This window comes from Physella acuta, unplaced genomic scaffold (genome assembly GCF_028476545.2).
Source record: "Physella acuta isolate Inbredline_101_S28 unplaced genomic scaffold, ASM2847654v3 ptg000732l, whole genome shotgun sequence".
In the NCBI taxonomy this organism is placed as follows: Eukaryota; Metazoa; Mollusca; class Gastropoda; family Physidae; genus Physella; species Physella acuta.
Window position 1 is genome coordinate 190,701 of NW_026732250.1, and position 68,589 is coordinate 259,289.

Here is a 68,589-nt window from a genome sequence, read left to right on the forward strand (position 1 = left end):
GGGTGTGTTTTAATCAGGCCATTTATTATGCAGGGTCTACAGTACAAATCACGTTGTATATTGGTTTTTCTTTACCCAAAATATTGATTTAGCTGAATCTTCACATGTCTACTTAATAACTATATTTCATACTAATACATTTTACAAATAAAATCATTTAAAATGTTAACAGAATTGCAGTTATGCTCGTTTTGTATACTAAACCTTTTTTTTTTTAAGTTTTAATCGAAAAACTTTGTGTTATGTCATTTGAATGTTTAGCGTGTGAGTTGTTTTTCTTATTTACCCTCACGCTACATCAACAGCGTGGTCAAGCGATAAATACCTAGACTGCTAACTCAACTGTTTGGAGTTCAAGTCGGTAGAACGTTCATGATTTCACCCAGCACTAATGAGTACCTAACTCGAGTTAGGGAAAGTAAAGGCGGCTGACCACACTATCCACTCATATGCCGAGGTGACAGAAACACGTTAACTCTACTTCACTTTCCCTATGGACCGTCAGGTTCCAAAAGTGAACACAGACCGACGACTTGTCGGACGTTCTTTTAGGTAGTTGGACTGTGGTTTTCTGTTGTTTGCCGTTACGCATCAATGCTTCAATACTGTTAGTGAATGGCAGCACCGCCTGAATCACTTCTAACTTGTGGGTAAAGGCAAAAGGTGGGAGTCGACAGTCTATTTATCCCCACTTTCACAGTTCAACTAATAGAGTTAGAGTCGATTCCTTTGTACCTTTCACCTTTTTCATGTGTTTGGTCAATATAATTTGACACCGGTTTTATGAATCAGTAAAGATTTCCTGTTAGGTTTACCAACTGCCTCCGTTTTACAAACAACATTATACTTTTTTTCTCCTGATGACCGGAGGCAGCCATTTTCTAATGCCCTTGTGACCTATTTTGTCAGTGTGGACAGTACCAAACTTTATCCCGATTCTCTCATATGGAGATTTTCGTATGTATTTTAAGGTCTTATGGTGACGTAAGTTACTTTAATTTCACCATAGTAATAATGACCTTTTATCTACAAAATAGGCACCCCGACCATGACAGAGAAGTGTGAAAAAAATTATCTTCCATTAACGAAGCATGTGATACGTACAACTAATTACTGTACAACATGAAGCCGTGAAAAAAATATTACACAACTCATGACACAACTGTTAGTAGAGAAATAAAAACATTTTACTCAAGGAAAGATAAACTATAAAATAATACTGCATTTTTTTTTAAAGCAAAAGTTGTTTTTTTTGTAATACCGTTTCATTAGATACCGTATTCTAATTTTGATTTGTGATGTTTATTTGTGTTTCAGCTTATGTTATGTAAGAAGTTAAAAAAAACACCATGTACAGTATTTGTAGTTGCCTACAACAATAGGTTGTTTATAATGAAATGGGAGACGTCTTATTATTTAAATACATCCTAAAGTTTACCTGGCATGCACATGAAAATAGTGATGGATACGATGACTGTACTGTTGATCTAAGTTGGCCACAATGATTAACATTAACTGCACTTATAACCGTTGTATACGCTACTAAACCATGTCAAACACATTATTCATTACAAATTAAAATTAAGTTGCAATTTTCACATTTCCAGTTTAAACATTTAATTAAATGTTAAAAATAAGATAGTAAAACACTGTGTAAAGAAAAATAAATTCATTTCCAACTTTTAAATGTATGTTTAATAGAATACTTTGAAAACTGTAACATATTTTTTTAAAATATTTAAGTATGAAAATTATAATACGAATAATATTTGTAAAGAAGAGTTCAAATTGAAATTAGTGTTGTAACGCATTTTTTAAAAATTAAAACAAAACTCAATGAAAGCGCATGATAAAAAACATGCGATGCAAAATATGTAACAGTAGAGTCTACGACTTCCAATGTTGATACTCAGGGCATACACACATCAGACAGTTGAGCTGTACTCTGCTCGATGCCTCTCTGTAGAGATCACTGCTTCAGTGTAGAGTTTCATTGTCTCGTACACAAGTATATACTGTTGCTGTAGGTAAACAAAGAACATATATATCATAGGCCTTTTTGTATATGTTGCATAAATTAGAAAAAAAAATCGAAAACATTTGCAAAGTGTACATTGGCACACATTAAATGTACACAAGTACTTGGACAACGTAAGATAAAGAAAATAATTGGTTAGACTTACAAGTGTTGGAACGGCGTGCGGTCTGATGGATTTGACTTTACCAACAACAGCAGGAACGGTCAAATAGTTCTCTTGGTCCAGTCTGTCCATCAGAGTTGTCACAACATAGGCCAGTCCACTCAGTTCGGCGCCGTTTCTTGGAACAAAAATAATTTAAAATACAAACATGAGGTTAAAGGTGAAAGGTCAGAAATAAGTTTGTTTACTTTAGATGGTTATCTATAAATAACACTGCAGTTCTCCAGTTTTATCTGTATATATCTAATTACCCACAATAGTAACTTTATCTACAGATATCTAATTATCTCCAGTAGTAATTTTATCTGCAAATATCTAATTATCTACCGTAGTAATTTTATCTGCGAATATCTAATTATCTATAGTAGTAATAAATAATATGGTTAAGTAAGTTTTGCACTTAACTTAATTTCTATTTGACTCGTAGATGAAAACTTTTACTTTGGTGTGGTTGTAAAAAGAATGGGTATGGACGGGGGGGGGGGACTACATCATGTATCACGCATCCTAGCTATAACACTAAGTAGGCATAAGTTCTACGATCCATATGGAAAAGGGAGTATATTTCATAACCTTTTTTACACTGGTATATGAATGTGGGGATAAACTATCCCCATCCGCCTTTACTTTCCCCAACGCCAGTCATGTACCCATCAAGCCTGGATAGAGTCAGGAATGTCCGGAAACACCAGTCATGTACCCATCAAGCCTGGATAGAGTCAGGAATGTCCGGAAACACCAGTCATGTACCCATCAAGCCTGGATAGAGTCAGGAATGTCCGGACCGTTCGCTCTACCACACCACCACGACGTTTAAGTTAAAGATCTATCGGTCTATATACTGCGTTGGTGACTTTAATGGAACTGTGTATGTCGGGGGGTTAAAGGTGACGATGCTATCTGATGTTATAGATTTAGTCTAGCTAGTGGTGGATGGGCGTAAGTTAAAGCTTATATTCAATACCAAAGACAACAGACAATTCAAACATGCATGCATGTACAATTACGCATATGGTTGCTATAAATAAATAAAACGCATAACCAACACTTGCCTGCACGTGTAAACTACTGACTTATCCGGAGTTCTCAACGATCGCGCGTATTGAACAAACGGCAGGAGATTTTTGGGTTCGATATGACGCTCTGTAAACGTGAGATGAGTCACTTCTTGCGTTTGTTTCCCCTAAGAGAAAGGAACAAAAATGTTTTTTTTTTAAATTAAGTTCGAGCTACAGTGTCCTTTCTTACATTGTAAAAAATATTGGTGAAAAATGAAAAATCCAAAGCAGCATTTTAATACTAGTAAACTTAAAAATCCCGAAACACAAACATAAACACTATGTAGACATTTTAATATACACCAACATTTATATTTTATATAAACAAACTTCTATGCATATATATATATATATATATCTGTATATGAATATATATGTATATGCATGTTTTAATAGTTATATATATATATATATATATATATATATATATATATATATATATATATATATATATATATACATATATATATATATATATATATATATATATATATATATATATATATATATATATATATATATATATATATATATATATATATATATATATATAAATGTATTTTTGTGTAGCATCTTAATTGCATATTTCGAATTTCTATGATGAAAAGCGTACGCTATATAGTTCTCAAACAACGTGTAAGATGTCAGCAGTGTATTGTGCAACATTACCTTAACGGTAAGCTTCATTTCTGTCCAGGTTGGTGCTGTTGTTACTGACTCGACATTGACAGCTATGTTCCCACATTGTAACGGCTGGCCTTGTTCTTCAGGTAAGTAGATAGCTAAAGACTGGAGAAAAAAAAACATGGTTTTTTTTTGTTAACTTTATGTCAACATTTACACGTTGAAGGTTGGGGTGCTTTAGATTTTGGTATAACAAACTGTATATTAGGCCGTCAAGAAAACACTCGCTGCAGAAGTGACAACATCAGATTTTTCCAGTCCACCTCATCAAGTCAACATTCCGTCATGGGTTCTTCAGTTACTTATAAGCCTTTCACCATATTTTATGTTTGGTTGGCTTGAGTCGGGTACCTATATACAGCTCGATATATTTTTAAACATCTGAACCAAGCTCTTACCCCTGGTCACAAGCCGAATTCGACACAGAACGCTTCTATTATTAGGTTCTATTATTAGCTTCTATTATTAGCTTCTATTTTTAGCTTCTATTAATAGCTTCTATTTTTAGCTTCTATTATTAGCTTCTATTATTAGTTTCTAATATTAGCTTCTATTATTTGCTTCTATTATTAACTTCTATTAATATAGCTTTTATTACTAGCTTCTATTATTGGCTTCTATTATTTGCTTCTATTATTAGCTTCTATTATTAGCTTCTATTATTATATGTTATGTTTAACCTGGCATAAAACACTACACTACAGCACTCAAGTAGGATAGCGGTTAAATGGTAGAGCTGTTAACTGATAACTCGAGCCTCGAGTTCGGATCCCTGGTTTGAGTCCACTCAGCTTTTAATGGGTACCTGTCTCACGTTAAGAAATCTAAAGGCGGTTTGGCATAGTAATAACCACATTATCGCTTCATACTGCAACTGGTCTACTCTAATTCTCTTCTTCCATGGACAGTAGGATTTTAAAAAAATTACGTTTACTGCAACACACACACACACACATACACACACACACATACACACACACATACACCTACCTTGTCCTTTTCATAGGATTTAAAAGCAACAATCAAGGAAACGTTATACTGTGTGACCAGTCTCCAGAAATCATTGACCGTAGTGGGCATGGGCAGCTGGGTCAGAAACTGTTTGGTCTGGGTGTACAGGCTCTGGTTTTTGGTGGGATACAAATCAATAATAGCAGAATAATCAAGTATAAATCATTGTTAGCCCAATAATCAAGAACAAATCATTGATAGCCCAATAATCAAGTACAAGTCAATCTTGTCACAACCATAAACACTTTTCCGATTGCATAATTTATAATGTGTTTCTACAATTGTATATTGCTAAATTTTTATTTTCTTTCTTTAAATAAAAATTAGTTTGTACATTTATAACATCCACTATATTATTTTCAACAAAAGTCCGCATCGTTAAGTACTCGATATATCGCTGAACATACTGATTATATAGCCTCAAAAATATTGCGAACAGAGAGAGAGAGAGAGAAGTGCGCAATGGGCTTTTATATATTAGGATTGTATACAATTAAAAACATTTAAAAACTAAGCGAAAAAACAGTCTTACAGGTAATGTGACAGCATTGATATAGCCCTCTTCTCCGGGGGAATCCACTTGTAAAAGAGGTTGATACTTTTTGTCTAAACAATACATAGATTAGTTAATTGATCAGAAATAATTTATAGTATAAGCCGCTTGTGTCATTTCGCTACTTCCGTTCGTCAGTCAACAGTATAGCTACTTTTTCTTCGTTTCTCAAGCTTCATTTCAACTCACGACAGTAAGAACATAATTGATGGAATACACGGCCGTTTGTTTGATTAAGCAATTTAATACGCGTTTGCGGTTATATTTTATTTTGTGTTTGCATTTTTGTTTGCGTTTGCGTGTTGCGTTTGCATTAGCGTTTGTGTTTGCGTTTACGTGATGCGTTTGCCATAGCGTTTACGTTTTGTTTTGTGTTTATGCTTGTGTTTATATTTGCGTTTTCGTTTGTGTTTGCGTTTGCGTTTGTGTATGTGTGTGCATGTGTATGTGTATGTGTATGTGTATGTACATGTGCATGTGCATGTGTATGTGTATGTGTATGTGTATGTGTATGTGTATGTGTATGTGTATGTGTATGTGTATGTGTATATGTATATGTATGTGTATGTGTATGTGTATGTGTATGTGTATGTGTATGTGTATGTGTATGTGTATGTGTATGTGTATGTGTATGTGTATGTGTATGTGTATATGTATGTGTATGTGTATGTGTATGTGTATGTGTATGTGTATGTGTATGTGTATGTGTATGTGTATGTGTATGTGTATGTGTATGTGTATGTGTATGTGTATGTGTATGTGTATGTGTATGTGTATGTGTATGTGTATGTGTATGTGTATGTGTATGTGTATGTGTATGTGTATGTGTATGTGTATGTGTATGTGTTTGTGTATGTGTATGTGTATGTGTATGTGTATGTGTATGTGTATGTGTATGTGTATGTGTATGTGTATGTGTTTGTGTATGTGTATGTGTATGTGTATGTGTATGTGTATGTGTATGTGTATGTGTATGTGTATGTGTATGTGTATGTGTATGTGTATGTGTATGTGTATGTGTATGTGTATGTGTATGTGTATGTGTATGTGTATGTGTATGTGTATGTGTATGTGTATGTGTATGTGTATGTGTATGTGTATGTGTATGTGTATGTGTATGTGTATGTGTATGTGTATGTGTTTGTGTATGTGTATGTGTATGTGTATGTGTATGTGTATGTGTATGTGTATGTGTATGTGTATGTGTATGTGTATGTGTATGTGTATGTGTATGTGTATGTGTATGTGTATGTGTATGTGTATGTGTATGTGTATGTGTATGTGTATGTGTACGTGTATGTGTACGTGCACGTGCACGTGTACTTGTACGTGTACGTGTACGTGTACGTGTACGTGTACGTGTACGTGTACGTGTACGTGTACGTGTACGTGTATGTGTACGTGTACGTGTACGTGTACGTGTACGTGTACGTGTACGTGTACGTGTATGTGTATGTGCATGTGCATGTGCACGTGCACGTGCATGTGCATGTGCATGTGATTGTGATTGTGCATTTGCACGCGCGTGTGCGTGTGCTTGTGCTTGTGCATTTGCATATGCATTTGCATTTGCATTTGCATTTGCGTTTGCATTTGCATTTACATTTGCATTTGCATTTGAATTTGAATTTGCATTTGCATTTGCATTTGCATTTGCATTTGCATTTGTCTTTGTTTTTGTGTTACGGTTGTGTTTGCGTTTTCGCTTGCTTTTGCGCTTGTGTTTGCGTTTGCGTTTACGTCGATTCTATACTTACACTGACCAAGTAGAATGTCGATTCTATATTTTTATTTATTAGGTAGAATGTCGATTCTATATTTACACTTACTAGGTAGAATGTCGATTCTTTATTTACATTTGCCATGTAGAATATCGATTCTAAAATTTACTCTTACCAAGTAGAATGGTGTTTCTATATTTACACTTACTATGTAGAATGTTTAATATGTCGTTACGCTGAGTGATAGAATGGTGTGCCTATTTTTACACTTAACTAGTAGAATGTTGAATCTGTCTTTTCACTTAGTAGTAAAATATAAAATCTATTTTCACACTTACTATAGTTAATGTCGTTGCACACTTACCTGGTGCAATGTGTTACACCTCTTACATACTTAGATTCTAGATTGGTGAATCCATCTTACTCATGTTCCACACTTACCTGATAGAATTTCTGAATCTATCTTTACTGTTGGTATACACTTACCTGGTATAATGAGGAATCTATTTTTACTATTGGTATTCACTTACCTGGTATAATGAAGAATCTATTTTTACTTTTTGGATCTTGGGTAACGTCCCCTACACCACCAGTAAGTTGTGTCTCAAAACTAAACAGGTTCTGAAATAATGGGTATTGAACACCAATTTAATAGTGATTTACTTGAATAAAAATCATGTTGTAAAAGCACATGTTTAACAGTAGGTAATGTGTAACTAATTCTTATTAAGGTTAGGTTGGCTGACCCAAGCACATTACCCCGAGGCTAATGAGGCTGCAAAAAATGTAGATGAGGAAATGGAGTCTATTAAGTGATATGACTACAAAATATGCTTTTTTTACTTATGTTTCGGCAACCTAATCTTGTACAAAAGATAATGCATAGTATTCCTTTGAGATATTCCGGCACACTATACTGGTTGTATCTGATAGTCGGAATCATAATTTATTAAACATATTATATAGTTGTAAGGAACCATACCCCCGCATAATAAGAGCTGCCGAGTGTTGGCAATCGAAAAAAATATTATTCATTGAGCATTGATGTTTTCATCAAAATATTTTTATTTACAATCACAATACGAAGAAACAAAGCCACTGAATACAAACTTACATTGAATTCATTTTCAAAATTATTTTTCCCGTCGACGAGGTTCCTCATGAGATGTAGTTTGAGACAGATGGCGCTGATGTGTGTGTAGCTGCCTGTACAGGCGACGCTAGCCTGCGCGGCGTGGTGCAGGAACATGTACTGCTCCTGGAAAACAAATGCAAGTAGCTAGTCTCTCTCTCTCTCTCTCTCTCTCTTTCTCTCTGAGGCCTGGTCAAGAAGCATGTTCTTCTCCTGGAAGACACATGTTTCGTTAAGTAACAAGTCTCTCTCTCTCCCTCCCTCTGTCCCTCTCTCTCTCTCTCTCACTCTATCTCTATCTTCCTCCCTCTCCTTTTCTCTCTCTCTCCTTCTCTCTCTCTCTCTTCCTCTCTCTCCTAGTTTGCCCCACTTAGTTTTGGTGTCACATATCTTCTAGTGTGTACTTATATTACCAACACTTCCTCTATGCAGCGAATACAACAATATCGATGACAGTGATGACACAGTACAAAACGTCTGTTAGAAATTATCCAGTGATCTAAACAATTGTCCTAGTATTATTCTTAATAACAATTCAATTTTTACTGGGAGTTTTTTTTTATATTTTACTAAACAGTTGTACACTTCCTCCAAACTAAACAAGAGTTGTGAAACAATGACAAATTGTTTGGTGATAATTAGAATGCTTGTTTTTTTAACGTTGTATAAATAAACCTAATGCATTTGTAATGTTTGATTCCAATTGAAAAAAATTAACTGTAGAGCGTTTCAGAAAGGAGTTGTGTTATTAACTAGATCCGTTGTATGTTTTTCTTTTTTATTTAAATCCGTTAATCCGGCTACTCATATCTCACTTTTTCTCGTATATACACATGTTTTTTTTAGCTCACTCGATGACTCTATTCTAAAACATCTCATGTGTGAGTTATTTTGAAACCAAAATATCAATTCCTTTTTTCTTTTTATCAATTACAATATTAGTGTAGTTTAATATTGATTTAGAATTAGTTAGAATCTAATATCAAGTTAAAAATTTGCTATACAATAATCTAAATCTGATGCTTTATTTAGCGAATAAATTTGCTACGTTTTTGTTTTAAACATTTTATGCAAGAAATAATTTTACATCTTTTGATGAAGGAAAAAATCTTGACAATTTGTTAAAATATTTCATTTAATGTTCGTTATTTTATTTTATTTTTTTATACTAAAGAGCTAGTGAGAAAACATTGCAAGTGCAATAAACCGGGAGTGATCTCCCCTAAACTTTCTCGAATATTTTTATATAAAATAACAGGGGATGGGAACTCGGGCTATAGACATGATTTTTAATCTATTTTAAATACTTAAAGTTTAAAAAAATAGAAAAAAACCTCGTAGACAAAAGAATTTCACGCCAAATAAAAAAGTACATAATAGTGCGCAATATTATTAGTATTTTAAAAATTTACATTAGTTTTTTTAGAAATCGGAAGTAGCGTAAATTACTACTTCCTGTCAACGGAAATGACTCAAAATTTAACAGAAGGTAGAAAATTAAATTTTTAACTTACATGTGAAATTTCGTTTATCTATCTCAAATAGTACGTAAGTTATATGCTTTTGACAATTTCAAAGTAGCAAAAGTACCACTTCCGGTTATCGGAAATCGCTCAAAAGTTGATACGGATCTACGATTTTCATAGAATACTTATATATGAAATTTCATCAACCTAGCTGTTGCGGTACTCAAGTTATCGTGTTTACACATACACACAGACAGACACACAGACACACAGACATACGGACAAGATTGCAAAATTATGTTTTTCCGTATCAGTGAGATGTAAAACGTCAAGATTTGTAAAAATCTCGATTTTTATTTTGCACGATTACAAGACTTTCTCTATAGCCTACTTCTAATATACGAGAAAGTAAAAATGTCATTTCTTGTAACATGTTAATAAATAAACCGGGAGTGATCTCCCCTAAACTTTCTCGAATCTAATATAGAAAGCTGAATCCAGTATATTTGTTTGTAAAAATAAGTTTGTCGTTGACATACTTTTATGGATTTAAGTGTTAGACTATTATCGATCTCATGGTCTAAATTTAACAGTTAAAAAATTACTATTGAAAGTGTTGGGAAATAATTTTAATTTTTCAAACTGATAGTAATAATTGTCGGCATGTTCATTAAACACAATTTTAAAAAAATAACAAAAATTCTAATTATGTCTGAAAATTATTTATATTTAGTCCTTTAGCACTTACTTCCCTTTGATAAATTAGGAAAACACAATTACTTCCCTTTATAAAACATTCCATTAGTGGAAAAGAATTTACTTTTTATTACTTTGTTTTGGTGTTGGGAAAAAAAATAATTACATAATTAGCGGGGATAGATCAAGTGCAAATGTTGTAGGTATTTTACGAATAAGCTTGTAGTATTATAATTGTTCATTTGCTTTGGTTTGGCACCTACGTTCGTTTAAGTGAGTGCAAAAGACTATGAATAAGTTGGGGTACTATAGTCGATTATTAAGCTGAAACAGGCGATTCTGCCCCGGCTAGATTGTGAGCACTTTGCGTTTATGTTCGCGTTAGTGTTTTCTTTGTGTTTAGGTTGGTTTTGCGTTAGTGGTTGCGTTTTGATTTGGTTCGTTTTTGTTCTTTCCTTTTTCATTTTCGTTTGTGTTTTTTTTCTTTGGGTTTGTGTTTGTATTTGTGTTTGTGGTTGGTTTTGCGTTTGGATTTGGTTTGTTTTCGTTTGCTTTTCGTTTGTGTTTTTTTCTTTGTGTTCGTATTGGTGTTTGTGGCTGTGGTTGGATTTGTTGTTAGGTTTTTGTTTTTGTTTGTATTTGTAATTGTGTTAGCGTTATGTTTGCGTTTTGTTGTTTTGGTTGGTTGTGGTTTGGGTGGGCAATGCCGTGTTTATGATGATAACTAAACACACAGGTAATGGTCTTTAACAGAAAGGTTTTTCACAGAAGCCAGAGCAGGGCCTGGCCGGGACGGCTAGTATTCTTATATAACTTGGAATATAGACATGATTTTTAATTACTTAAACTTTTAAAAATAGAAAAGAATCTCATAGAAAAAAAAATTGCGCACCAAGCGAACGCCAAACAAAATGTGCATAATAGTGCGCAATATTATTAGTACTTTATAAATTTACATGCATTTTTTGAGAAATCGGAAATTGCGTAAATTAGTACTTCCGGTCAACGGAAATTACTCAATATTTGACAGAAGGTAGAGAATTAGATCTTTTACTTACACGTTAAATTTCATTTATCTATCTGAAATAGTACTCAAGTTATAGGCTTTTGAAAAATTCAAAGTAGAAAAAGTACCACTTCAGGTTATCAGAAATCGCTCAAAAGTTGATACGAATCTACGATTTTGATAAAATACTTATATATAAAATTTCATTAACCTAGCAGTAACGGTACTCAAGTTATCGTGTTTACACACAGACAGACAGACAGACAGACAGACACACAGACATACGGACAAGATTGCAAAATTATGTTTTTCCATATCAGTGATGTGTAAAACGTCGAGATTTGTAAAAATCTCGATTTTTTTTTTTGCACGATTACAAGACTTTCTCTATACTTCGTATTTACGAGAAAGTAAAAAAGAATGGTTTCTTTTAATTATGATTAGAAACATTTCTGGTGTATAATCTATATACTACTAAAAGTCAAGTTTGTTTACATGTTTCAATATTTATTTTTTTGTTTGTTTTTTTGTTTGGCTGATTGACTATTGCACATGGTTGCACTCATCGTGGAGAGCTGTAAAATAGTATGTAGGTTGAGAATTATTTTTGTTTTAAGTCAGACTGTTAATCACACCTTTATTTAAAGACGTTAATTAATTTATTGATTTATTCATAGGTAGAGTAACCCTATTTTTTTAAAAAGATCAGAAAGACCACTACACTCGGCGGGACCGTGACGTCACAGTTTTTTGTTTACTCTTTAGTACAATAAAATGGCGGCGTCTATCGAAGAAAATTATGTTCCCATTCAAAAGTTTAACGCGTTCTAAATCTAATTTTCTGTCGGTCATAACTTTAACAATACGTCCGTTTGCTGTATTTATTACGTTCCAACACTTATATCAATTTTCAACTGTCTTTTTCATTTAGTTTTACGATAAATTTCTCTAGATCTACAATCTGTCCAAGAAAGTTATTTATAGATCTAGATCTAGAATTTAGAATCTAGGTCAAATCAAAGATTTATTAGTTATAAATACAATCCAAAAAAAACGAGACTTAAGCAAACCAGTCGTAGATCTAGAATATAGATAATTCTATCTAGATTTAGATAATAATGAGTTTCTATATACTAAACTATTTTAGACCTTTATTATTTTGTATAAATCTTTGTTTCGACTATGCAAATTTTGAAATGCTGATTCCAGGGCCTATTTGCGTAGCTTAAGATTCATACGCGGCTTCGATACCGGTAATTTTGCTAAATTATAAACGTAAATTCTAAATATAGCTCAGTCGTAGATCTAAAATATAGATAATTTTCTATCTAGATTTAGAAAATAATGATTTTCTGTATACTAAACTATTTTAGACCTTTATTATTTTATATAAATCTTTGTTTGGAATATGGTAATTTTGAAATGCTCGCTCCGGGCCTATTCGCGTAGCTAATGATTAGATCTAGATCTAGATTCTAGATCTAGCAAGAAAAACTAAACTTAAGACTTAAGCAAACGAGACCTTCTTTATTTTATATAAATCTTTGTTTGGCTAATTTAAGATACAATTTAATTTGAAAGTTACTACTACTAGACTTAGATCTAGATCTATGAGCGTAAATCAAGTTGCAAAAGGAGACTTAAAATATAGTATAAAAATTCACTTGTGACGGCACGAGTAAATAGCTAAGTTGGTAGTGTAGTCGACACTCATGCGGGTGGCACAGGTTCTAGACCAATATGTCAATGATATTTTTTTTTTCATTTTTTTTTTAATGTGAATGATAAAGTTGCCTATCTGAACTTGGCAGGATACAGGGCAGGTGAAGTGGAGTTCCATCTGTTTCTTTGTCCTAAGCATATGAAAGGATAGTGTGGTCAGAGACATGCTCGGCTGGAATCGTTTTTTAAACGATAAAACTTGGCGGGACACTGGGCAGGTGAAGTAGAGTTGAGTAGGTCACCTGTGACGTCAGTATAGGAAGGGATAGTCCGAAATCGGTGTTTTCGTTGTTTTTAAAAGATAAAAAACATAATTTTGAATGTGGGGTCTGTTTTTTGTGACGATAAGTGACACTGCAGTAGCGTAGCGAGGAGGGGGGGGGGTGGGGGGGGGGGGGAATATGTCCCCGGGCGCCGACCTTAGGGGGCGCCAAAATGGGTTGGAAAAATAAATTGAAAGGTTGAGGGGGGATGCAAATCGAAAGTTTGGGTGGGGGGGGGGGGTTCAAATCAAAATCTTGAGGGGGGGGGGGGTGCACATCAAAAGTTTGGGGGGGGGGGGTGCAAATCGAAATCTTGCGGGGTGGGGGGTTCAAATTGAAAAGTTTGTCCCCGGGTGCCGGGAAGGGTCGCCATGCCTCTGAGTGACAGACGTGATGTTTTTTGATGGATTACCCACGAAACCCACAGTTATCCAACGGATGACGGGTAGTCTAGTCTAAAGTTAAAACTAGAATATTTTTAAAACAGAGTTGTAGAGCGTCGAACTTACAAAGGTTTGAACCGTGTTGGGCATGTCGTGTCTGAGTCTGGAGACCGTGTCGACAAAGTCCACGGCTTGGTTCAGCTTGGCTTGACGGATCAAATCGTGTAGTGCTATAAACACGGAGCTTCTCGTTGTATCCGTCCTGTTAGGTACACACGGGAAATAATGTGTCAAATGTGGTGCCTATATACAATGGCAGAAGTAGTTGATAAAGTACAGACTCGCTTCTGTTATCTCTGTATTAAATGCTATATTTGTCTAAAATAGTTTATAGAATGTATGTGTACTATAAATACTAAATCGAGAAAATGTATATCAAATATAACCACCATATTAACTACTTTACTAACAAAATAAACCGGGAGTGATATCCCCTAAACTTTCTGAAATATTCTTATCTATATATATAATTCTCTTCAGGGAGCCGTTAGAAAACAAGCTGCAAGCGCGCCTTACAGTCCCCTCTCTTCCTCTCTATCGCTACCACCCCCACCCCCTCACATGGTCTGGTGAGCTGTGGTTCAAGCTGTTTACATTTTACAATCATAGAGACGGGTTTGGTGACGGCTATTAGGGGCAGATAATTTAGGTTGAAACGATTTTAAACTTAGAGGAGGTAAATAAGAGGAGGCTGCTTTCACGTGGGGGGGGGGGGGGGGAATGGGGGTTTAGTGTTTTTAAGCAAATATTTTCAGTGGCAGCATTGGTACTGTCGAATTCACAAATTATAAATTACTGAAAAGTAGAAAAAAAACAACTAAATAGCGGTGTATGATACGCAGCGGGTCGGCTCGTACAAAATAACAGGGGACGGGAACTCGGGCTATAGACATGATTTTTAATCCATTTTAAATACTTAACGTTTTAAAAATAGAATAAAATCTCGTAGACAAATTAATTGCACACAAAGTAAACGCCAAATAAAAAAAGCGCATAATAGTGCGCAATATTATTAGTACTTTTAAAATTTACATTAGTTTTTTGAGAAATCTGAAGTAGCGTTAATTACTACTTCCTGTCAACGGAAATTACTCAAAATTTTACAGAAGGTAGAGAATTAGATCTTTTACTTACATGTGAAATTTCATTTATCTATCTGAAATAGTACTCAAGTTATAGGGTTTTGAAAAATTCAAAGTAGGAAAAGTACCACTTCCGGTTATCGGAAATCGCTCAAAAGTTTATACGGATCTACGATTTTGATAAAATACTTACATTTGAAATTTCATCAACCTAGCTGTAACGGTACTCAAGTGATCGTGTTTACATACGGACACACAGACAGACAGACACACAGACACACAGACATACGGACAAGATTGCAAAATTATGTTTTTTCCGTATCATTGAGGTGTAAACCGTCGAGATTTGAAAAAATCTCGATTTTTTTTTTTGCACGACTATAATACTTTCTCTATACTTCGTAAATAAGAGAAAGTAAAAAGTATTATTTAAATTATATATATGTATATATATATATATATATATATATATATATATATATATATATATATATTTTTTTTTTTTTTTTTTATATATATATATATAGTCACAGTTAATACATGTTGTAAAATATGTCGTTTTTATGTCTTTCAAAGCTTACCCAGAATGCACCAGTGTGATAGTTTCTAGTGTGTTTATGAAGACCTTGTGTTCAAAGTCAACCAAACTCCACATACACGGGTCAGACCCGTCTTCTGGCCATGCCGTGTACTGGAAGTGGGTCACACGACGTGGTGGGTTGTCGTCCTTATTATGGGGGAAGAAAGAAACAAGCATTATATTTATAGATGGCAGAAAATTCGATTAAACCTAACACATCCTATGCTAATGTGAGTTTTTGTAATATCCTTTCCTTAATTTCGATATGGTGTGTAATTATAATTGCTTTGTTTTTGTATGACTTTGTTGTAGTACTTTTAATTATGTTGCTGTTATTAGCTTACGTTTATCTCGTGTATGCTTGTTATCACCATGTAAATTTATATGAGACAACGTGGTCGGTCGTCTCAAGTTCGGATCCCGGGTTCGAATCTGTGTCACGCCCCATAGCCCACTAAGCTTTGATAGGTTCGTCACTTACATCAGGGAGAGCAAATTCAGCTGCTCATGTCACTGACCACGCTATCTTCATATACGCCTACCTTTGTCATGGAAATGGGTAAGCTCTACTTTATCCGAACTAGTGACTGTCAGATACATAACAGCATGCAATTTTACATTTAGTACAATTTTAAAGTTCAAACAAAAATAAATATCGTAATTTTTTTCTTTAAAGGCTTAGCAAAATATCTATCTATATCTTACTTTGTCAATGCGCACAGACGTAATATTTGTTATTTCTACTATTTTAGTTCTATTTTAGAGCGGGACTACACTCTCGACCTTTGAAATAATAGTTAAAATTTTATACCGTTTTAAAAAAGAATAAACTTTTGAAATAAAATACAATTTACTTTTGTGATTTCCAAAGTCCGAATAGTATAATCTAGAAAAACTTCTGTTTTCACCGTCTTCACTCTATAGCAATCAATGTTTTGATCTTTCATTGACCAATAGCTGTATTCATTCTAAAAAAATGATTTTTTGATAAAGTATTTTCTCCTTAGAAATATTCAAGTTATCGAACAAAAAATATAAACAAAACCGCTGTCATTTTCCATACCAATCTTACATGTTTCAAAACACATTTTACATTGGGAAAAATCAGAATTATTATCTATTTAATTGGATAATGGAGCAGTACTCTGATGTTTGTGTGTTTTTGCAACTTACATCGATTTTCTCTGTGCTAATCATGACGACTTTTACAACTTGTTTGTCCCATAGCAGATTGAGAAAGCCGACCACAGTCGCAGCTACCGGACCTACGAGAAGATGTGAAAAAAATGAATGAATGTTATTTACCTAAGCAAATATTCGTAATAACAAATTTTGCTACTGACTATAGTAATATTTAAAGTAATTTTTAACTATGTAATGTCTAATTAGATTGGCAATTAGATACTGTTACGTTGTTATTGTAATAAATTTTACTTACTCAAGCATAAATTGAAAACAAGTTAAATAGTTTTTATTTCACGAAGACCTTCAAAAGCAAGTTAAATTACTTTCATTGCCTTAGGCTCAACTTCTTTCAATGATAAAAATGTGTATACGTATACAAAGTTAGTAATCCAAGCTAGACTCAACATTAACACATTTTACTAGAGAATATATGAAAACGTTAACAAATTACCTTGTGATACTATTATTTCTTCTTTAGCCAACTTAAAGAAATAGAATAATTCAACATGGTTAGTCAAAACAAGAAATATTCAGGTTTTTTTTTTATTCATGTTTCAACCCAAAATCTAGTTTATTAATATGTGCAAAGTAACAAATTGAGTATTATTGATGTATAAACGTATTATAATATGAATGTGCAAAATATGTATTAGCCGAAGTGAATAAGATAAAAACAGTATTTTTCATGTATAGGAAGAGAGAGTTAAGTTATAGATTTTACATTGTGTTGCCGGTATGAATTAGCGTCTTGTTGTAACAATTATTGAAAACCAAGTTATAAACATCTTGAGATATTTAAAGAACATGCACAATACAATTTACTTTACAAATTTTAGCTGCGCCATTTTTAAATAAAGAAAAAAAAGTCATTACATACAAAAATATGGATAATCGTACTGATTTTAAAATTATATGACAGCAAGTAAAAATACTAAAAAATAAATCACTTTCGTTTTGTGTAGTCAAAACATGTTTTGCTGAAAAATTATCTAAACAAGTACATTTTCGAATAATCTCTTTTTAGTACTTTAAAAGCCTTATTTCACAAAAGTATTTACCTCAATTTTTTTTTTACTTTTTAACAATTAGAAATTAAATTGCAAAGATAAATGTAACTTGAAACTGTTTAAATGAATACCTTTTATTTATTTTTATATATCATGTATTTATTAGAGGTTTTAGTTTAAGATCAGATAATTAGCGAGCGCTCTTAACTCTAGACGACACACCTGTCTCATTAACGTCGGTCACTAAGTCTCAGGTGTGTAAACTCACGATTACAACACACCAGTCTCCCCCCCCCCCCCCCCCCACACCTCTCCCAAGTGGTTACAGCTAACTTCGCTACCGACTCTAGAAAAATTTAAAATATATTTAAAATAATTAATGATGTAATATCTAATTAGATTTGAAATTATATACTCTTGCATTGTCATTGGAAATAAAAATTTCTGGAAAGATTGAGTTACTCGATTCAACAAGAACCCCACCAGAGACGGAAGATTTAACTAAAGTAAAAACAAAACAATACATATTAAACATCCGCGCCTCACCGCCAGAAATGAGAGGCTGAGCAAATTGACAGGCTTTTTCTCGGGCCACGGTGTGACGTGGATGCATGCATGGTCATCTGGGGATGTAGACCAATGGTCATTTATGGTGTAAAAGGTGTTCAAATAGATATGAACAAATGTATGTATAATGGGGATGTTAGTTCTTGATTGTTGATGTTTTAAACGTATTTTAAAATAATAATTTGAAATTAAGAAAAATAAAAAAATTAAATTAATAGGACAGTGAACATTGGTCTGATGGCAAACATTCCGTCACGTTATTCTAGAACTATTTGTCACTTTTGTCAAACCCTTCTATACTTATGTTACGCACTATAATACTTATATATTCCCTGATTTACTCGTTACGCGTATACAATATTTTGTTATAATTATCTGTTATTTTAAGAAAAAAAATTAATTCAGACACTAATTCAGTAAATCAAGGGTTAATATCCCACTTAGACTTAAGTTACGGCCTCCAACATTCACATGATAACTTCATGCTTTACCCACTAACACACATAAACTTATTTTCTCACACACATTTCATTCATAATACAGTGACGATGTAATAAGAAACCAACGACTTACAGGTACCAGCCGTGTACTTTTTCTCAACTTTTTCACCATCATACACAGTTGGTATAGACTGTGGAATATAAATACTGTCATAATATAAATCAATACAGAAAAATTAGCTGTCTTTAAGCATTTTAAAAATATACTTGAAGTCAACACACGATAAAATTTCAAAGGAACGAAAAATGAAAAAAATTATTCAAACTTTTTAGTGACTACCTTGAACTGGTTAAGAAAGAATTCCTTGTTGTGTCCCAGTATGTAGACCTTTAGATTTGCGATGGGCACTGACGTATCTGTTTTGGTGGTTTCGTTCGGAAATAAACAAAACATACAATACTAATACACGACATTAATGCATATATAGGTGACGGAAGTTTATCCAAAGGTAGTTTTCTAGAAATAAAGACAAAACCCAAATACAACACATGCACACGCACACATACACACACACACATATATATATATATATATATATATATATATATATATATATATATATATATATATATATATATATATATATATATATATATATATACATATGTATATGCCTATATATGTGCTTAAACAAATGCTTATGTATGCTTATAGGTGAGCCGTTGCTCGTGCGTGTGAGTGTATGTGTGTGTGTGTTTGTGTGTGTGTGTGTGTTTGTGGTTATGTGTGTGTGTTTATGTGTGTGGGGAGGGGATGTATGCTTTAAAACAATAAAAAGCAGCCAGGTATACAATACAATAAGAATGAGATTGGTAGAATCAAGAGACAGAATAAAATGAAACAGAATAGAATTTACCTGGGACAGCCTCAGTCTTAACTGTTTTCATTTTTCTAGACAAATGGAGGAAATGTCTTTAAGAATATATTTATAAGGAAATCTATATATATATATATATTTCTTTTGCTTCGTTCTTAATTCTATTAAATATTTCGTGTCAACTTGTCCTGCGCTATTTAGGCCGATGACCCTGGATTTTTTTTTTTTTTTTTTTTTTGTGGTTTTCTTTTTGGTTGATTCCATAGCTTTTGTCCAACCAAGAACAAACTTTAAGGCAGCAATTGTTTGATTTTGTAGGTGCCTATCCCAGATGAGTAGCAGTACTCAGGGGTAGTCCATAAATGACGTCACACTCGTATGGGGGAGGGGGGGGTCCGTAATTTCGTGACGGCTTGGGATGAGGGGGAGGGGGGGTTCAGATGGTGTGACGTCACACTTTTGCTTTATAAAAAAAAGCAATGTTAGAAAACGAATTTTAGACGTTATTTCGAGTTTTAAAAAACTGTTTTAATTTATTGTAATAGGAATTGATTAAAATACTCTTTTTTGACAGAGTTCAGACAAGATTTTAGAAAAATATCGATGTTTAGAAAAAAATGAAACTGCAATTTTGATTGGGGTTGTGTGACGTCATTTTAGGGGGGTCTGGCATTATATGACGACGTGTGACGGAGGGAAGGGGGGAGGGAGGTAAAAATCGTCAAAAAAGTCTGACGTCATTTATGTATGACCCCCCCCCCCCCCCCACCAGCTGTTAAGCCTCGTCTGTCCGGGTTTCAAACTCGAGACCTCTCGAATATTTTCTCTTATTTAGTCTGTTCACAATAGCAAATGTATTGAAATAGAACAAGTAATTGACACGTTAAATCAGTACTCTACAGAGCGCTACGAACCTGCGTATGAATATAAAGATGACCAGGATTGCAATAAGTAATGCGGGCAGCACAATCAGTAAATACAGTATATATGTATCATCCTTGTTTTCTGTAAATTATTTACATTGTGTCATGTATTAAACATGGTGTATATACATTCTTGAACCATACAGGAATGTATATACAAATGCATATGGAAACACAATACATAAATAAAAAATTAAGTAACAAATACACGAGTGAACATAACATACTCATATAAAAATACCATCGGGTCCAATATAGTGATGTTAGTTATGTAAGCAGAGTTTCTTTCAGGCATCTATTACTGGGGAGACTGAAGAAAGTCTACTGCCCCCCCACCCCCAAATTGAAATGAAATTCATATAGAAAATATATGCTTTAACCCCGGAACATTTAGTCCGCCCCACCCCCTTCCGAAAATTTCAAGTACGCCGCCCCCGATGAAAAAAGTTCGATTGAAAGAAACACTACGTACAAGGTATTGTATCTACTCCTGTAAAATGCAGACCCGTTAAAACAACAACCAATTTCATTTATTGGAATATGTATAAATTAATAATTAAATTTGTCAAAAACTATGTTAGAAAACAAATCGATTCCTTGTTCTGGATGTTCAAACTTTCTCTTGGCAAGCGTGTCTCGACCACACACTCACCCTCGGCATTTGGGTCAGCTAGAATCTTGCTTCTTAAAACACTATCTCCGCAGATGGCGTCACACAGGCGTTTGATCTCAGTAGACTCGGGCACACAATCAGGGTCGCATTGTTGTTTGCAGTTGGGCCCGAAAATTGTGTCGATACACTCTGTGGAAGTTTAAGGGTTAAATTGGTTCTAGTTAAAGGGTTAAAGTGGTTCTAAAAGGGTTAAATTTTCCCTATATAAACATTAATAATTTTTTGAAAAACGATGACTGTTTTTAAAACAATGTTATGGAACTTTGGCTCTCTATATCTGGCTCATTTTTTTCATAAAATGGATAAATGAATCGGCTATATATATGTATATATATATATATATATATATATATATATATATATATATATATATATATATATATATATATATATATATATATATATATATATATAACTTTTGTATAGGATATGCTCACAAATAAAATTTAAATTGCCAACTTATATATAAAAACTAGTTTATTTAACCACACTCAAAGTATGAATTCTATTAAAATAGAAACTGTAGCCTATATAGGGCCTACTGTGTAAATGCTTTAGTTGCAATAAATTAATTTAAATACTAAGTTGCAATAAATTAATTTAAATACTTAAATCTTTACAGATTTTCTTCTGGTGTAAGATCTAAAAAAAATCCTCTTTAGCTCATTCTTTATTTTGCCCTAAATATGTGTCACTGAGATCTCTATAGATAGGCTTATCTTGAGCATGAGTAACTAAACAAAGGAAGAATAAAAACTAAAGTTAACAAGTAAATTAAAATTAAACCAAAACCAATAATCTTTTTTTTTTAAATTTGAGGGATGGAAAAGAAATTTCCATTTTAAAAATAGTTAACATCTATCACTAGATGAGACACACTTGAAGCACCAGAGGCAAAACCTAAACATTCAAACAGCTAAATCGGCTAAATGATAGGCGCGAGAGTTTCAGATCGATCAAAACGACTACATTTTAAAATTAGCTAAAATGAAAAACAAAGACAATTTTTTTTTTATTTAAAACTCTACAGTAAAATCCGTATAAAGACTCCGAGCATATGCTAAAAGGAAAACAGTTTCTGTGATTCTGTTTGTATCATGTTATTACTTGTATACGGATGTAGCTTAAGGCTAGCTATACGCTATGATGTAATTGTATGTGGCTTGAGAGTGCCTACATAACAAATGCATCACTTGTATAAAATACACAAAAAATAATTTACCCTGCTCACAGTAGTCTCCCCGCCATCCAGGGGGACATCTCAAACACCGGCCTGTGATGCTGTCACAGGTCTGATTATCACATTTGACGCTGCAGTTGAAGGCACATTCCTGGCCGTAGGTTCCATGTTCGCAGTCTATAAATAGGTTTCAACAATCTTGAGATTGAGTATGTTTAAACACATTTTGAGAAAGTCAAAAAAATATGTTTATCAAATTTCGAAACAGTTCTTAAGTCTGTTTATACATACTCAAGGCAATTTATGTAATCTTAAAACCGTCTAAAAATGATTAAATATATTTTGATAGAGTCAGAAAAATGTTTTAGATAGTCTTGAGACCGTCTAAACACTTTAATATGCTATATTTTTACCTTGATGAGTTTAATAATATTTTGGTATCAAACCGCTATATTAAAACATACTAATAATAATACTGGTAATACTGAAACGAAACCTAATGACGGCATACGTATCAAAACCATGATATCAGTTAAGTTAGAGAATAAAATGTTCACTTGTATAAAATACACAAAAAATAATTTACCCTGCTCACAGTAGTCTCCCCGCCATCCAGGGGGACAACTCAAACACCGGCCTGTGATGCTGTCACAGGTCTGATTCTCACATTTGACGCTGCAGTTGAAGGCACATTCCTGGCCGTAGGTTCCATGTTCGCAGTCTATAAATAGGTTTCAACAATCTTGAGATTGAGTATGTTTAAACACATTTTGAGAAAGTCAAAAAAATATGTTTATCAAATTTCGAAACAGTTCTTAAGTCTGTTTATACATACTCAAGGCAATTTATGTAATCTTAAGACCGTCTAAAAATGATTAAATATATTTTGATAGAGTCAGAAAAATGTTTTAGCTAGTCTCGAGACAGTTAATATGCTATATTTTTACCTTGATGAGTGTAATAATATTTTGGTATCAAACCGCTATATTAAAACATACTAATAATAATACTGGTAATACTGAAACGAAACCTAATGACGGCATACGTATCAAAACCATGATATCAGTTAAGTTAGAGAATAAAATGTTCACTTGTATGAAATACACAAAAAATAATTTACCCTGCTCACAGCAGTCTCCCCGCCATCCAGGCGGACAACATAAACACCGGCCTGTGATGCTGTCACAGGTCTGATTCTCACATTTGACGCTGCAGTTGAAGGCACATTCCTGGCCGTAGGTTCCTTTTTCGCATTCTATAAATTGGTTTCAACAATCTTGAGATTGAGTATGTTTAAACACATTTTGAGAAAGTCAAAAAAATATGTTTATCAAATTTCGAAACAGTTCTTAAGTATGTTTATACATACTCAAGGCAATTTACATACCAAATGCTTTACGTGTAGAAAACACACACACACATATAATATATATATATATATAAATAAATAAATAAATATATATATATATATATATATATATATATATCTACGCGACGGCTAATATCAGAGCTACATTGTTTTAAAAAATTCTTAACTTGTGTTTCAAATATCCTCAAAGTTTAGAAATAGATTCATCAAAAAAAAAAAGTTTTACCCTGCTCACAGTAGTCTCCCCGCCATCCAGGGGGACAACTCAAACACCTGCCTGTGATGCTGTGACAGGTCTGATTCTCACATTTGACGCTGCATTTCAAGTCACAATCCTGGCCGTAGGTTCCATGTTCGCAGTCTATAAATAGGTTTCAACAATCTTGAGACAGTCTAAAAGTATGGCTAAAAGATCAATCAGAAATTGTTACCTCCGCTTCGTTTCAAATCGGTTAATTCCAAATTATCTGCTCCTAACCCGACTATACGATTGTAAACATTCGGGGTGAACCACAGCTCACCTGACAGGTTGGGATGAGGGTGGTGGCTAAGCTGCGTGGTGATTATAGTCTCCGTGAAGAGAATTATATATATAGATATTTTCCATACCAATAGTACTGTCTGTTTTTATTGTTTACCTTCTATTTACTAGTACTAGCGTGCTCTTCGGGATAGAAGAAAATCTGATGATATATGTAAGAAGCGTTCTATCAATGCGTTACCAATCATGTATTATTAGACGTGTGAGCTTTTTGTTTCTAATACTGAGTTTAAATTTAAATGTTAACAATGCCTGCGCCTATATTATATATATATATATATATATATATATATATATATATATATATATATATATATATATATATATATATATATATATATATATATATATATATATATATATATATCGGGGCACTTGTTTACCTACCGCATGAAATCATGGTGAGGTAGAACACACTGTGGTGATCGCCCAGGTTACACTACCTCAGGGGGTCCGCGTACGGTCACTGGCTGTTTAAATTTACTATAGCGCCCTGATGCTCACAAGATAACCCAGAGAGCCTAATAGCTTATTGAAATATCGCTCACGGGATACCATTGGGCATCAAATTGCGCCCTGCAGGGGCAAGTGCAAACTCGACTGGTTAAATTTATTAAACGACTATAAAGCCCTAACGTATCCATATCCGATCGTGCTTTTGAAAAAGAACGTACGCGCCATAGTGCTCTCGGGTAATCTTGTGGCACCATATCACCCCCCTGCGAGGACGCGCCTGATTCGATAAAGTCAACGATTATTGTTATTGATAAAGACACAATGTCCTTAGTGTATAGCCCTTTTTTAAACGAACGTAGGTCCTCATTTCTCACAATAGGGTTGAAGTATTAACGCTGAATATAGTAGTCTTCCTACACGCTATGATAACGGACATCAAGTGCTAAGATAGCCGATTAAGAACTCTGGGCGCCAAACCGTGTATTGACAAAAGACCCTTCCTCTTTCACAGAAAACGTCTCGAGAGTATTCTCATCAAGTATCCAAAGTTTCATGGCATTCGGATGAACGGTGTCAAACCGCATCCTATTTGTATTTTTAATACTGTATATAGAGAAAAATCGCACCCTTGCGAAATTAAAAACGTTTTTTTTTAAAGGAATCCTCACCTTTAGTGTTTTCATCTACTCCCCAAAGTTTCAAGGCGGTTGGATGATTGGTGTCAAACCGCAAACGACTTTAATTTTATATACCATGTTTATAGAATAATTGAATATCGCACTGCCGGGGTCACCACTGCGACTTTTTGAATTTAATTCTCGCAAACACCTCCCCAGGAATATTCTAAAAAACTTCCGAAAGTTTCATAAAAATAAGGTGTAGTAATGTATAAAAGACACACACACACACACAGAGATACACATACATTGCTTTATAGATAGATGAAGAGATTGCTATTTCTGGTTTTACAATTGAACCCACGGATCAAAATGTGTGGATCCTATACGTTACCTTTGTAGCAAAACGCTCGTGATGAGAAGCACTCGACGCATGAGCTCTCGACATTGTTACAGGCCTCGGGTTGGCACTTACGCTGGAACTTAGAGGCACATCCTTGGTCGAAATAGGGATTGGTGCATACTAAAAACATGTACAACGTATCATTAGTAATATCAGAGTTATCAAAAAGCCCCCTATTACACTACCGCAGGCTCACCGCGTACGGCACATGGCTTCTCAATACTAACATATGTGCAATAGTGCTCACAGGATAACCCATACCGCCAATTAGCATCCTGAAACAATAATGCAGATTGCGTCATCGCTATAGTGATACAAATCAATAGGATTTTTTTCTTTAACATGTAGGAAAAAAATTATTTGAAGTGTTATAAACATCAGTTATGACTGATGCAACTTGTTAGCGGTATTAGTGGTTTTTTATTATATGCTCGATCTCAAGTTCTAATTGGTCGTCTACCCACACTAATGCATGAAAATATAGTGTATATATATATATATATATATATATATATATATATATATATATATATATATATATATATATATATATATATATATATATATATATATATATATATATATATATATACACTACAGTATCTAACGTTAGACCACTTAGCCCCTACAAAAACCTCAATAAATAATCTACTTCTGAAGTAACAACAACTGATGTTCTTAGATCTCAACCCATTTGTGTAGCATGTTATGTAATTTATGTCAATCTTGGTTAAGCAGGGAAGTTATCAGACACATACAATTGCTACCCCCTCAAATTTTTTTACCTACATAATACCAAGCCCTCACCATAAAACTCCATCTCTTTGTAGGTAACATAGATTGCTGCTCTTAGATCTCAGCCGACAAGAGATAACATCTCTAATGTAATTTATTGCCCTAAAGGCGCAGCACGGAAACAATGGTGAAATCAGTATGACTAATCTGCTTCTAAATTTAACTAACCTCAATCCAGTATCAGATACATATTATTAGACACATATTAGGTAGGACTAATTAATTTATTAAAGCCTTTTAAAACAAAAATAGTAACAACTATTAAAATTAAATTCAAGGAGCGGATTCTAGGTTTAAGTCTCGTCACACAATCTATTTCAATTTCAGATAATTTTGTTTGCTAACTAAAATAATTAGAATCTACAGCTAGATTCTAGATATTTGAGACAATTATATTTTTTTTTATTATTATGTCTATTTGTTTTTATTAATTATTGAATTATTTTGAATCGAATATAGATCTCAATGTTTTTTTTTAATTAAATTTAATTTTTCTTGTAGTTTAATTTAATTGAATAAGTAGATTTTAGATTCTGTGTCTACCTAGCGTAGCCAGTTTCGTGGACAACATGATTAGATTTTGAGCTAGATTTTATATCTTAATATTAAATAAATATTCCAATTAAATGTTATTATATTTTTTGACGTAGGTGAATGTCAAGCGTATTTGTTTTATTAACAGAAGTCTTGTGTTAATTAAAACGAAGTTTATTGTTTACTGTCCCTAACAAAAGCAAAGTGTCGAGAACATATTCGCATTTGATTTGCCGCTGCTTCACTCACGCCACTTTGATAAATATTGGCTAACAATTGACAGCGTCTACGTTCTGTTAATTGTCGATCTCTATCACCTTAGTTTCATATAACTCTTGGCTGTCGAAGTAAACGAATTCCTTTAGATCTGCAACTTCTTGTATCACAGCCTTTTACAGCACAGATTGTCATTTTGAATGTGGATCCGTAACGTCATATCAAGGACTCTATACCCGGCATGGATGTTTGTCAAATACAGACATAACCCATAAATCCAACTCTAACTTTAACCAAAAACAGTGAGTTTGCTTGTGTGTTTGCATTGTGTTTGTGCTTTTATTTGTGTTTCTATTTACGTTTGTTTTTTCTTTTGTGTTTGTGTGTGTGTGTTGCGTTTGTGTTTTCGTTTGTGTTTGTTTTTGCATTGTATATATATATATGTATATATATATATATATATATATATATATATATATATATATATATATATATATATATATATATATATATATATACATATAGCTCAAATGGTTTATGTGGCTCTGTATGAGGCGTAAAGCGGACAGAGCACGGTGCCTAAAGTGTTTATTATCTAAAATAATGATTAGAAAAATTATTATAATATGAGGTTTTGTAAAACAAGTTTCATTTCCTAAACGTATAATTTTAAATAAAGTCATGTGGAAAAAATAAAGTCAAAGAATTTGAATCATCTTTCAAAAAAAAAAATTTAAGTGTTATTTTTAATTACTTGCCTTCATTGATCACAAAAGTTTTTTACTTATCTTTATGAAAAAATATTATATCGGGGGTGGGGGGGGGATACTTTTTATTATTTTGTCTTGATGTTAAAAAATGTAAATAATTTGCGTTGATTGATCAAGTGTAATTTGGTAGGTAAAACACGGATATTGTAAATACTGACTTTAATTTATTTTATACACAGAACGCACTGCACTGTTTACTAATTATTTTTAATCAATAACAGTTAAGAAGCCGCTACTAAATGTCCTCTATGTTTGCGGACAAGCTAGTGGTATTAAAGTTGTTCACTAAATTGAATCAGGCGTGTCCGCCGGTGCCCCGGCTATGTTCGATTTGCCGCCCTGTGTTATCTTGTAAGCGCTATGGTGCAAATGTTTATATTAAAGAGTGCGATAGGCTGTGAATAAAAAGTGTTACTATAGTTGCACTACAAATCAAATGCAGAACATCAGTTTGGCGTCCCGACAGGGTGCAATTTAGCGCCCCGGGCATTCTCTTGAGCTCTATGGTGCCTAAGTTTGTTTTAAACTGTGCGATAGACAATGTATAAGAAGGGTTACAATGGCCATTATTTAATTCGAAACTGGTCATCCTCTAGCTCTCCGGGAATTCCCGTGATTGCTATGGCACCGACATTCGGTTTGAACTGTTTGATAGCTTACGGATAAGATGGAGTAATTTAGTTGTTTACCAAGTTGAATCAGGTGGATCAGCCGTTGCCCCGGCAGGGTGATGTTTGGCGCCCTGGGCTATACTTTGAGCACTATGCTTTTATGTTAACATTTAAGTTTGTCTTATATTCCTGGTTACTGTTTGCGTTTAGGTTTATGTTTGTGTTTGATTTTGTGTTTGTGTTTGTGTTGGCATTTGCGCTTGCGTTTGTGTTGGCGATTGTACTTATGTTTATGTTTATGTTTTCGTTGTGTTTGTCTTTATGTTTCCGTTAGTGTTGGTGTTTGTGTTTATTTTCGTATTTGCATTTTTGTTTGGCGTTACGTTTGTGTTTGTGCTTTCGTTGTTTTTTTTTTCGTTTAGGTTTGCGTTTATTTTATGTTTGCGTTTGTTTATGTGTTTATGTTTAGTTTTTTGTTGGTTGGGGTTAGGGTTAATTAGAAAAGTAATATATTTCCTAAACCCGGACAAAGCATGGTATATATTATGTTTAATAAACACATAAATCATGGTCCTTTATATGGGAAAAAGGCATAACCCCCTCTACCCGTCAATTACCTCTGATCATTCACCCCTTCCCATCCCCCGACATCCCCCCCCCCGAGTAATCACCCCTTGTCAATTACCCCCGCAAAATATGACATTACTCCCCCCCCCCCCCCACACACACACGGACATTGCTTTAAGTTGCAGGTAGGATTAGTGTTATGTTCATGTTCATGTTCATGTTCATGTTCATGTTCATGTTCATGTTCATGTTCATGTTCATGTTCATGTTCATGTTCATGTTCATGTTCATGTTCATGTTCATGTTCATGTTCATCTTCACGTTCACGTTCACGTTCACGTTCACGTTCACGTTCACGTTCACGTTCGTGTTCGTGTTCGAGTTCGTGTTCGTGTTCGTGTTCGTGTTCGTGTTCGTGTTCGTGGTTGTGGTTGTGGTTGTGGTTGTGGTTGTGGCTGTCGATTATACATTAAATAATTATATTTCAATTGAAATGGGATAACTTCGTAATTCTACAATTGGATGCAAATATTACTCACAATAGTTACATTCCTTATGCCAGTAAACACTGGGCACATAACATTTCTGAAGATCATCGCAATCTTTTTTCTGTAACGGGCAAGAACAGACGTGCTCACACTCCAGGCCGAAATGAAAGGGGTCACATTGGATGTCTGTTGTGGTAGACAAATAGGCAAGTTTAATGGCAAATATCTGATCATTGTCAGCAACACACACTACTCAAAGATATTGTAATTCTGATTGTAAATTAATGTTCCCCTTCCAAACTTGGCGGTGTATGACATTTCATATATAAGCATTATATAAAACTAGCCAGCGGTACCCGTTTTACGTGAATTATAGACCTATATATTTTAAAATGGTGTACTTGTTTGAGAAAAATAATTTATGAGATAGTTATTGATCAAAACTCAATGTGCTTTACTACACGCTGAACGATATTAGTGACAAAGCAAAGAAATAACTTTTTAGCTAAAAATACGACACATTTAAGATAACACAGGCACACACTGGTTAAGTGACTTAAATGATTCCGTTAAAAATCTGGCTATTCAATGGTCATTACGTTGTTTTTAAGTAATTTGTATTAGTTTGAGCGATAACATTGTATATATTTCATAGCGTACGTCTTGATAAGTAGATCTATAGATCTAGATCTAAATCAAATTTGAATGAAGTAGTTCCTTTCTTTATAGTCTAAAATCGGAAGATTCAAATATAAAAAAAAATTAAGTTTGCTTTGATGTGTCTTGATCCTTCACAACCTGCGTGGTATTATGTACACTATCATCTCAGCTATTTTGGCACCTTATAAAACACGGAGAATGAAAGACGTATTTAAAAAGCTTAATTTACGCGAATACGCCTATTCTTTCAAATTAATTTTTTTATCCCAAATTAGCCAGTTCCATAGCTAAACAGATTTCTATAAAATAATTAAGGCCTGAAATAGTTTAATATAGAAATTTATTTTTGGAATAGATTCTAGTGTAGATGGTGTCTAAATCTAGGTCTTAGCTACTTAGCGTCTACGTCTAGTTTTTGCGTAGATTTGGATCTAGTCTATATCTAGAATCTCTAGATCTAGAATCCAAATAGATTAAATACATTTTATAAATTTAGGTCGGAAAAATGTCATATCGTACGTAGATCTAAATCAAATTTAAATGAACTAGTTCATTTCTTTTTACTCTAAACTCGGCAGATGACGTCATATATTAATGTATAAGCATTAGTGACGTCATTGTTTCACGGGTTCTTTTTCACAACTATAAACACTTTTCCTGTTGCATAATTAAAACTGTTTTTCTACATTCGAATATGCCTTTATTTTTTATTTGTCTTCTTTAAATAAAATGTTGGTTATACATTTAAAACATCTACCATATTATTTTCAACCAAAGTCCGTATCAAGTTCTCTATACATCGCTGAAGATTCTAATGTGATACCCTGCGAAAATACTTTGCGAACTGAGAGAGAGAGATAGAGAGAGAGAGAGAGAGAGGGAGAGAGAGAGAGAGAGAAGTGCTCACATGGGCTTTTAAATATTAGGATTTGCAGTTCTGTATCAAGCTTTAGCGATTTCTTGTAATCGGGATTGGAAATAATTCTACTTTTGGTTTTTCAAAATCCTATAACTTGAGTATTGTTTCAGATAGATATACAAAATTTGAATTGTCAATAAAACATTGAATTATCTGCCATCTTTCCAATTTTGAGTAATTTCCGTTGTCTAGAAGTAGTACTTTACGCCCTTTCCGATTTCTCAAAAAATATTCCGCACTATTTTACAGACATTGTTTGCTGCTCACTTCGTGTGCAGTTTTTTTTCTACGTGTTTCTAATCTATTTTAAAAAGTTTAAGTAATTAAAAATCATGTCTATACCCAGAGTTGCCATCCCTCACTATGTTATATATGTACATTCGATAAAGTTAAGGGGAGATCACTCCCGCTTTTTCAGTTATGGAGAGATTTTTCATAACTTTTTGTTATTCCGTGATTTATTATTTCGAATTGTGTATTTACAATCATTTCGTATAAGCCGTTTACTAATACACACAAAGCACCGCAATTTTCACACCATATCCCCAATAATAAGCGCAGTAAACATACTCAGCACACAAGAACCACAACTGCTTACTCGCCTCCAATAACCTCAACTTCACAAAAGTTCATGTGCTTGCCAGCTATAACAACACTGATTTCCATTTCCGACATTGCTTCTGTAATGCGTAGGCCAGGTGCCAGCATCACTCGGCTTCTGCTGTATTTAAAGAAAGGGTTACTAATATTCCAACCCCAACTGGAATGCTTTGCAGACTTAAAGCCTATGTCCATAACCTCGCCACCTGCAATGATCGAAATAAACTTACAATTACCTGGTCTTAAACGAGAGGTTTATTTTCCAGATATTTTCCTCCTGGCTACTTGAGTAGGGGGAGGGGGGGCTTAAATTTATTGGGGAAGGTTGAAAGTTATTAAAGTATATATTTTATTTATATAACTTCTATTTCGTTCACAGCGAGAGACGGTGAACTTCATTTGGGGGTGGGGCATATACCTTCCCTTCCCCTTCAAAGATGCCTCAGAGGATATAGGTGTGCTTTATATGAAATTATATTTTTAAAGAAAGATTATCTATATACTACTAAAACTCAAGTTTGTTTACATGTTTGAATATTTATTTTTTTATTTTTTTGTCTGATTTCTTACTGTAAGGAAACTGCTTTATATGGGGGCTGTCAAATAGTATGTAGGTAGAGAATAATTTTTGATTGCAGACAGACTGTTAATCACACATTTATTTAAAGACGTTAATTAATTTATTGATTTATTCATAGGTAGATTAACCACATTTTTTAAAAAAGATTTGAAAAACGACTAGACTCGATGGAACCGTGACGTCACAGTTTTTTGTTTACTTTTTTAGTACAATAAAATGGCGGCGCTATCGAAGAAGATTGTGTTCCCATTCAAAAGTTTAACGCGTTCTAAATCTAATTTTCTGTCGGCAATAACTTTAACAATACGTCCGTTTGCTGTATTTATTACGTTCCAACACTTAAAATCAATTTTCAACTGTCTTTTTCATTTAGTTTTACGATAAATTTCACTAGATCTACAGATCAGCTGTCGAAGGAAGAACATGTTATAAAATGAAATCTAGATTTTAGATCTAGATCTAGAATCTAGATCTAGCACTAGGGCACTAGACTTTACGTAAATTCTAGATCTATACTTAACGCAAATTCTACATCTAGAATCTATTTCAGGCCTTATTTTATATAAATCTTTGTTTAGCTTTAATGACCATCTAATTCGAGAATACATCGGATTTATCTGTCTAGGTTCTAGAGCTAGATATAGTAGGATTGGAGGCGTGGTCGGTTGCTAACAACAATGGCGTCCGGACCGGACGCATGACTTCCGACTATTTTTAGGCTATGTTTACCACGAGCAAAATGGCGGGTTTTCACGTTATATAAACAAGCTAAACGAGTCGTAGAATCTAGATCTAGATAATTCTATCTAGATCTAGATAATTTTAAACCTTCATTATTTTATATAAATCTTTGTTTGGTTAATTTAAGATAAAATTTAATTTGAAAGTTACAAATACTAGACTTAGATCTAGATCTATGCGCGTAAATCAAGTTGCATAAGGAGACACAAAGTATTAAAGTATAGTATAAAAATTCACCTGTGACGTCACGAGTAAAGAACTAAGTTGTTAGTGTAATCGGCTCTCATACGGGTGGCACAGGTTCTAGAACAATACGTCAATGATTTTTTTTTTCTTAATTTTTTTTTTTTTAGATGTGAATGATAAAGTTGCCTATCTGAACTTGGCGGGATACAGGGCAGGTGAAGTAGAGTTCATCTGTTTCTTTGTCCTAAGCATATGAAGGGATAGTGTGGTCAGAGACATGCTCGGTTTAAATCGTTTTTTAAGCGATAAAAACATGTTGTCTGAGACTTGGTGGGACACTGGGCAGGTGAAGTAGAGTTCAGTAGGTCACCTGTGACGTCAGTATATGAAGGGATAGTCCGAAATCGGTGTTTTAAAAGATTAAAAACATATTTTTTAATGTGCGGTCTGTTTTTTGTGACGATAAGTGACACTGCAGTAGCGTAGCGAGGGGGGGGGGACATATGTTCCGGGCGCCGACCTTAGGGGCGCCAAAATGGGTTGGAAAAATAAATTGAAAGGTTGAGGGGGTGCAAATCGAAAGTTTGAGGGGGGGGGGGTGCACATCAAAAGTTTGAGGGGGGGGAGTTCAAATCGAAAAGTTTGTCCCCGGGCGCCGGGAAGGGACGCTACGCCTCTGAGTGACAGACGTGATGTTTTTTTATGGATGACCCCCGAAACCCACAGTTATCCAACGGATGACGGGTAGTCTAGTATAACCTAAATGCCGTAGAGGACAAAGTTGTGTATACAGTAGAAAATCTCATCTTTATTGATGCATGTGATGAGATTTGTATAAACAATAGCTAAATATGTTCCCTGTGATGGACCAGATTTTGTCTAATAAAAGAGAAATCCAAACATTTTGGCTGCGAATGAAGTAATGTTTTGAAACATGTTCTATTTTACTGTAACGAACTACTTTTTGGATCGTTCATGTAGATGATGATGCTATTTATATAAGACGGTCTAGCGAAGGAAACCCTCCAGCTCCTAGATTTCAAACAATTTGAGTTGCTTGTATCCCCATCCACGGTGATAGGGTCTGTCGCCTGCTGTTTTAGAGCCAGGTTTCTTCCTATGGTCAGCACATATGGAATAAATAAATTCTAGAAGTTAGGTTTGGATTGAAATGAAGATCAAACTTAAGTTTAAGTTTAGTTTTTTTAATTTGGTAATTAATATTATAGTGCAAATTCAAAATGTTCTCTGTTTTCATAAGAGGAAAAGGAAGTACAAAAGGAAAATAAAGCACATAAAAAGAAAAATATCAGTAAATGTAATAGTCATATTCAATAACAGACGTAAAAAAAAAAATAAGACATAATTAAAGTAAGCTATCGCTTGATCTACTTTTAACCGTCGTCATGGTAATGATAGCCGCGGGGAACAATAACACCGAGGTTCCGTTTTTACATTATTCCATGGTTAATATTAAATGCTCATACTTGTAATCGTTATTTTTGCGTGTTTTGGGCGAGACATCTTGTTTTAACAATAGGCAGATAGTGTTTGATGTGAAGTAGCCTTTTATACAATTTTTGGCCATCGCGCAGAACATAAGGTAAAAATAACTTTGATTTCCGTATTTAATACTATTTTGAAAATACACCAACTTATTATAACATATAAAACATTATATATTATGTCTTATTAAACTAATTTCATTAATTTAAAACATTGAAAAAAATGAATGTCAAGAACACTAGCAGACAACACATTTGGGCAGATCGTTCAATCGCGTCACAACAACATTTCTTGAAAATTAACCAACCGTATCAGTCATAGCACCGTAGCCATTTATTAACAAACTCTTTTTTTATCATTTTCTAAATCTCTATAATAAAAATTGGGTAACAGGACAAATGATCCCAGGACAAATTATCTCAGACAAAATATCTCACGGACAAAAGATACCAGGACAAAAAATATCAGGGCAAATGATATCATGGACAAATGATCTCAGACAAAATATCTCAGAAAAAATATCTCACAGCAAAATTGTAATAGTGTATTGGATGATTTCAGTTGATCTGCACATTTTTATTGACTGTCATATGGTATTGTTTACTATATGTAATATTGTTTATAGGCCTATATAATAGTTTTTAAGAAATATTTGCAGCATAAATGTGTCATATTTCATTAAACATGTTAAAATTCAGATTACTAATATAGTATGTGAAGATTAAAGAAATTTTTCGATAGCCAGCTTAGGTGGGCTTGCCAAAGATGAGACAATCCTACCACGTCAAGTGGACGAAACTAGATCAAAGGGAATTAAATAACAATAAAGACACAACTTTGTAACAAGGTGGCCGCCCCTTTGATGGCAGAGACATACCTTAAGGCACGGGTTCCCAAACTGGGGGTCGCGAAGGGCTATCTATGGGGTCGCCAACTGGTAGACTAAACCCTAGCATTGAAAAAAACGTAAATATCTAGAAGAGTATCTGAAATTCGGCTTTACTAACATCAGTGAAAATGGAATAGAGAAGAAGCAATGCCTACTGTATGAAGTTGTTCTCAGTCACGAGTTTATGAAATCTTCAAAACTAAAACGTCATTTGAGACGAGTCATTCGGAACACACCAAAAAAGATATGGAGTTCTTTCATCGGCATGAAGCTAGTTGCAATCGTCAGAGACTTAATTGAATAGGAAGTTAATTCTTGGGGATTCCAGTGCAGTAAAGATGCAACATACATCTCTGCCTAATATTCAGCGGCTTATAGCAGATGGGTTAAAACGGATGGTGCGCCATCTACGTTCAGGTCAAAATCGGGCTTTCAGAAAACAGAAAAGATTTAGCTCCCTAACCACTGTCCTTGCCATCATGACTCCATTGCTAGTAAAAGTCGTAAATTATATTAAATCTGGAGACTTCAAAGAACTGAGCAAAGACATGAATAAAGATCACGAGGTTCTACTTTTTTACATTACAGTACGCTGGCTGTCAAACGGAATGTTGTGAATCGTGTTTTTGAATTGAAATCTGAAATCATATTGTTCTTGGAAGTGCAAAGGAAACAAGACCTTTTGGTATGCTTAAAACGACATAGAGTGGTTGGAGAGAGTATGATACCTAGCTGCAAAATCGGCGAAGAAAATAAATCTTGACAATATTGTAAATTTGAGAAACTCTGCACTGTGCTAGATGGGCATCTTAAATCTCTTGAAACCAAAATACAGCGCTATTTCTCTGGGCTGAAAAAAGAAGAATCTGCATTGACGCATTACCCATTCTGTTCTTCCCTTGATGTTGCAAGCATTCCAGATGAATTACAAGATGCATTCTTTGATTTGCAGAATGATTTCGCGTAAGATGAAAAAATGTTCACAGAATTTTGGTGTAGTATTCACCATTCATACCCAAACGTAAATTGATTGACTTTTCGAGAGTAGATTTTCAACACTATTCTCCGATTATAAAAAAAATTAAGAAATAAATTGAATGTTGATAATGACATAGGTTGGCGTTAATAAAAACTTAACCTCGAATGTTTGGTAAATAGCATGCAGTTTTAATCATGGTATTAAAACAGTTATCAAGAGTAGTTCATATTGAAAGTCTACTAGAAAATCTTATTTTAGTGCTTATTAATTTCCATACTAATTTCGACTTTTTAATTCTATGGGGGTCGCGGGTCACTTACTTTTTATAAAAGTGGTTCGCCAGTCGAAAAAGTTTGGGAACCACTGCCTTAAGGGAACGAAATCCACCCTCCATGAACAACACAACTAACATCTAAAGTCAATAGTTATGCGTCGGTCACACCTTAGTGATTAGGTGACAAATGCTTATTTAAGACGAACATCGGTCAACTCGGAGCTACGTTTGTCGTAGTGTGCATGCAAACAAAGCAGTATTAGTGGAGATTACTCAGCTAAGGCCTCTCAAAAAGGGTATAGGACATTTGCTTCTGGTGATTTATGTTTATAAAAGCCAGAAGTGGAACAGCAGGCAAGGAGATTTGGAAATGTGAAGATAGAATATGTAAAGCAAGAGTTCATACAATACGTGATCACATAGTATTGGAGAGGTGTGATCATAACGATGTACCTGCCGGCATAGAAACGTAAGCGTTTTGTTTGTGTTCATGATGCAATAAAAACAATAATTTAACGTTACAAACCTAAAGACCCATTCACATTTTTGAAAAAATATTTCGCGTGTTTTGAACATTAATGTTGTATGTTTGTTTTATACATTATCATTTATTATACATTTCAGGAATAGGTTAGTTTTCATTTTTACTTTTTTAAATCAAATGCTGTTAGAAGGATTAAGTTTAATAAATGTTTTGATGCTTTGTTAAGTTTAACAGATTCATTTTAATCACAATTATTACGCGTAAAAAGTAAACAAAACCATATTGACAGTCAATAAAAAAAAGTTCAAATCAACTAAAATCATCGTACATACTTTTAAAATTTTGCTGTGAGATATTTTGTCTGAGATATTTTGTCTGAGATTATTTGATAATAATATCATTTGTCCTGATATATTTTGTCCTAGTATCTTTCGCCCGTGAGATCATTTGTCATTGAGATCATTTGTCCTGAGATCATTTGTCCTGAGATCATTTGTCCGTGAGATATTTTGTCTGAGATATTTTGTCTGAGATCATTTGTCCTGAGATCATTTGTCCGTGAGATATTTTGTCTGAGATATTGTGTCTGAGATCATTTGTCCTCAGATTATTTGTCATGGAACCGGTCGAATTCGTGCTTTCAGATTAAAAAGTAAAAGATCTAGCTCCGAAATTAACGGGAATCGACACAGTTCACCATTAGGCCCCAGTCAGGAAGTTTCTTACTCCTCTCTTACAAAAACTACGAAAATAAACATCGCTAATTACATTCAATCTGGAGCCTTTAAAAGCCATCTGTTTAACCCATTAACGCCGACTGTCGCGAAAACGCGACATACCGATTTTGCGCTTAGCATAAATTATACGCATACAATTATCCTACTTCTGCCGGTACCTTTACTAATATTTAGGAAAAGACCCACAAACCATTGCATTGCTATTGAGTACCCACATCAGTGGCATTATACTGGCATTTAATACCGACAGCAGTGTTATTGAGTACCCACATCTTCAGCACTGAGTACCAACATCAATGACACTGTACACCCACAGATTCTCCACAAAGTAGGCTACCCACAGCAGTGATACTGAGTACCCACTGCTAAGGCTAGGTACCCACAGCAATGTAATCGATTGCCAAAGGCGCCAGCACTGAGTACCTATAGCAGTGTCAGCAAGAACCGACTGCAGTAACACTGAGTACCCACAGCTTCAACACTCAGTAAACTTCTTAAATACCATTCAATCTGGAGCCTTTAAAAGACGTCTGTTTAAAAAGTAGTACAAAAAAATGGATTCTGTATTTTGTTTAATAAATACATGCTCACCCAATTGTGATGTGGCATGTACCCTTTATACTCTCATGTGGCATGTGTTAGGTCAGAATTCCACAAACATCCATTCACTAGATAATTACAGGGTACACTGTTTGCATTTTCCTGTATGAAGCTGTTCTGGTACCCGCTGTTCCTGTATTGCATGTTCCTGTATGAAGCTGTTCTGGTACCAGCTGTTCCTGTATTGCATGTTCCTGTATGAAGCTGTTCTGCTACCCGCTGTTACTGTATTGCATGTTCCTGTATGAAGCTGTTCTGGTACCCGCTGTTACTGTATTGCATGTTCCTGTATGAAGCTGTTCTGGTACCCGCTGTTCTTGTATTGCATGTTCCTATATGAAGCTGTTCTGGTACCCGCTGTTCTTGTATTGCATTTTCCTGTATGAAGCTGTTCTGGTACCCGCTGTTCTTGTATTGCATGTTCCTGTAAACTAAACTGTGCTGTGCAACGAGCTCCCGTAACAACTGTTCCCGCAAGACGCTATCCGTTTAAGAAGTTGTTCCTGCAACAGACGTCCTTAAACAACGTTCCCATACGAAGTGTTCCTTGGCCAGTCTAGCAAGTCACGAAGTGAGCCGTGTGAAGACTACGCTGATGTCTACCCAACTCATCGTTGATGTCCTTTAGTCTACCAACCCAGAAGCCCAGTGTATTTTGTGTGTGAGCGTGTGAAGGTGCAGCAGCCTGCTGATATATTGGACCAGCACTCCTGACCTACAATCACACTCTGGGGTAAGTGCCTTTTGTATCAGCCCTCGTGCGGTGCTCTCGGAAAGCAATGACTCTGGTTTTCTTCTACCATTGGGTTTAGATATACCCGCGTGAAATTCTCTATAGTCGTAGAGGTTAAGTAAACTTCCTGAGTTGCCATTACTGGGGTTTCTTGGTTATTACTTGGCAATGGGCCAGAAGTATAAAATTTGCCAAGAGAGTAAACTACTAGAGTGGGCTGAAAATAAACTAGCAGAAGCAGAAGAAAAACATAGAGAGGAAACAAAACTAAATATAGAGTTAGTCGAACGAGAGGCTAAGAGAGCTTTAGAAAAACTAAGAATAGAATCAGAAGAGATGTTTTAATTAAAAACCCTCGAATTGGAGCAACAAAGTTTGGGTAACCAACGGGTAGTTGAACAAACAAAATCATATGTCCCACGTCTTAAGCTGATTAACTTAAAAAGTAACGGTGGTCCAATGGACATGGAGGTAGTGATAGGTATTTTTGAAAAAGAAGCTAGAGAGGTAGGGTTAGATCAAAGATATTGGTGCCATGAGTTCAGGAAAGTTCTGTTAGACAGAGGCTGTGATGCCTGGTTAACTGAGCTAGGAGCAGAAGACTACACCAAATTAAAACGAGAAGTTCTGAAACATTTTGGGCTGACAGAGTCAGGCTACAGCAATAGGTTTAACTCATCCAAACCCAACTCTGAGGACAAACCAGGAAGCTACATTAGGATAACTAGACATTATTTGAAGAGATGGGTCGAACTAAGCGGGATAGAGAAAACTTATGACGGTCTGTTTGATCTGATTCTTTAAGACAAAATCTTAAGGACAGTAAGTGAAGACATCAGGCAACACATACTAATACATAATCGTAGGACTGTTGACGAGGTGGAGAAACAGTGTGACAACTATTTCGCTATATTCCCGACGAAACAGCTAGGCGACTCTCCAGATGCACCGACAGAACTTATAGCTACAATAGCAGAACCAATGCATCAAAAGATGACCGACGTCTTAGTAGATCAAATTCTCCGCACTCTAGACACAGCTATAGACACAACACACGTAGCTCGAAATCACCGCAACTTTGGACCTCGCCTATCACACTTCACAAGATATAGACAGAATTTTGACTCAGACAGGTATAGTTATGTGCAGTCACCGGGTCCATCTCGACAAACTACACGGACTTATAACAACTCGCCTCGACAACAAACGAAATGTTTTTCATGCGGCCTAAAGGGCCATATAGCAGCTGATTGTAATGTCGATACCGAGCGGACACAACGACAGGGGCGTAATAATTCACCTAATGTGGATAAGAGCAGAAACAAACAGAAGAAGGTCAGTTTTAGAAGCAAAAAAAGATGACTAGTCCCGGAGTTTAGTGGAGAGTGCGAAGATTGCGATCAGTGTATCAACCACATGAAGTTTACCTTGCCAATAGGGAACATAGTTAGCGATCTGTGGGAAAAACATTGTAAGGGAAAACTACCTATCGTCTCAGGGAACCAGACAGTTACTGTTTTGCGCGACACAGGTTCTGTAGTCATAGCGTGTAGGAAACAGTTAGTGGACAGAAGTAGATGGAATCGTGGTAGGATGACGATTAAGACAGCCAACGGTGTCAGCAAGAGAGTGCCTAGAGCGTTGGTGAGCATTGAAACTCTTTATCTTACTGGAGAGTTTCTAGCCGTCCTCAAAAATTGTTGGAAGTCTGCAAAAAAGGGCAATAAGAAGTATACACTTGTAGACGGCTTGTTGTTCAAAGTCGTCGGACACAGTAGAGGGGAAGATCAAATTCGTTTAGTCGTTCCATCAGCACTTAGAGATACTGTGTTAAAACTAGGCCACGACACACCCATGGCCGGCCACATGGGGTTGGCTAGAACCAAAGCCCGGATTTCTCAGAGTTTTGATGGCCAGGCGCAGCTGGAGACAAGTTTGCCAAGTTAGCCTTTGATATTGTTGGACCATTAAGGCTTACACAGAAGAGAAATGGGTTTATCCTAACGGCTATAGATCTATGTACAAGATGGCCTGAAGCGGTACCTCTTAAAAGTATAACTGCATCGGAGGTTCAAGATGCTCTGGTCTCAATTTTTACTAGAATGGGATTCCCTGAAGTTATTTTGTCGGATAATGGGTCCCAATTTACGTCAGAAATTTTAAACAAGGTTTCGAAGCTGCTAGGTATTAAACTGGGCAAGTTGAAAGATAGAATGGTACTTTCAAGGAAATTCTGAGAAAAATCACAGCAGATAGACAGGAAGACTAGGACAAATTTATACCGGCAGCTCTGCTTGCCTACAGGGAAGTCCCAAATGAAATCACTGGCTATTCACCCTTCGAACTCATGTTTGGTAGAAAAGTTAGTGGACCTATGAACATACTCAGGTCCATTTTTACAGGCGAAGGAACTAGCGACTGTAAGACTAAGTTAGCATATGGCTACTTACTTGACTTAAAACAAACATTACAGTCAGCGTGTAGGCACGCTACGAGAAAGACAGAACTGAGTAAAGATAAATACAAAGAGTAATAAGACAAATCAAGTAAAAGACATTAGAATTGGCGACCATGTGCTCGTCCTAAAGCCTCAACTGCTGAACAAGTTAGAGCAGCTTAGATGGGCAGGGCCTTACGAAGTTGTTAACAAAATCTCAGACCTAGACTATGTTGTTAGAGTCGGTGAGAAGACAAAAGTCTTCCATGTAAACCGGATAATACTGTACCACCACAGGAATAATTCAGATACGTCCAAAACACATCCCGTGCTAGCGGCCGTATCAGGTGTTATCGAAGAAGAAGAAGAGGAGCCTGAGTGGGGCAATGATCCGCAACCGGGTGTCCCACCGGTTAGGATTAGAACGCCTGACGTGACAGAACCCACCGAACTAACCACAATTCAAATTAACGGAAAACTCTCCGAGTCGCAACGTACAGACCTTCATCGTCTGATCCATGCGTTCAAAGATGTTATTAGTAATATACCGGGTAGAACAAACTTAGTTGAACACAACATTGAGTTAAGTGACTTTAAACCCATTCGGATGAAACCCTATTCTATTCCCTACGCACGCAGAGAAATAATGAGAGCAGAAATTGAAGAAATTGGAAAGATCAGGGATTATAGAAAAGTCAAACTCAGACTATAGCGCCCCGGTAGTTTTGGTCAAAAAGAAAGATGGGTCTGCCCGATTTTGTGTTGACTACCGCAGGCTGAACGCCGTCACCATATATGACGCTGAGCCTATCCCAGACCAAGAGGAGCTATTTGCCAATTTGAATAGTGCTAAATATTTTACTAAATTAGACCTGACCAAAGGCTACTGGCAAATACCCCTCAACATAAAAGCAAGAAGCTTACAGCGTTCTCTACACCCTGGGGACTTTACAATTTTAATTATCTCCCTTTTGGTCTGTCTACCGCTCCTGCAAGCTTCGCCAGATTAACGCGTTTAGTTCTGAAAGGCTTAGAGAACGTAGTCTCATTCTTTGACGACATATGCATTTATAGTGACAGCTGGGGGGAACACGTTAAAAGCTTAGAGGCAGTATTTAGGAGATTAAGGGAAGCGAGATTAACTGTAAAACCGTCAAAAATAGAACTAGGATTTGAACAGGTAAGTTTCCTCGGTCATATAGTGGGAAGTGGAGTAATGGCACCTCAGAGAGAAGTAAAATAGATAAAATTCTAAACATTGCCATCCCAAGAACTAAGAGACAAGTGAGGCAACTTGTAGGCCTTATTAGCTATTACTCCAAATTTATCCCCAACTTCAGCAATCTTAAGGCGGTGCTGACTGACCTTTTGGCGGGGGATAAACCAGAGAGAGTTGCTTGGACAGAGGAGTGCAACAGGGCTCTTGGGCTGATACAGGAGTACTTAAACTCAGAGCCTGTCCTTGTCCTGCCCGATATTAACCAACCGTTCATACTCAGGACGGACGCCTCAGCACGCGGCATCGGCCCAGTGCTACTGCAGGCTCAAGAGGGGGTGCTGCGGCCCGTCAAATATGTCAGCAGGAACTTGCTACCGCGAGAGACGAGGTACTCAACAATTGAGAGGGAATGTTTGGTCATTATCTGGGCAGTGGGGAAGTTAGCACTGTACTTAAACAACGTACACTTTACACTCCAAACGGACCAACGAGCTTTGAAGTATTTAAACAACGTACACTTTACACTCCAAACGGACCAACGAGCTTTGAAGTATTTAAACAACGTACACTTTACACTCCAAACGGACCAGCGAGCTTTGAAGTATTTAAACAACGTATACTTTATACTCCAAACGGACCAAAGAGCTTTAAAGTATTTAAACAACGTACACTTTACACGCCAAACGGACCAACGAGCTTTGAAGTATTTAAACAACTGTAGTTACATCAACTCTAGATTAACTCGATGGTCTCTATTGTTACAAGAATTTAAGTTTACTATAGAGCATATACCAGGCAAAGAGAATATAGTAGCGGACATGCTATCAAGGGAGTAGAGAGAAAGAGCGGTAGATGGTGGATTTTAAAAGTGTGAGTGCTAGACTCGCTATGTATTGTCACTAATAGCAATATAAACAAAAAGAATGCAAGTACACTTGAAATTTTATAATTGTTCTAATTGGCTCCAAGGAAGTTTAATTTTGCGTGAATAAGTGAGTGCGTGAGCTATTGAACGTGGGTTGCAATATATATATATATATATATATATATATATATATAATTTTTTTTATTTTTACTTGTTTTCATCAAATGAGCTAATTGCTGTTGTAGATTCTGTTTTAAGCTTTGCTTGTTTTGTTTTGTTTTGCTTTTTTGTTTTTAAATTTAAAAAATTTCTATATGCATTATATATTATGTATATTGTAATATAATATATGTATACACAGTTTAATTGTATGTGTATTTCATCTGCTGGGCAAAGGCAAATTTGCTATAGTAGTTTAGTATTTAGTTTTAGGCATTTGCTCTGGGTATGGGGGAGTATGTTAGGTCAGAATTCCACAAACACCTATTCACTAGATAATTACAGGGTACACAGTAGGGATGGACAGTAGGTGACACGTTCAAAGAGACTGACCTCTCTGACAGAAAAATAGTAGTCTTTATACTGACCAGTAGCTAGGGTTGTTAGCGCCAGGGAGGATAATTTGTTAGGTAACAAGTTCTGAGCTCATTGTCCCGTGGGAACAGCTAGGGGGTTAGAACAGGGGTATAAATACAGGCAGGTTAGTTAGTCTCTCTCTCTCGCACAAGCGCTCACGACGTTAGCGGTTTGGGGAAGCCTAGCTCAGAAGAACAAGCATCCAGCGAATTAATAAACAGCATAAACTAAGAAAGTCTCCTGTCCCGTTGATTATTTTACTGTAGCTGACTCGGGTAGAATCATTAAATACCCCTAGACAACGACGGCCTTATTGGCTAGTGCCCGAGCCAGTGTCAGCAACGTATTCGGCCGGCGACTAAGCAACCGGACAGCAACATCGTAGTCCGGTTTGCAACAGCACGTACCCTTTATACCCACATGTGGCATGTACCCTTTATACCCACATGTGGCATGTACCCTTTTAACCCACATGTGGCATGTACCCTTTATACCCACATGTGGCATGTACCCTTTATATCCACATGTGGCGATGCTGGCTTTTCTAGTTTTAAGTACCGTTTGTTTCTACATATCTCGCAAGTGATGTTCTACATTTGATGTCGAGCATGACATGTTCATGGCGTGAACGAAAATTCAACCGCGAATTTTGAGACTAAATAAAAGCAAGCAATTCAACCCATTGCATGATGTTGATTACATTTTTGTTTTTAATACGGCATTAGAAATCTAGTCTCAGTTGTTGTTTTTAAAAACTTACTCAAATTTCCTTTTTTACTTTCTCGTATATACGAAGCATAGAGAGAGTCTGGTAATCGTGCAAAATAATAATCGAGATTATTGCAAATCTCGACGTTCTACAGTCCTTGGGTCGAAAAAACATAGTTTTGCAATCTTGTCCGTATGTCTGTGTGTGTATATGTGTGTGTGTGTAAACACGATAACTTGAGTACCGTTACAGCTAGGTTTATGAAATTTCATATATAAGTATTATATTAAAATTGTAAATCCGTGAAAACTTTTAAGTGATTTCTGAAAACCGGAAGTGGAACTTACTCTACTTGAGTACTATTTCAGATAGATAAATAAAATTTCACACGTAAGTAAAAAATCTAATTCTCTGCCTTCTATCAAATTTTGAGTAATTTCTGTTGACCGGAAGTAGTAATTTTTGCTATTCCGTTTTATTTATAAAGTACTAATAATATTACGCACTATTATGCACATTTTATTTGACGTTCACTTGGTGTGCAATTTTTTTTTCTACGAGATTTTTCTTTTTTTTTAATTTTAAATAATTAAAATGAATTAAAATTCATGTCTATATCCCGATTTGCCATCCCCTGTTGATTCAAATAAGAATATTCGAGAAAGTTTAGGGGAGATCACTCCCGATTTATTTAAATTGTACAAGAATCGAGGGTTACTTAGTTTTTATGAAATGCGGTCCCCACTCAATATCCAATATATTATAGTTTAACAAAACTTAACCGTTATTTAAGCAGTTACTAATAAAAGAAACACACACTTCCCTCTTCTGTTGATTAGGAATATGGATTAAATTGATTAACCTCTAATCAATCACTATTTAAATTGTGAACAAACCACAGGTGACTAACCTCGACTGATTTGAACCAAAAATTGTTTCGCGCTTCCCTCAAAAAACCTGTGATGTAAGTCCATGAATGGTCGGCAAAAGAAATCTAAGCCGTTATTACCAAAGCGGGAGAGATAATAGCTTTCGCATTCCAATGTTTTATACTCATATGTTCGAAAAAGAATTTCCACTTTCCTTGGCAAAATGTTATCTGGTTAGAGAAAAAAAATTATATTTAATTTTTATATTTAAAATTTAAAGTTAATATTTAAAAAAAAAACAACTGGAAAGCGAGACTTTGACAAATCTCTGCGTTTTTCACCTCGGTGATTCAGAAAAAAAAGCCTTAGTCTTACAGTTAGTCTGAATGTCTGTGTGTTTGTGTCTCATGGTATGCCTGTGAACACGATAGCTTGAATGTGTATGTACAGACTCTAAATCTAATCGCGGATCAGTGTTAACAATAATAGTATACATTTTAATGCACCGTAAATGGTTGGAACTTTGTGGAATTTAGACTTTTTTTTGGAAAATAGGGGGTCGGACTGGCTTTCTAACGTATTTTTTTCTGTTTTTTTTTCTTTGCAGAACAAGCAAGCAGCAATTTTTTTAAAAGAATTTTTAACTAAGGGAGGAGAGTTTTAAATCTACTTTGATTACCGTCAAAAATGAATCTAGCCCACGAAAAGTGCGTCAGATACAACATGGGTCCAGATGTATAGCCATCATCCTTTCCGCTAACGTTTATAGTTGGGTCTAAGGACTCAAAGTAATCCACTGTTGAAAAATAGCAATTAATGTATACATGTAATAGTAACATTAGTATTACAAAGAAATGTGATGGGACTTTAAGACCATTGTTTTATATATAAATAATATTCTAGCTATTACGTCTAAGGCAATGTTCTGTACTATCATCATCTTTTCCCTTCTGAATATACACAGATCTATTTCAGTCAACAGATTTATTCTAGGGTAGATGTCAAGATTTTAATGTATTGTAATTCACATTCATCGTTTTTTCCCCTTTCATGTCCAAGACACATCGGGCAAGACACATGGGGCAGATAAAGTAGATTGTACCTGTTTTCAATAACCTCAGCATACTATGGGATGGTGTGTCAGGTACCTATCTAAGCTGGGTGGACTCAGGGACGTCATACAGATTCAAGCCCGGGATCCGAACTCGAGACTATTGAGTTAGCAGTTAAACTGGTGTGTGAGATGCTTTGTTATAATAGAGACACAGTAAATTGTATACAAAAGTAATCGTCTCACTTTTCTCACAGTTCATTAAATATTATTTAATATTGCTGGACATTATGTACATTATCGCAAGAATATTTAAGTATAGGATGTGATTAACGACAAAATACTTTCAATAAATTATTTAATATGATCCATTCTACTTGAATCTACTTTACCATACTGGCACTTGTGACCAAAGTAGCGGTAATCACATCCGTATTTACAGTCCCCCGTAGCGCTGCATGGTGTATTTGGCGTGCAGTGACACATATACTGGCACTTAGAGCCGAACCAGCCGGTCGGACATTCTGCGGAGGGAAACGAAAACCCTGGCTTAAATCCTAATCAGATAATCTATTAAATTAGGAAGTCTTTAATCCTAATTAACTGGGCTGTTGTGTTAAATGTTAAGCATCTTTAGACCTGTCCATCGATCAGTATCGTCAATTCCACACCACTTTAATACTTTCATAATTTTTTCTTTTTAATTTGGAAGCTGAAATGTATTTGTAAACTCTCTGGAAATACTTCCCACATAATACACAGTCAAATAAACCACAGCAGGTCTTGTGTCCTGTATGAACACTCCCTACAATTATATATATATATATATATATATATATATATATATATATATATATATATATATATATATATATATATATATATATATATATATATATATATATATATATATATATATATATATATATATATATATATATATATATATATATATATATATATATATATAAATATATATATATATATATATATATATATATTAAAGTATATACATGTATAAATCCAATTGTGTCGCATCTAGTATGTATGATTCCTTACAATGTGTATATCAATTCAACTTACTTATAGCCGGTGCGCCTAAAGCGACTCCAACAAAAACTGTAAACTGTACAAAAGCGGATATCATTTGTGAGTGTCGATTTGGAGGCCAAGCTGAAAGTTAAAAAAAATAGTTAAATATAGTAAAAAATATAGCTGTAGGCCTACAACTGTTTTCATATCTTTTTATCTTAGAATAACAGCGCTGTACTAATATTATTATTACCTTTACCTAATTCTCTTTCAAACATAGATGTAAAAACGTGACAGTAATATTTAATTGTAATATAGGAACATTTGAACCTGAAATATTAATATACTGTTGATAAACACAAACTTCTCTTACGTTTAAGAGCGATTATTTTATTTTCACAAAGTAAAACATTCGGCATCGAAATGTTAGAAAACCCTAAACCTAACAATATAACATTAAACAAAATTTAAATCCAAAGAGTTTATGACATGCAAATGGAAAATACTCGAAACGACAAATTTCTACAAATATATTATAGTAAAAGCATACGTGTGTGTTTTAATGATTTTCTAAAGACTGGACACATTTCATGCTTTTAAGTATTTCGGTAACGAAACTAAATTTTAAAATCAGTTAAAACGATGAGTTTTTCTTGTTTGTAGGCTTAATTAAAACCAAACTTTAACTAATTAGGGCTGCGTTGAATTTAAAAAGTATCCGTGTATCAAAATAAGCAGTTTCATATTATATTTAAAGGTGGGGGGGGGGGGGGCGTAGAAAGCTACCTAACATAACTCACGTTGAATAAAATAGCCAATCAAAGTGGCTTAGCGAAATGAAACAAAAGATTAAAATGTTGAATTCATGTAATTATAAATACAGTTATAAATAAAATGATATGTAGCTTTAAAAGCAAGCATATTATCAAGATCTCTACCTAAGAAATTCTATAACATAATTTCTAACATATACAACTTCTTAATTATACTAAGCATGATTAAAGTTTTTTTTAATTATTATTACTGCTACTCTGAAGACTAAGTTAACAGAAACACGTTTTTTAGTTCATGTCAACAATATGAACGGGTCTTCTTCTTATATAAGACAAATACCAGCTTTACAGATGTAGATATAAATAAACAATCACTCAATTATCTAATTGAGGAAGGGGTTATCAAACTGACCAAGCAAAAGTATAACAACAATGAAGATAATTCGAGACTATGTGGTTGTAAGGTACAGCGCTTGAAAACATGCTCGAATTCGATTCCAAACTTAAGTAAGGACGTCCCAGAGTCCACCCAGCTGTTTAGGGTACCTGGCTTATGTTTAGAAAGTAAAAGCGAATGAGCGTAGTGCTGACCACTGGGCGGTCAAGAAAATACCTGAGCTCTACTTCAACTGACTCGCAGATCGCCAGTTCTGATAATGTAACTTTTGTGTTCTCTAGCTAATTCAAATGTAAGGAGTTTGTTCTTAGGATATCTTCGTCATACAACATGGAGTTTCTAAATAAATAGATCTACTCTAGCAGCTATCCTTAACTTATTATAAAAAAATGCACGCTGCTTTACTTATTCCTTTTATGCATAACAGCGTCCTCAAACAGAAAAAGTATGTACATACTTATGGGTACACGTAGTCTTATGTTTATATTCAGTAACAAGAGAAGCAATCCTCTTCCTTCAAAGGTTTCTAATTGTTTACAATGTGTATTACGGCCATGTTTATGGTGTCTGGAAAAAAATTGTGTTGATTCATGTTACTACGTCATATCTCTTCTTCATTTGTATTAGAGATTTTTTTTGTGCTTAATATTATATTTTTATTTTATTTTATCTTCTATTTTATTCATTTTAAAATAAAGGTTTTGTACACACGAAAATCATATGAAAAGATTCCATTATGTGTTTGCGTTCGAGAAATAATAGAGCTAGATCAAAAAAAGTAAGAACATAATTGCGAATATTTTGTTTAGATAAGGCCCACTCATTTGTAAATATATGTTCCAACAGTGCTTTTTAACTCGGCGAACTGAAAAAGCGAATTTTATGATTACCTAACATTTTACCTATAATTAATTATCATTTACCTAATGATTCTTTCCGGCTACCCTGGCCAAGATATGGGAGGCTCGCCCATTCATCCGAATGATACTAGATCGTGCGTTGCCGTGTATAGAATGATATGATAGCAGCGCTATCTACATCGCGAACTATCGATCGTGTTTAAAGAAAATATTCGAGGGACACAATGTCCAACTGCTTATTGCAAGTATCTTCATGGCATCTTCGAAAAATGTCTACCGTTCACACCATTTCCACACTGACAATTGCGATTATTAATTCGTTATTTCTGGATGGATGGATGGATGTGTGTTTGTCCGCAGCTTTAAGTCGTATCTCCTCCTCAACGAAGCAATATCGAGGACTAGTTCAAAAGCAAATATGTTTAGCAAGTTACGAGGATGATTGTGGGCCAAAAAAATTCCCGGAATTCCTTCCTGGATTTCCCGGAAAAGCCAAAAAAACTCGAAAAAATGCAGTTTTTGGCCCATATGTCGGCAACCAGACCACTTAGCGACTTGAATTTAGAACAATATTGCCGAAGAAAGTTTTCAAAAATATCCTTTCGTTCGGTCACAAAAAATTAATTAAGGAAATCGCGCTTAAATTGTCACTAGACTTTTTATTTTACTTGTTTTTCTTTAGAGTGTATTCTCCCCCCCCCCCTCCCCATCCCATCCAGAAAGAAGTAGACTGGAAGAAAAACATTGTCGAAGTTTCATTGATTGTTGAGAAAGTGTCTTGTATATTAGGATATTAGGTGATAAAGCAATCACACTTAAATGAATTAATTTAATTAACACTACTAGACAAAAAATAGAAGACAAAATTAGGCTATTAATTGATCAACTGTTTGAAACTTTAGGAATAAAATTGCCAAATTAAAAAAAAATAATGATGGTGAAGGACAAACTAACACCTAAACCGTACGATTAGGAATGAACTCGTTAAAACCGTGAACAGCGATGGACCGATTTTATCCACAAAGAGGGACAAGCGTTGAGTATCTGACAGCTGATCAAAGGGAAATAACAAGAAAAATACACATTTCTACAGTAAAACTAGGTAGCATCCCTTGTTTCTGTTGAAGACACACAATATTGTTAGACGCTCAGTACACAAACAATACAATAATTTATTTTCATTTAATCTATAATGTCTAACCACCCGTCACACCTTCTCCATCATGTGTTACACGTTTGATTTATATATAGTAAAAAATTATGTTTAATCATTACATTTTACTCTCTAGTCTTCTTGATTTCATAGTAACAATGAACAATTAGCGCTTAGTAAAGTACATGGACCGTTGTGGAATGGTTTTTTTTTTACCTTTTAGATAGCTCCATTGAATAACTCAATAATGACATTGAATTACCTGGCCTATTGCATTTATGTGGCAACAAAAGACATTGACTTGACGATAACAATAACTTTACAGTAACCTGACAATTATAAAAATGTACTTCTCTTGTACCTGGCTGAGACAGTGTACTTGTCTTGTACCTGGCTGAGACAGAGTACTTGTGTCTTGTACCTGGCTGAGACTCTACTTGTGTCTTGTACCTGACTGAGACTCTACTTGTGTCTTGTACCTGGCTGAGACTCTACATGTGTCTTGTACCTGGCTGAGACAGAGTACTTGTGTCTTGTACCTGGCTGAGACAGAGTACTTGTCTTATACCTCTCTGAGACACTACTTGTGTCTTGTACCTGGCTGAGACAGAGTACTTGTGTCTTGTGCCTGGCTGATACTCTACTTGTGTCTTGTACCTGGCTGAGACTCTACTTGTGTCTTGTACCTGGCTGAGACAGAGTACTTGTGTCTTGTACCTGGCTGAGGCTCTACTTGTGTCTTGTACCTGGCTGAGACAGAGTACTTGTGTCTTGTACCTGGCTGAGACAGGGTACTTGTGTCTTGTACCTGGCTGATACTCTACTTGTGTCTTGTACCTGGCTGAGACTCTACTTGTGTCTTGTACCTGGCTGAGACAGAGTACTTGTCTTGTACCTGGCTGAGACAGAGTACTTGTGTCTTGTGCCTGGCTGAGACAGAGTACTTGTGTCTTTTACCTGACTGAGACTCTACTTGTGTCTTTTACCTGACTGAGACTCTACTTGTGTCTTGTACCTGACTGAGACTCTACTTGTGTCTTGTACCTGGCTGAGACAGAGTACTTGTGTCTTGTGCCTGGCTGAGACAGAGTACTTGTGTCTTTTACCTGACTGAGACTCTACTTGTGTCTTGTACCTGACTGAGACTCTACTTGTGTCTTGTACCTGGCTGAGACAGAGTACTTGTGTCTTGTGCCTGGCTGAGACAGAGTACTTGTGTCTTTTACCTGACTGAGACTCTACTTGTGTCTTTTACCTGACTGAGACTCTACTTGTGTCTTGTACCTGACTGAGACTCTACTTGTGTCTTGTACCTGGCTGAGAAAGAGTAATTATGTCTTGTACCAGGCTGAGACAGAGTACTTGTTTTGTACCTGGCTGTGACAGAGTACTTGTGTCTTGTACCTGGCTGAGACAGAGTACGTGTCTTGTACCTTGCTGAGACAGAGTACGTGTCTTGTACCTGGCTGAGACAGAATACTTGTGTCTTGTACCTGGCTGAGACAGAGTACTTGTGTCTTGTACCTGGCTGAGACAAAGTACGTGTCTTGTACCTGGCTGAGACAGCGGATGTCACTGAATGCAGACATTTCCGACGGGTAACTGACTAGAGCTTACCAACAAAAGCGGCTGGTCGTTGTGTTGACAACAAATCCGTGTCTGAGAAAACGATGGACTCGATCAAATGGAGGGTCACAAAATCTTATTCTGTTTTTTTTTGTTTTGTTTTTTACTTTCTCGTATATACGTAGTATAGAGAAAGTCTTGTAATCGTGCAAAAAAAATCGAGATTTTTGCAAATCTCAAAGTTTTACATCTCACAGATACGGAAAAACATAAATTTGCAATCTTGTCCGTATGTCTCTGTGTGTGTGTGTGTGTGTGTGTCTGTGTGTGTGTCCGTGTGTAAACACGATAACTTGAGTACCGTTAAAGCTAGGTTGATGAAATTTCATATATAAGTATTTTATCAAAATCGTAGATCCGTATCAACTTTTGAGCGATTTCCGATAACCGGAAGTGGTACTTTTACTACTATGAATTTTTCAAAAGCCTTTAACTTGAGTTCTATTTCAGATAGATAAATGTAATTTGATATGTCAGTAAAAGATCTAATTCTCTACCTTCTGTCAAATTTTGAGTAATTTCCGTTGAGCGGAAGTACTTATTTACGCTATTTCCGATTTCTCAAAAAACGCATGTAAATTTATAAAGTACTAATAATATTGCGCACTATTATGCACATCTTTATTTAGCGTTCACTTGGTGTGCATTTCTTTTTTCTACGAGATTATATTCTATTTTTAAAAATGTGAGTATTTAAAATGGATTAAAAATCATGTCTAGAAGTCTATATCCCGAGTTGCCATCCCCCGTAGTGTTATATTAGAATATTCGAGAAAGTTTAGGGGAGATCACTCCCGGTTTATTTTTTTACGTTTTAATGAGATTGAACATGTCTACATAAAAAATCTGAATGCATTTTCGTTGTAATATTCACTAAATACGTTTATTTATCTTACAACTTACTTTAGTTAATTTAGCGTATTTTATTTATTTTGGTCTGCTCCTTTTCACTACATGAGTAACTAAGGTCAAACTTGGGTGTATTTTAATCACGCCTTTTATTTTGTAGGGTCTACAGTACAAATCATGTTGAACCTTGTATTTTTTGTCTCTGAAATAGTGATTTAGCTGAATCTTCGCATGTCTACTTAATAATTATATTTAATGTGTAACCGTGATAATAGTCTCATATTTTAAACTTTGTTTAGTTTAACAACCATACTTGCTAATACATTTAACAAATAAAATCATTTAAAATATTGAATGTGTACAGAATTTTGTATACTAAAAAGTTTTTAAGTTTTAATTGAAAAATGTTGTGTTATTCCAATTGAAAGTTTAGCGTGTGAGTTGTTTTGCTTTTTTCGCCCACACAGCATCAACGGCGTGGTCTAGCGGTAGATACATAGACTATGTAGAATGTTTGGAGCTCTGATGGGTTCATAACTCACATTAGGAAAAGGTAGGGCGGCTGAGCATAGTGCTGACCACACTACCCTTTCATATGCCGAGTCACAGAAACAGGTTAACTCTACTTCACCTGCCCCATTGTCTGGAGTTCAAACTGGGTTCAGGTCAGCAAGCTCTGATGAGTATCTCACTCACGTTAGGGAAAGTAAATGCGGCTGACCACACTCATATGCAGAGGTCACAGAAACACGTTAACTCTACTTCACTTTCCCTATGGACCGTCAGGTTCCAAAAGTGAACACAGACATACGCCTTGTCAGACTTTCTTGTAGGTAGTTGGACTGTGGCTTTCTGTTGTTTGCCGTTACTCATCAATGCTTCCATTCTGTTAGTGCATGGCTGTACCGCATGTATCACTTCTAACTTGTGAGTAAAGGGGGTTTTGTTCTCACCGCCTACACAACCTTTAGTTTATCGGGTGGGTTGTCTTGTGAAGGCAAAAGGCGGGAGTTGACAGTCTATTTATCACCACTTTTACAGTTCAACTAAAAGAGTTAGAGTCGATTCCTTTGTATCATTCACCTTTTTCATGTGTTTGGTCAATATAATTTGACACAGGCTTTATGAATCAGTAAAGATCTCCTGTTAGGTTTACCAACTGCCTCCGTTTTTCAAACAACATTATACTTTTTTTCTCCTGATGACCGGCGGCAGCCATTTTCTAATGCCCTTGTGACCTATTTTGTCAGTGTGGACAGTACCAAACTTTATCCAGATTCTCTCATACGGAGATTTTCGCATGTATTTTAAGGTCTTATGGTGACGTAAGTTACTTTAATTTCACCATAGTAATAATGACCTTTTATCTACAAAATAGGCACCCCGACCATGACAGAGAAGTGTGAAAAAAATTATCTTCCATTAACGAAGCATGTGATACGTACAACTAATTACTGTACAACATGAAGCCGTGAAAAAAATATTACACAACTCATGACACAATTGTTAATAGAGAAATAAAAACATTTTACTCAAGGAAAGATAAACTATAAAATAATACTGCATTTTTTATAAAGCAAAAGTTGTTTTTCTGTAATACCGTTTCATTAGATACCGTATTCTAATTTTGATTTGTGATGTTTATTTGTGTTTCAGCTAATGTTACGTAAGAACTTAACAAAACACCATGTACACTATTTGTAGTTGCCTACAACAATAGGTTGTTTATAATGAAATGGGAGACGTCTTATTATTTAAATACATCCTAAAGTTTACCTGGCATGCACATGAAAATAGTGATGGATACGATGATTGTACTGTTGATCTAAGTTGGCCACAATGATTAACATTAACTGCACTTATAACCGTTGTATACGCTACTAAACCATGTCAAACACAGCATTCATTACAAATTAAAATTAAGTTGCAATTTTTACATTTCCAGTTTAAACATTTAATTAAATGTTAAAAATAAGATAGTAAAACACTGTGTAAAGAAAAATAAATTCATTTCCAATTTTTAAATGTATGTTTAATAGAATACTTTGAAAACTGTAACATATTTTTAAAAAATATTTAAGTATGAAAATTATAATACGAATAATATTTGTAAAGAAGAGTTCAAATTGAAATTAGTGTTGTAACGCATTTAAAAAAAATTAAAACAAAACTCAATGAAAGCGCATGATAACAAACATGCGATGCAGAATATGTAACAGTAGAGTCTATGACTTCCAATGTTGATACTCAGGGCATACACACATCAGACAGTTGAGCTGTACTCTGCTCGATGCCTCTCTGTAGAGATCACTGCTTCAGTGTAGAGTTTCATTGTCTCGTACACAAGAATATACTGTTGCTGTAGGTAAACAAAGAACATATATATCATAGGCTTTTTTGTATGTGTTGCATAAATTAGAAAAAAGAAATCGAAAACATTTGCAAAGTGTAGATTGGCACACATTAAATGTACACAAGTACTTGGACAACGTAAGATAAGGAAAATAATTGGTTAGACTTACAAGTGTAGGAATGGCGTGCGGTCTGATGGATTTGACTTTACCAACAACAACAGGAACGGTCAAATAGTTCTCTTGGTCCAGTCTGTCCATCAGAGTTGTCACAACATAGGCCAGTCCACTCAGTTCAGCACCGTTTCTTGGAAAAAAACAATTAAAAATACAAACATAAGGTTAAAGTTCAAAGGTCTGAGTTAAGTTTGTTTACTTCAGATGGTCTTCTATAAATAATACTGCAGTTCTCCAGTTATATCTGCAAATATCTAATTATCTACAGTAGTTAAAAATAGTATGGTTAAGTAAGTTTTGCACTTTACTTAATTTCTATTTGACTCGTAGATGTAAACTTTTACGTTGGTGTTGTTGTAAAAAGAATGGCGATGGATGGAGGGGGGGGGGGGGACTACACCATGTATCACGTATCCTAGATACAACACTAAGTAGGCTTAAGTTCTAAGATCCATATGGAAAAGGGAGTATATTTCATAACTTTTTTTACACTGGTATATGAATGTGGGGCTAAACTATCCCCATCCGCCTTTACTTTCCCCAACGCCAGTCATGTACCCATCAAGCCTGGATAGAGTCAGAAATGTCCGGAAACACCAGTCATGTACCCATCAAGCCTGGATAGAGTCAGGAATGTCCGGAAACACCAGTCATGTACCCATCAAGCCTGGATAGAGTCAGAAATGTCCGGAAACACCAGTCATGTACCCATCAAGTCTGGATAGAGTCAGGAATGTCCGGAAACACCAGTCATGTACCCATCAAGCCTGGATAGAGTCAGGAATGTCCGGAAACACCAGTCATGTACCCATCAAGCCTGGATAGAGTCAGGAATGTCCGGACCGATCGCTCTGCCACACCACCACGGCGTCTCAGTTAAAGATCTATCGGTCTATATACTGCGTTGGTGACTTTAATGGAACTGTGTATGTCGGGGGGGTTGAAGGTCACGATGCTATCTGATGTTATAGATTTAGTCTAGCTAGTGGTGGATTGGCGTAAGTTAAAGCTTATATTCAATACCAAAGACAACACACAATTCAAACATGCATGCATGTACAATTACGCATATGGTTGCTATAAATAAATAAAACGCATAACCAACACACTTGCCTGCACGTGTAAACTACTGACTTATCCGGAGTTCTCAACGATCGCGCGTATTGAACAAACGGCAGGAGATTTTTGGGTTCGATATGACGCTCTGTAAACGTGAGATGAGTCACTTCTTGCGTTTGTTTCCCCTAAGAGAAAGGAAAAAAAAATATGTTTTTTTTTTTAAAAATTAAGTTCGAGCTACAGTGTCCTTTCTTACATTGTAAAAAATATTGGTGAAAAATGAAAAATTCAAAGCAGCATTTTAATACTAGTAAACTTAAAAATCCCGAAACACAAACATAAACACTATGTAGACATTTTAATATACACCAACATTTATATTTTATATAAACAAACTTCTATGCATATATATATATATATATATATATATATATATATATATATATATATATATATATATATATATATATATATATCTGTATATGAATATATATGTATATGCATGTTTTAATAGTTACATATATATATATATATATATATATATATATATATATATATATATATATATATATATATATATTTATTTATGTGGAACATCTTAATTGCATATTTCGCGTTTCTATGATGAAAAGCGCACACTATATAGTTCTCAAACAACGTGTAAGATGTCAGCAGTGTATTGTGCAACATTACCTTAACGGTAAGCTTAATTTCTGTCCATGTTGGTGCTGTTGTTACTGACTCGACATTGACAGCTATGTTCCCACATTGTAACGGCTGGCCTTGTTCTTCAGGTAAGTAGATAGCTAATGACTGGAGAAAAAAAAACATGTTTTTTTTTTGTTAACTTTATTTCAACATTTACACGTTGAAGGTTGGGGTGCTTTAGATTTTGGTATAACAAACTGTATATTAGGCCGTCAAGAAACCACTCGCTGCAGAAGTGACAACATCAGATTTTTCCAGTCCACCTCATCAAGTCAACATTCCGTCTCGGCTTCTTCAGTTACTTGTAAGCCTTTCACCATATTTTATGTTTGGTTGGCTTGAGTCGGGTACCTATATACAGCTCGATATATTTTTAAACATCTGAACCAAGCTCTTACCCCTGGTCACAAGCCGAATTCGACACAGAACGCTTCTATTATTAGGTTCTATTATTAGCTTCTATTATTAGCTTCTATTTTTAGCTTCTATTAATTAGCTTCTATTATTAGCTTCTATTATTAGTTTCTAATATTAGCTTCTATTATTTGCTTCTATTATTAACTTCTATCAATAGCTTCTATAGCTTTTATTACTAGCTTCTATTATTGGCTTAGCTTCTATTATTGGCTTCTATTATTTGCTTCTATTATTAGCTTCTATTATTAGCTTCTATTATTAATGTTTAACCTGGCATAAAACACTACACTACAGCACTCAATTAGGATAGCGGTTAAATAGTAGAGCTGTTAACTGATAACTCGAGCCTCGAGTTCGGATCCCTGGTTTGAGTCCACTCAGCTTTTAATGGGTACCTGTCTCATGTTAAGGAATCTAAAGGCGGTTTGGCATAGTAATAACCACATTATCGCTTCATACTTCAACTGGTCTACTCTAATTCTCTTGTTCCATGGACCGTAGGATTTTAAAAAAATTACGTTTACTGCAGCACACACACACACACACACATACACACACACACACACATACACACACACATACACACACACATACACCTACCTTGTCCTTTTCATAGGATTTAAAAGCAACAATCAAGGAGACGTTATACTGTGTGACCAGTCTCCAGAAATCATTGACCGTAGTGGGCATGGGCAGCTGGGTCAGAAACTGTTTGGTCTGGGTGTACAGGCTCTGGTTTTATATGGGATACAAATCATTAATAGCAAAATAATCAAGTATAAATTATTGTTAGCTCAATAATCAAGAACAAATCATTGATAGCCCAATAATCAAGTACAAGTCAATCTTGTCACAACCATAAATACTTTTCCGATTGCATAATTTATAATGTGTTTCTACAATTGTATATTGTTAAATTTTTATTTTCTTTCTTTAAATAAAAATTAGTTTGTACATTTATAACATCCACTATATTATTTTCAACAAAAGTCCGTATCGTTAAGTACTCGATATATCGCTTAACATGCTGATTATTTAGCCTCAAAAATATTGCGAACAGAGAGAGAGAGAGAGAGAGAAGTACACAATGGGCTTTTATATATTAGGATTGTATACAATTAAAAACATTTAAAAACTAAGCGAAAAAACAGAGTCTTACAGGTAATGTGACAGCATTGATATAGCCCTCTTCTCCGGGGGAATCCACTTGTAAAAGAGGTTGATACTTTTTGTCTAAACAATACATAGATTAGTTAATTGATCAGAAATAATTTATAGTATAAGCCGCTTGTGTCATTTCTCTACTTCCGTTCGTCAGTCAACAGTATAGCTACTTTTTCTTCGTTTCTCAAGCTTCATTTCAACTCACGACAGTAAGAACATAATTAATGGAATACACAGCCGTTTGTTTGATTAAGCAATTTAATAAAGCGTTAGCGGTTATATTTTATTTTGTGTTTGCATTTTTGTTTGCGTTTGCGTGTTGCGTTTGCATTAGCGTTTGTGTTTGTGTTTAAGTGATGCGTTTGCCATAGCGTTTACGTTTTGTTTTGTGTTTATGCTTGTGTTTTATTTGCGTTTCCTTTTGTGTTTGCGTTTGTGTATGTGTATGTGTGTGTATGTGTATGTGTATGTGTATGTGTATGTGTATGTGTATGTGTATGTGTATGTGTATGTGTATGTGTATGTGTATGTGTATGTGTATGTGTATGTGTATGTGTATGTGTATGTGTATGTGTATGTGTATGTGTATGTGTATGTGTATGTGTATGTGTATGTGTATGTGTATGTGTATGTGTATGTGTATGTGTATGTGTATGTGTATGTGTATGTGTATGTGTATGTGTATGTGTATGTGTATGTGTATGTGTATGTGTATGTGTATGTGTATGTGTATGTGTATGTGTATGTGTATGTGTATGTGTATGTGTATGTGTATGTGTATGTGTATGTGTATGTGTATGTGTATGTGTATGTGTATGTGTATGTGTATGTGTATGTGTATGTGTATGTGTATGTGTATGTGTATGTGTATGTGTATGTGTATGTGTATGTGTATGTGTATGTGTATGTGTATGTGTATGTGTATGTGTATGTGTATGTGTATGTGTATGTGTATGTGTATGTGTATGTGTATGTGTATGTGTATGTGTATGTGTATGTGTATGTGTATGTGTATGTGTATGTGTATGTGTATGTGTATGTGTATGTGTATGTGTATGTGTATGTGTATGTGTATGTGTATGTGTATGTGTATGTGTATGTGTATGTGTATGTGTATGTGTATGTGTATGTGTATGTGTATGTGTATGTGTATGTGTATGTGTATGTGTATGTGTATGTGTATGTGTATGTGTATGTGTATGTGTATGTGTATGTGTATGTGTATGTGTATGTGTATGTGTATGTGCATGTGCATGTGAATGTGCATGTGCATGTGCACGTGCACGTGCACGTGTACGTGTACGTGTACGTGTACGTGTACGTGTACGTGTACGTGTACGTGTACGTGTACGTGTTGTGTACGTGTACGTGTACGTGTATGTGTACGTGTACGTGTACGTGTACGTGTACGTGCACGTGTACGTGTACGTGTACGTGTACGTGTACGTGTACGTGTACGTGTACGTGTACGTGTACGTGTACGTGTACGTGTACGTGTACGTGTACGTGTACGTGTTCTTGTACGTGTACGTGTACGTGTACGTGTATCTGCACGTGCACGTGCAAGTGCATGTGCATGTGCTTGTGCTTGTGCATTTGCACGCGCGTGTGCGTGTGCGTGTGCGTGTGCTTGTGCATGTGCTTGTGCTTTTGCATTTGCATTTGTATTTGCATTTGCATTTGCATTTGCATTTGCATTTGCATTTGCATTTGCATTTGCATTTGCATTTGCATTTGCATTTGCATTTGCATTTGCATTTGCATTTGCATTTGCATTTGCATTTGCATTTGCATTTGCATTTGCATTTGCATTTGCATTTGCATTTGCATTTGCATTTGCATTTGCATTTGCATTTGCATTTGCATTTGCATTTGCATTTGCATTTGCATTTGCATTTGCATTTGCATTTGTCTTTGTGTTTGTGTTTGTGTTACGGTTGTGTTTGCGTTTTCGCTTGCATTTGCGCTTGTGTTTGCGTTTGCGTTTACGTCGATTCTATACTTACACTGACCAAGTAGAAAGTAGAATGTCGATTCTATATTTTTTTTATTAGGTAGAATGTCGATTCTATATTTACACTTACTAGGTAGAATGTCGATTCTTTATTTACATTTACCATGTAGAATATCGATTCTAAAATTTACTCTTACCAAGTAGAATGGTGTTTCTATATTTACACTTACTTTGTAGAATGTTTAATCTGTCGTTACGCTGAGTGATAGAATGTTGAGCCTATTTTTACACTTAACTAGTAGAATGTTGAATCTGTCTTTACACTTAGTAGTAAAATATAAAATCTATTTTTACACTTACTATAGTTAATGTCGTTGCACACTTACCTGGTGCAATGTCGAATGTTGTGTTACACCTCTTACATACTTAGATTCTAGATTGGTGAATCCATCTTACTCATGTTCCACACTTACCTGATAGAATTTCTGAATCTATCTTTACTGTTGGTATACACTTACCTGGTATAATGAGGAATCTATTTTTACTATGGGTATTCACTTACCTGGTATAATGAAGAATCTATTTTTACTTTTTGGATCTTGGGTAACGTCCCCTACACCACCAGTAAGTTGTGTCTCAAAACTAAACAGATTCTGAAATAATGGGTATTGAACACCAATTTAATAGTGATTTACTTGAATAAAAATCATGTTGTAAAAGCACATGTTTAACAGTAGGTAATGTGTTACTAATTCTTATTAAGGTTAGGTTGGCTGACCCAAGCACCTACCCCGATGCTAATGAGGCTGCAACCAATGTAGATGAGGAAATGGAGTCTATTAAGTGATATGACTACAAACTTTGCTTTTTTTATTTATGTTTCGGCAACCTAATCTGGTACAAAAGATAATGCATAGTATTCCTTTGAAATATTCCGGCACACTATACTGGTTGTATCTGATAGCCGAAAACATAATTTATTAAACATATTATATAGTTGTTAGAAACCATACCATAATAAGAGCTGCCGAGTGTTGGCAATCGAAAAAAAATATTATTCATTGAGCATTGATGTTTTCATCAAAATATTTTTATTTACAATCACAATACGAAGAAGCAAAGCCACTGAATACAAACTTACATTGAATTCATTTTCAAAATTATTTTTCCCGTCGACGAGGTTCCTCATGAGATGTAGTTTGAGACATATGGCGCTGATGTGTGTATAGCTGCCTGTACAGGCGACGCCAGCCTGCGCGGCGTGGTGCAGGAACATGTACTGCTCCTGGAAAACAAATGCAAGTAACTAGTCTCTCTCTCTCTCTCTCTCTTTCTCTCTGAGGCCTGGTCAAGAAGCATGTTCTTCTCCTGGAAAACACATGTTTCGTTAACTAACAAGTCTCTCTCTCTCTCCCTCCCTCTGTCCCTCTCTCTCTCTCATTCTATCTCTCTCTTCCTCCATCTCCATCTCTCTCTCTCCTTCTCTCTCTCTCTCTCTCTCTCTCTCTCTCTCTCTCTCTTCCTCTCTCTCTCCTAGTTTGCCCCACTTAGGTTTGGTGTCACATATCTTCTAGTGTGTAGGCTTCTTATATTACCAACACTTCCTCTATGCAGCGAATACAACAATATCGATGACAGTGATAACACAGTACAAAACGTCTGATAGAAATTATCCAGTGATCTAAACAATTGTCCTAGTATTATTCTTAATAACAATTCAATTTTTACTGGTTTTTTTTTATATTTTACTAAACAGTTGTACACTTCCTCCAAACTAAAAAAGAGTTGTGAAACAATGACAAATTGTTTGGTGATAATTAGAATGCTTGTTTGTTTTTTTTTAATGTTGTATAAATAAACCTAATGCATTTGTAATGTTTGATTCCACTTGAAAAAAATTAACTGTAGAGCGTTTCAGAAAGGAGCTGTGTTATTAACTAGATCCGTTGTATATTTTTCTTTTTTATTTAAATCCTTTAATCCGGCTACTCATATCTCACTTTTTTCTCTTATATAAACATGCTTTTTTGCTCACGCGATGACTCTATTCTAAAACATCTCATGTGTGAGTTATTTTGAAACCAAAATATCAATTCCTTTTTTCTTCTTATCAATTACAATATTAGTGTAGTTTAATATTGTTTTAGAATTAGTTAGAATCTAATATCAAGTTAAAAATTCGCTATACAATAATCTAAATCTGATGCTTTATTTAAAGAATAAATTTGCTACGTTTTTGTTTTAAACATTTTATGCAAGAAATACTTTTACATCTTTTGATGAAGGAAAAAATCTTGACAATTTGTTAAAATATTTCATTTAATGTTCGTTATTTTTTTTTTATATACTAAAGAGCTAGTGAGAAAACATTGCAAGTGTAATAAACAAGGAGTAATCTCCCCTAAACTTTCTCGAATAATTTTTATATAAAATAACAGGGGATGGGAACTCGGGCTATAGACATGATTTTTAATCCATTTTAAATACTTAAAGTTTTAAAAATAGAATAAAATCTCGTAGACAAAAGAATTGCACACCAAGTGAACGCCAAATAAAAAAGTGCATAATAGTGCGCAATATTATTAGTACTTTAAAAATTTACATTAGTTTTTTGAGAAATCGGAAGTAGCGTAGATTACTACTTCCTGTCAACGGAAATTACTCAAAATTTAACAGAAGGTAAAAAATTAGATCTTTTACTTTCATGTGAAATTTCGTTTATCTGTCTGAAATAGTACGCAAGTTATAGGCTTTTGAAAATTTCAAAGTAGGAAAAGTACCACTTCCAGTTTTCGGAAATCGCTCAAAAGTTGATACGGATCTACAATTTTAATAAAATACTTATATATGAAATTTCATCAACCTAGCTGTAGCGGTACTCAAGTTATCGTGTTTACACACACACACAGACAGACACACAGACACACATACATACGGACAAGATTGCAAAATTATGTTTTTCCGTATCAGTGAGATGTAAAACGTCAAGATTTGTAAAAATCTCGATTTTTTTTGCACGATTACAAGACTTTCTCTATAGCCTACTTCGAATATACGAGAAAGTAAAAATGTCATTTCTTGTAACATGTTAATAAATAAACCGGGAGTGAGAAAGCTGAATCCAGTATATTTGTTTGTAAAAATAAGTTTATCGTTGACATACTTTTATGGATTTAAGTGTTAGACTATTATCGTTTTCATGGTCTAAAATTATCAGTTAAAAAATTACTATTGAAAGTGTTGGGAAATAATTTTAATTTTTCAAACTAATAGTAATAATTGTCGGCATGTTCATTAAACACAATTTAAAAAAAATAACAAAAATTCTAATTATGTCTGAAAATTATTTATATTTAGTCCTTTAGCACTTACTTCCCTTTGATAAATTAGGAAAACACAATTACTTCCCTTTATAAAACATTCCATTAGTGGAAAAGAATTTACTTTTTATTACTATGTTTTGGTGTTGGGAAAAAAATAATTACATAATTAGCGGGGATAGATCAAGTGCAAATGTTGTAGGTATTTTACGAATAAGCTTGTAGTATTATAATTATTCATTTGATTTGGTTTGGCACCTACGTTCGTTTAAGTGAGTGCAAAAGACTATGAATAAGTTGGGGTACTATAGTCGATTATTAAGCTGAAACAGGCGATTCTGCCCCGGCTAGACTGTGAGCACTTTGCGTTTATGTTCGCGTTAGTGTTTTCTTTGTGTTTAGGTTGGTTTTGCGTTAGTGGTTGCGTTTTGATTTGGTTCGTTTTCGTTCTTTCCTTTTTCGTTTTCGTTTGTGTTTTTTTTTCTTTGGGTTTGTGTTTGTATTTGTGTCTGTGGTTGGTTTTGCGTTTGGATTTGGTTTGTTTTCGTTTGCTTTTTCGTTTGTGTTTTTTTCTTTGTGTTCGTATTGGTGTTTGTGGTTGTGGTTGGGTTTGTTGTTAGGTTTTTGTTTTCGTTTGCTTTTTTGTTTGTTTTTTCTTTGTGTTTGTATTGGTGTTTGTGATTGTGGTTGGGTTTGTTGTTAGGTTTTTGTTTTTGTTTGTATTTGTAATTGTGTTAGCGTTATGTTTGCGTTTTGTTGTTTTGGTTGGTTGTGGTTTGGGTGGGCAATGTCGTGTTTATGATGATTACTAAACACACAGGTAATGGTCTTTAACAGAAAGGTTTTTCACAGAAGCCAGAGCAGGGCCTGGCCGGGACGGCTAGTATTCTTATATAACTTGGAATATAGACATGATTTTTAATTACTTAATTTTTTAAAATAGAAAAGAATCTCATAGAAAAAAAATTGCGCACCGAGCGAACGCCAAACAAAATGTGCATAATAGTGCGCAATATTATTAGTACTTTATAAATTTTCATGCATTTTTTGAGAAATCGGAAATTGCGTAAATTAGTACTTCCGGTCAGTGGAAATAACTCAATATTTCACAGAAGGTAGAGAATTAGATCTTTTATTTACACGTGAAATTTCATTTATCTATCTGAAATAGTACTCAAGTTATAAGCTTTTGAAAAATTCAAAGTAGAAAAAGTACCACTTCAGGTTATCAGAAATCGCTCAAAAGTTGATACGAATCTACGATTTTGATAAAATACTTATATATAAAATTTCATTAACCTAGCAGTAACGGTACTCAAGTTATCGTGTTTACACACAGACAGACAGACAGACAGACAGACAGACAGACAGACAGACAGACAGACAGACACAAAGACATACGGACAATATTGCAAAATTATTCTTTTCCATATCAGTGAGGTGTAAAACGTCGAGATTTGTAAAAATCTCGATTTTTTTTTTTTTGCACGATTACAAGACATTCTCTATACTTCGTATTTACGAGAAAGTAAAAAAGAATGGTTTCTTTTAATTATGCTTAGAAACATTTCTGCTGTATAATCTATATACTACTAAAAGTCAAGTTTGTTTACATGCTTGAATATTTATTTTTTTGTTTGTTTTTTTGTTTGGCTGATTGACTATTGCACTTGGTTGCACTCATCGTGGAGAGCTGTAAAATAGTATGTAGGTAGAGAAATTTTTAAGTTTTAAGTCAGACTGTTAATCACACATTTATTTAAAGACGTTAATTAATTTATTGATTTATTCATAGGTGGAGTAACCCTATTTTTTTAAAGGGGTTCAGAACGACCACTACACTCGGCGGGACCGTGACGTCACAGTTTTTTGTTTACTCTTTAGTACAATAAAATGGCGGCGTCTATCGAAGAAAATTGTGTTCCCATTCAAAAGTTTAACGCGTTCTAAATCTAATTTTCTGTCGGTCATAACTTTAACAATACGTCCGTTTGCTGTATTTATTACGTTCCAACACTTATATCAATTTTCAACAGTCTTTTTTATTTAGTTTTACGATAAATTTCTCTAGATCTACAATCTGTCCAAGAAAGTTATTTATAGATCTAGATCTAGAATTTAGAATCTAGGTCAAATCAAAGATTTATTAGTTACAATACAATCCAAAAAAAAAACGAGACTTAAGCAAATCAGTCGTAGATCTAGAATATAGATAATTCTATATAGATTTAGATAATAATGAGTTTCTATATCCTAAACTATTTTAGACCTTTATTATTTTGTATAAATCTTTGTTTCGACTATGCAAATTTTGAAATGCTGATTCCAGGGCCTATTTGCGTAGCTTAAGATTCATACGCGGCTTCAATACCGGTAATTTTGCTAAATTATAAACGTAAATTCTAAATATAGCTCAGTCGTAGATCTAAAATATAGATAATTTTCTATCTAGATTTAGATAATAATGATTTTCTGTATACTAAACTATTTTAGCTAGATCTAGATTCTAGATCTAGCAAGAAAAACTAAACTTAAGACTTAAGCAAACGAGACCTTCTTTATTTTATATAAATCTTTGTTTGGCTAATTTAAGATAAAATTTAATTTGAAACTTACTACTACTAGACTTAGATCTAGAGCTATGAGCGTAAATCAAGTTGCAAAAGGAGACTTAAAATATAGTATAAAAATTCACTTGTGATGGCACGAGTAAATAGCTAAGTTGCTAGTGTAGTCGACACTCATGCGGGTGGCACAGGTTCTAGACCAATATGTCAATGATATTTTTTTTTTCATTTTTTTTTTATGTGAATGATAAAGTTGCCTATCTGAACTTGACAGGATACAGGGCAGGTGAAGTGGAGTTCCATCTGTTTCTTTGTCCTAAGCATATAAAAGGAAAGTGTGGTCAGAGACATGCTCGGCTGGAATCGTTTTTTAAACGATAAAAACATGTTGTCTGAGACTTGGCGGGACACTGGGCAGGTTGAGTAGGTCACCTGTGACGTCAGTATAGGAAGGGATAGTCCGAAATCGGTGTTTTCGGTGTTTTAAAGATAAAAAACATATTTTTGAATGTGGGGTCTGTTTTGTGTGACGATAAGTGACACTGCAGTAGCGTAGCGAGGAGGGGGGTGGGGGTGGGGGGGACATATGTCCCCGGGCGCCGACCTTAGGGGGCGCCAAAATGGGTTGGAAAAATAAATTGAAAGATTGAGGGGGGTGCAAATCGAAAGTTTGGGTGGGGGGGGGGTTCAAATCAAAATCTTGAGGGGGGGTGTGCACATCAAAAGTTGG

At 34.9% G+C, this 68,589-nt stretch overlaps 2 protein-coding genes across 2 annotated transcripts; both read right to left on the reverse strand.

Annotated features, from left to right (window-relative positions):
* Positions 1-3,219: 3,219 nt before the first annotated feature.
* Positions 3,220-32,092, reverse strand: LOC131950068 (tyrosine-protein phosphatase 99A-like). Its single transcript, XM_059312106.1, has 20 exons — positions 32,020-32,092; positions 24,067-24,201; positions 23,592-23,726; positions 23,058-23,192; positions 22,514-22,648; positions 21,271-21,420; positions 20,610-20,700; positions 18,951-19,024; positions 18,357-18,433; positions 17,255-17,285; positions 16,792-16,883; positions 16,473-16,586; positions 15,620-15,765; positions 14,023-14,158; positions 8,343-8,486; positions 7,759-7,849; positions 5,487-5,560; positions 4,934-5,065; positions 3,929-4,048; positions 3,220-3,384 (listed from the first exon to the last, which is right to left on the reverse strand). Exons 1-20 carry the CDS (start codon positions 32,090-32,092, stop codon positions 3,220-3,222), a joined length of 2,250 nt encoding a protein of 749 aa, XP_059168089.1.
* A 24,313-nt stretch (positions 32,093-56,405) lies between these two features.
* On the reverse strand, positions 56,406-63,248 carry LOC131950069 (receptor-type tyrosine-protein phosphatase alpha-like). Its single transcript, XM_059312107.1, has 8 exons — positions 63,114-63,248; positions 62,535-62,625; positions 60,014-60,087; positions 59,455-59,586; positions 58,423-58,542; positions 57,844-57,914; positions 56,665-56,800; positions 56,406-56,501 (listed from the first exon to the last, which is right to left on the reverse strand). Exons 1-8 carry the CDS (start codon positions 63,246-63,248, stop codon positions 56,406-56,408), a joined length of 855 nt encoding a protein of 284 aa, XP_059168090.1.
* Positions 63,249-68,589: the final 5,341 nt, after the last annotated feature.

Coding starts and splice junctions, on each gene's coding strand:
- LOC131950068 (XM_059312106.1), bottom strand. CDS start 32,092: ATGTCGGAAATGGAAATCAGTGTTGTTATAGCTGGCAAGCACATGAAC. Junction 16,884..17,254: donor AGAAATAATAGTATCACAAG/GTAATTTGTTAA, acceptor ATCTTCTCGTAG/GTCCGGTAGCTGCGACTGTG. Junction 8,487..14,022: donor CCAACACGGTTCAAACCTTT/GTAAGTTCGACG, acceptor TTTGTTTTCCAG/GAGCAGTACATGTTCCTGCA.
- LOC131950069 (XM_059312107.1), bottom strand. CDS start 63,248: ATGTTCCTGCACCACGCCGCGCAGGCTGGCGTCGCCTGTACAGGCAGC. Junction 62,626..63,113: donor ATTTTGAAAATGAATTCAAT/GTAAGTTTGTAT, acceptor CCATTATTTCAG/AATCTGTTTAGTTTTGAGAC. Junction 59,587..60,013: donor TCAATGCTGTCACATTACCT/GTAAGACTCTGT, acceptor ATATAAAACCAG/AGCCTGTACACCCAGACCAA.